This window comes from Pelmatolapia mariae, linkage group LG2 (assembly GCF_036321145.2).
Source record: "Pelmatolapia mariae isolate MD_Pm_ZW linkage group LG2, Pm_UMD_F_2, whole genome shotgun sequence".
NCBI lineage: Eukaryota > Metazoa > Chordata > Actinopteri > Cichliformes > Cichlidae > Pelmatolapia > Pelmatolapia mariae.
The window spans coordinates 5,900,423-5,953,279 of record NC_086228.1 but is presented as its reverse complement, the minus strand read 5'-3'; the positions used below and the strand labels follow the sequence as shown (position 1 = coordinate 5,953,279).

The 52,857-nt window shown below is 42.3% G+C and overlaps 3 protein-coding genes across 3 annotated transcripts; all 3 read right to left on the bottom strand.

The window, feature by feature from the left end:
• Window positions 1–16,051: 16,051 nt before the first annotated feature.
• Window positions 16,052–19,701, bottom strand: rhogd (ras homolog gene family, member Gd). The gene is made up of 2 exons (XM_063491596.1): window positions 19,638–19,701; window positions 16,052–19,016 (listed from the first exon to the last, which is right to left on the bottom strand). The coding sequence occupies exon 2, from the start codon at window positions 18,985–18,987 to the stop codon at window positions 18,412–18,414; it is 576 nt and encodes a 191-aa protein (XP_063347666.1). The 5' UTR covers window positions 18,988–19,016; window positions 19,638–19,701; the 3' UTR covers window positions 16,052–18,411.
• Window positions 19,702–21,073: 1,372 nt separating this feature from the next.
• On the bottom strand, window positions 21,074–25,130 carry LOC134638193 (serine/threonine-protein kinase pim-2-like). Its single transcript, XM_063488694.1, has 9 exons — window positions 25,088–25,130; window positions 23,841–23,936; window positions 23,576–23,737; window positions 23,261–23,355; window positions 23,122–23,169; window positions 22,733–22,954; window positions 21,689–21,878; window positions 21,438–21,590; window positions 21,074–21,283 (listed from the first exon to the last, which is right to left on the bottom strand). The coding sequence occupies exons 1-9, from the start codon at window positions 25,128–25,130 to the stop codon at window positions 21,192–21,194; spliced, it is 1,101 nt and encodes a 366-aa protein (XP_063344764.1). The 3' UTR covers window positions 21,074–21,191.
• Window positions 25,131–25,357: 227 nt separating this feature from the next.
• fhdc2 (FH2 domain containing 2) lies at window positions 25,358–35,416 on the bottom strand. The gene is made up of 12 exons (XM_063491588.1): window positions 35,256–35,416; window positions 33,596–34,147; window positions 33,404–33,465; window positions 30,995–31,097; window positions 30,679–30,764; window positions 30,354–30,454; window positions 29,969–30,039; window positions 29,676–29,783; window positions 29,405–29,475; window positions 28,388–28,505; window positions 28,101–28,265; window positions 25,358–28,004 (listed from the first exon to the last, which is right to left on the bottom strand). The coding sequence occupies exons 2-12, from the start codon at window positions 34,061–34,063 to the stop codon at window positions 26,079–26,081; spliced, it is 3,279 nt and encodes a 1,092-aa protein (XP_063347658.1). The 5' UTR covers window positions 34,064–34,147; window positions 35,256–35,416; the 3' UTR covers window positions 25,358–26,078.
• Window positions 35,417–52,857: the final 17,441 nt, after the last annotated feature.

The window sequence follows — 52,857 nt, the reverse complement described above, 5'->3', positions numbered from 1 at the left end:
ACGTGTCCCCCTCACCTCTCGGTTTCTTTCTCCATCAGCGCAAACGTGAACCTTGAATAGGAGATCAGAGCGCATTAGTGCCAGAGCTTTGTGCGTTTGTGAGTGTTTACATATTAAGGGATGCGAATATATATATGTACTGAAATTGCCTTGCTCAACAAAACAAGGCCAGAAGTTGCTTGAGATGGAAGAGAATTGCCTTGGACAGAGTTGAAGCTTCTATATGTAAACATAACTGCTGTGTTTATTGAATTAAAAGAAAAAGCCGTCATCCTGGCAGCGCTGAGTAATCCTAATGGAATTTGATCGCTCCATGATCTCATCGGGGTGGCAGAGCTTCAACCTCCATGCCAAGTTAATGTTTCGTTATTCGGCAGATGCAGTACATGTGGATGAACACCTGCCAACCGTCCTTCCCCTCTTTTTAGATGACTCAGAAGGTGCAGCGTTTCAGTGAAACACAGGACAGCACTCTGGCAGCTTGGTATTCCTCTCTGCTTCCACAAGCTTTGTTTATGCATTATGTAGAAAAAGATAGAATAATAAGCAAGTACTGCTTATTTTCTGACTAAAATATGTCCAAACATAGTCTTTAACTATGTTAGATAACAGGGTGGTGACATGGAGACTGACTGCATCTGTCTGCTGTCTGGACAGGGGAATAAAAAGTGTACACAAGTGATTAAAAATACATTAGAGAGAGCAGCCGTCTCCTGACTTCATACTCTGGCAGTCCCAGGAGCTCATGCGGCTGATGCATGAAACAAGCTAGTATTTGTTTTGTTTGACGCAGGTAGCTTCAGTTCCCAGGGGAGGTTTGCTGTTAATGACTTAGCAAAGAAGGAGCGTAGGTGTAAGGGTGGGCTGGGATTAAAAGAGAAGGGAATAAAAGCAAGAGCTGGAGCTAATCACCACAGGCTAATTAGTCTTTCAAATGTATGCAAACATGCTCAGGTTTCTAGTCTGGAGAGATTTTATGCAATCTGTGTGATTTCAAGGTAATTTAAGCAACGACGGTGTTATTTATTGTTGTCGAGTTATTGTTGCATCTAACTTTCTGAGAGCAGATGATGAATATGATATGTGGTGAAAGAAGGCCTCTGGGTGAATGACAAATTAGGTGAAAAACCTTCAGTGATGACAGAGAAAAAGTTGGAAAGTTATGCTCATCGTCTGGTGAAGCATTCCTATCCTGATGGTAGTGGTCTCTTCCAGGACGAACATTGATTGCAACCAGAGAGATCAACAGGGTCACTGAAAGGCTGATGAGTGAGCAAATGATATCAATGTGGACTTCAGGATCTGTACATCTCCTTTATGGTTAGTTATATAACAGCTGTATGCACTTACTAGCCACTTTGCAAAGTACACCTGTTCTTGTTCAACTGCTCATTAACACAAATATCTTGTCAGTCAGTCACATGGCAGAAACTCAATGCATTTAGGCATGTAGACACACGACAAATCTGCAGCAGCTCTGTGATGCTATCATGTCAACACGGACTAAAACCTCTGAGGAATGTTTCCAGCGCCTTGTTGAATCTATGCTATTAAATATGAAAGCAGTTGTGAAAATAAAACAAGGTCCAACCTGGAGTTAGTAAGGCATATCTAATAAACTGTCTGGTAAGTTCATAACAAAAATATGAACTGGATGTAGATATTTATAAATCTCCTGATACATGTAAACATCTCTCTTCTCCTTGCACTTCATCTTAGATTGTAAACTGCATTTTGTTATCTCAGCACCTGTCTTATGTGCACTGACAGCACAGCTGAATCTCATCTAATCTAAATGATATCAGTAATCTGATATATTCATCTAAATGTACTGCCGATGCACCACATAAAAGGAGTGATTAATCTTCTGCAGCACAAAGTGTAGTTTGCTTGGTGCATATCATCTTTTGAAAACTCACAACCCACTTGCTTGCCATTTGCGTAATACTAGCAAATATACAGAGTGTCAGTGGGTGAGTTAATGTTAATTTAAACACACACATGCCACGACAGGGAAACAGATAGAAACAAGTATTGTGAGGCAGCTGGTCAAATTGAACAATTAAAAACATTTTAATGTCAGTTTCATGTGTATAGTTAATAATCTTATATTTACCACATGGGGACGGTGCCTCAGTGGGTGTTATATCGGCAAGATGATGCTGAAAGAATGAAAAGCAACAAGGGTGTCTTTTTGTGCATTTTTGAGAGTGTGGATTTGTGTGTGTGTGTGTGTGTGTGTGTGTGTGTCTCCAAGCACAGGATCAATGAACATAAACTAATCTCATGCCTCTCTCTCTCTCTCTCTCTCTCTCTCTCCCACACACACACACACACACACACACACACACACACACACACACACACACACACACACACACACACACACACACCTTCCGTGGATGTTTAGAACCAATCCCAAGACGCATTGACGCTGGCAGAGCATAGTGAGCCAGCAACAGCAAGGTAATATGTGGTTTGTATCGATATATAACAAACAAAAACTGAAGCAAATGACAAGTCATCATTTTACAGTACACATACTAGACTATTTCTTGACTGTATGGGACCAATAACTCCATGCAGTCACCTCCAATTATTTGAAACATCTGACTTATCAAATCAACCCACTGCTTTAATTAACTTTAAAGGTGTTTGTAGGATTTTGGTACATTTGGCTGATAAAAACTATAGATATCAAGGGAAAGCCAACAACTCTCTATCAGAGGATAAAAACATCGACTTCTCAGCACTTGTACACTTAAATTCAGAGTATACAGTCCTGTGAAAAGGAAGGTGTTGTGAAAACATACATAAGCATATTCTTAGTGCTATTGTTCTGTAGGAATTAAGCATGTAAGTAGCAGCCAGGTGATGCTAATCCAATACACTTGATTAAATGACCCTCACCAAGCAGGAGCACCTCTATAAAAGCTGAATTTATATCAGCTAGAGCATTCAAGTGTGTTTCAACGCATTCCCAAGGAGGAAAGAGGTCAGCAATGATCTTAGAGATGCAACGCTTGATGTAACTCAGTGAAAAGATTATAAAAAGTGAAAAACATTCACAACAATTACAAATCTTCTCAGGAGCTGGACAGCAATGCTCAGAGAAAGTGCAAAAAACTTAAGAGCTACACCTTAGACTCTACAGGCCTCTGTTTGTTAAAGATCATGACAGTAAAACGACTGAACAAGTAAGGCTTATATGGAAGGGTTAGCAGGAGGAAGGCTCTTCTTTATAAAAAGAACATGAACAAGACTTCTGAAACAATGTCCAGACCAAACTGAAGATATGACTGAAGCAACAAGGGTGACTGAACGAGACTGAAGATCTCGTTTGTCTTATTTGTACACAAACTGCAAAATGCAAAAATAGGAAGTGGCGAGCTATTTCTTGGCCAGATTCTTTGACTTCTCAAAGACCTCATAGTAAAGTTAGCGTATGGTGTCAGATTTATCGTGTGCTGTGTACTGACTTATTGTCCACCACTCTGGACCATGTTCCAAATCAGTGTTCTCTACTTCACTGCTGATATTTAAGACCTTACTTCTGGAGTCCATTTGAGAATTATTTGCAAACCTTAAGTCTTAAACACACCCTGCTTCCCCTAGATTGAATCCCTGCCCTGCTGGTCACCTTGCCCGCCAGCCATTCATGCCCTACTCAATCCTCACTGGGTTTTATGTGTGTCAAGGCCAGAATGGAGTGTGCCTGCTCAGAGATAGCCCAATGGGATTGCAGCGTCCACCCAGCTCCTGGCTTTATTACCTCCATCTGTTTCCTGTGAGCGAGCCCCAGCTGCAGCAAAATAACAGCGGAGCATTTGGGAAAAGCATCAGCCTGATTTAGGAGTCACAGCACTCCCTCCGCCACCCCCTCCCTGTCCATCCCCCCGCTGCGTCTCGGCGCGATGTGCTGCATTTCACATAAGCACATTCCTTGATAATAGTACAAATCATGCCTCTTTTCCCTTCTTTCACTCTTCGTTTCCTCTACATTTACCTCTCCCTGTCTCTTTCCACTTCCAATCAAGATGCAAGTCTTGTCGTACTCATGACTCGCCTGTTGCTTTCCTCTACCTCCTGCCTTCTGTCTCCCATCACCTTTAACCCCACTCTCTCAAGAATACATGTTATTTAGGATGCTCTCTCCCTGTAGCCCTGAGAGACGTCCACCCTTGGGGTTAGTCTCATCTAACTGTCCCTTTATAGATCGTTCAACTTCCTGTGAGCTCGGATGCTTTCGCGCGTGGAAATGACAACAGGCGCACACACACATACATCCAGTGAAGAAATCCCAAATCCCTCTCCGTTTTCTCCTGCTTCTCCTCCTATCAATAATTCAAGCCTTATTGATGGCAGTCTAGGCAGGGGGAGGCGTTGGAGGCTTTGAACAGAAGGTCAGGCCTCACCAGGGCCCCTGGGATGGCATTAATTAGATACTTCCTGGTGCCCCCTAAACAAACACCTCCACACTAGATCTGCTCTCATTACCCTTCCCCTCGCAGCAGGTACTGGAAACCTTGACATATTCATACAATAGCCAACCACTTGCACCCTTAGCTTCTTTCCTGGGAGGGGTTCCTGGCCACCCCCCTAGACACACATAAACACATCGAAACACACCTCCACAAGCTGACCTCGAACTGTAACCAAGCCCCTAGCAGCTATTTCTGTTTCCCACTAACACTAGGGTGTTTGTTCTCTTCCTCATCTTGCCTGACTTCCAGTCTGACCTTTCATGGACTGATCACTCCTTATTACCCGTCACTCCATTCCAACCTACCCACCACCACTCCCACTGATCTGAGTTTCTGAGTTTCACCTCATTACAAGAGTGATGGCTCACTCACGCTCCCCCATCAGGCTGTCCAAGGCAGCCGCTTCCATCCTCATCTGTGGCCATTCATCTCTGTAGCAAAGGGGGAAGGTAAGAGGAGGACAGTAAAAAAAAAAAAGTAATGTTAAGGCAGACAGATATAGGGAAGGAGAGCAGAAGTGCTGACGGTTAAACAAGACAAAAGTCTTGTTAAGTTCATCTTTGCTTTTCTTTAAGTTGTCTATAATAATCCCCTTTGAGATGCTGAAACACCAGAATTACCGCCTAAAATTTAAGACCCAGAGGCTGAAAAGTGTAAAAAGTGTGAGCTGCAACACTTCTGCTGAAATATTATGCCACACTAAATCTTTGCTCCAGAATAGGCATCATTATGCATATGACCTGGTTGAATAAGATTAAATGTCTGCAACCATTCTGGGAGTGCTGTGCAGCTCTACTTAACCCACTGGCTAAAGTATGGACTGAGGAAGCTGATTGTGTGCTTCAGGGCTGAGTTGATTGCACTAGATGAGATATTTATCATCTGATGCAGTCACTTGGGGAAAAGCCACATGTGTGGCAGCAGCTGCCTGGAAAACACAGTGCCCACAGAGTTCATATGAGCACAACCCAGCTAAAATCCCACCAGAAATTACAAGATGTGACCCATAGCTATGTGCCCACTCCCTTCTATTTTTGCAACCCTAGAAATGCATCAGAGAGGCAAAGAGGCAGCACGGGCGCAGACTGGAAACTGGACTCGTGTTACAAACAGAGACAATACCGCACTGCTAAATGAACCGAACAGTCTATATGCTCATTTTGAAACATACTAAAATTTACCTCTGCCGCTCTGAGCAGACCTCTGAGCAGGGTTCACCGACCTGAGGCCGTGAAAACTTTTCTGAATGTGACCTCTGGAAATTTGCAACGTATGGCGAGTACTTTTACACACACACATTCAACCTGCTTCTTCCACAGGCCAAAGTTCCCACGTGCTTCAAGACAGCAACAGAGTGACTGGGAGTATGATGGCTGTCTGCTGTAAAATATCACAATGCAGATCTAAACGTGGACAATCTGTACTCGCTATAATGGACTGTCATGTGTTGAATACATGTTGAAGCTTTCACAGTAAAGGTTAAGAGTTGGCTAAAGGCAAAACAGAGCGGCAGAGCACTGAATAACACTTAAATAAAAAGGGGTTACAAAAATGGATGGGTGGATGATGTACTTGCTATTATTATTCAAAATAGCATTTTAATGTCTACTTTAACTTCTCTACTTTTTACCCAAGTTAACTTTTATTTATTGTAGCTTTCTTTGGTGAATTGTAGTTTTATGAGAATGAAAAACATAGATTTTAACTACATATTCTGTATGGACAAGCTCAATAGGGGATAAGGCATGGAAATTAGCAGTAGCATCAAACTGCAATATACTTTTAAAATAAAATCTGCATTAAGACATTAGTTAGTAACATGTTACAGTAATTTGAGGTTTCAGCTTGTGTAACTGAGTAAAAAGACACAGATAATGCTCTGTTACTTTGACGGTTATGCATCACTGAGCAGCTTTCATTAAAAAGATTTAGGTGGCATCTTGTAATCCAGTATCTAGCTCCTATTAATATATTTATGGCACAAGGGGAACTGATTGTTGAATTGATTTGATTCAGCCAAGACAGTATGAGTCATCGTGTGCAGATCACGAATGTCTGTACAGCATTTCACGGCACTCTCAGGCTGTGCCAGTAGCACAGCTATAACAGAGGACTGCTAATTAACAACCAAAGATTTGCAACTTTGAGGCAGTTTCTGCACTCTTTTAGACATGCAGGCCTCCTGGTTTTCTGTCAAGAAAGCCTGTGAGGGCTTTTTAAACAAGTTGTGGTCCTTTACCCACAAACCGCTCGATCTTGATGTCTAACCACAGTGACCAAATATACTGACACACACATAACTCCACTGCAAGTTAAAAAGACATAGTTTATCTCTGAGGCAGCCCAGCAGGAGAGTGTGCCGAGCACATATTTTGCCTTGAGGCATTTCCACAGCTTGTCCTTCGAGCAAGATAAAGGATGAACGGGTTGTCTTCCTTTCCTGCATAGTAAGTCTGATTTAAAGAGGAAACAGAGACAAGACAAAATACCCTTCCCTGCTGCTTTTGCTATTGATTGAAAAGTAGCAAGGGGAGTAAATCATCTAGCTCTCCACTAGTGTATCATCTAGAGCCAGACGCCAAGCTTAAGATTGGATCTGTTTCTCAGAACATGAGGCCTCCAGCATCTTAAAGACCTCTCGTATCCTAATAAAAACAACCAAAGGTATTCTATTAAATTTTTTGCATGCTCTTCATTTTACCCTTCACCCAGACAATGTCATTTCCCCCCCACAAAGCCAATTCAGACCTGGGCTCTCAAGTCCATGCCTATCCTCAAGCAGACAATGTCACCACACTAAATATCAGTTTTCATGAATCATTCCCCCCAAGAGCCCCTTATTTTGTTCTAGATCCACAGCTGAAAACAAAGGCTGGTGGAATTGGATATTAATTGTGTTCCATCAGAGCTGATTACTAGAGAGGTGTGCACGTAGCTGTTGTGCGCCTCCACACGCTGAATGTGTGTGTATGTTTGGAGTGCATGTCTGTGCATGTGCGGACACCACGTGGGCTGGTGAATCACAAATCTATTTTGGTATTGAAGAGAATCAACACTGAGAATATAATTACAGTCATCTCTGTCAGTGCGGGGCAATACGACAGAGGATGATGGGCCCTGCAGGTTGGCTGAAACACTCGTGGAAAAGAATATAAGAACTCTGAGCAATACCTTGTATTCATATATATATGTGAATATGTTATGACTCCTGCTAATTAATTTCAATATTGTGTTTTCTGAAAACCCAGTGGGATGTCACTGATGAACATAAAATAAAATTCTTTGTTTTTGCTTTAAGATTTACACTTCTCGGCACTGTGTTAAGCACGTTTTGCTAAATCACATTAAAAATCTAATGGACAATATTGCTGTCTGGCAAAAATAGGTCATCAATACACTTCTTTATCAAAGATGAATGTACTTTCTTAAATAGAAATTAAAAATTGTTGTATTAACCTCTTTTCTAAGGGGGGGTGGGGGGGTTCGTCAGACAAGATATCGGCACCGTGACTGTTTCTGATTGGCTGGAGATCATTATTGCACAAACCTTCTTGTCATCCAACTGATATCACGAAACTGTTCAAATCCCCCAAATATCTATAAAGACTTGCTTCTGAAGTTCAGAAATTTCTTTATGTATATATACAGTGTATGTATAATACTTTTTAAAGAACACAAGAGCAGAGGGCACAGTATCCATGTCTTACAGGGTATAAAATCGACTTAAACAGTCTTAATAGATTCCCCTCTTGATCTTCTTTTTACTTCTGAGGCTTACATTCAGCTCAGTGCTGTGGGCATCAGGGATTCTCACTGGATGTTTTATTCAGTACAAATCTTGTTCATTTACCAATCTGCTTTGTGCCAAGTAGACAGAGTTGTCTTCTCTCTTCAGCTGTGAAATTAAAACTGTGGGAAAAAAAAATAACCCTGGAGGCCACTGCAGAAACTGTTAAAGGGAGAATATGTGACTGACCTTGTGTCTGCGTATACCTCTGGGTGCAGTGACGCATGCACAAAGAGCATGTCTGTGTCTGAGAAAATGGTTCATGCACGATTCTTTACTTAAATTCCATCACACGGTGAGTACTGTGGTCCTGTGTGTTTGCGTGTGGTTTAGAAAATCCTCTGGTTGCCTGTATTGCAAGATTGTGCACATTTGAGATGGCTTAGTGAACACTATATGTGTTTGATTGTGTGCATATAGCCAATATTGACCTTCATTACAGGAACAACTACAAAAATGCAGGCAGGGGTCAAACACACTCTACTGGGCAGTGTTGGGAAGGAGGTAGACCTTATTAGCGATTAGTGCAGAGTCCCGGGGGGGCCAGCTTCAATTACTGCACACAGCTTGCTTACCAAGCCATTGGGGGAGCCTAAATCCACACCGCTAAGCAGCCTAACCCACATCTGGAAGAGACATCTCTCACACTGAGCCAAGCAGACTTCAGCTTAGAGGAAGAAAATATCATTTGGGTGTGATAAACTGGTAGTTTCACCCAAGTATTTTGTTTTTTGGGGGGAAATAGCATATGGCGACCAAAAATGTAAACACACAAGACAAGATCTGTGATGATTGTGTTTTCATCTGTCTCTCCTTCTCCTCTCCTAATCAGTTATTCTCTTCAGGATGCAAGTATCTAAGTGTCAGCCCGCTGACTACCGTAACCAGTGAACCGGCTAATTTCCTGTCTCCATGGTCACAGAGAAAGCTGTCATTCTCGCTTCGTACGACGTTACAAAAGCAAACCGTCCATCAGGAGCTCAAACATAAACTGTCTACACACAGCCTCCTGCAAGCAGAAGACATACACACACAGCTTGAGCTTTAGCTAGCTATATATGATTCAAACCCTGAAGGAGTCAGGTACCATTATATTTTCTGTATGTCTGTATTTTGAGTCTGTATACCACACCAGTAAAAAGGGAGTTTTTCCTTCCCACTGTCACCAAGTGCTTGCTCATAGGGGGCAGGCTGTATGGTGAGATTTCTTTCTAATATTCTATAGTCTTTATCTTATAATATAAAGAGGCTTGAACTGACTGTTGTTGTGAATATGTGCTATATAAATAAAATTGAAATGAGATTTCTTTTAAATAGATTTCAGATCCATATGTGTAATCAATATGTGGGATGTATGAGTGGAAAATGTGGGCTTCATTCAGAAAACAAGGCTCTTCGCCTTTATTTATTTGATTAACGGTGAAGATTAGTCAGGAAAGCAGGGATTGCCTCAGGTCGGAGGCAAACCCAGGCCACTGCATTTCGCCTTGCAGCATATGGTCACCTACTCAAACTGTGAGCTAAACTGGCACCCAGAAAAAAACCTATATTGACACCATATTGACAAAAGTATCTGCACAACTTATTGTATTCTAGGACTGCTTTTTCAGAGTGACTTTAGATTTGCAACAACAGTTTTGGTTTCAGTTTTGTGACCACCAAAACAATTCATTGCTGTTTGAAAGCTACATCAGTCACGCACGTCAGTGCTTAAAAACTGAATTCAAGTGTAAACAGTCTGGTGCTCATTTATGGTCTCAAGCTTCATTTAAGTGTATTTATGTGACATGGTTTTTATTGGCAGCTGGATTTAATCCAGTTGAAATTAAACTGGAATCAATTTCTATTTTTTTTTTTATTTCTTTGCACTTTAGGGACTTTTCTATTTCAGTCCTAATCCTCTTGAAAAAACAGTCAAGGCCAAAAGCTCTATTAGCTATATGATCTTAGTTAGCAGGTATTTGGCAGTGGCTTAAATGAAAACTCTCAAAGTATGAATCTGATTCTAATAACAAGGATAAAAATATCCATCAAACCATGTCTGGATCCGCTGGGTTTCCAAGTTGAAAATCAGGACAAGAGACAAACATTGAGTAGTTCCAGCAGTAAATGTACACATTCTTCTGTGGAGGCATGAGAGAGAGAAACAAAGACACAGGGGCTGAGGGACACAGAACAAAGGAGGGCGAAGTCGGGAGAAACGTCTCCATGCTTACTTTGGAGGAGATGCTACCAATGGGAAAGTAGTATTTTTTGGTCAGAATTAGTTCTTGCTGGCTACGTAATTGCAGCTTAAGCAGACACTAATGATAGTCACAGATGAAGCACTAACTGCTGTTTCTCAGCACAAAGAGCCTAAAACCAGACAATACTCTTTGTGAGGAAACAGCTTTTTAAAACAGCACATCATCTTTCATAAGTCCAGCTTCCACATTTCATCAGCATCAGACCAGGAGGTTTATGTGTTGAGGGCCAAGTATAACAGTGTCTGCGTCAGCGGTGAAGTCCCTGTCCAGAAGAGGCTCAACTACAGAGGCTGACCTTTCAGTAACTCATAAACATCTCCGATACAAACATACATGCGCATGCACAGTTAGCCGGACAGTAAGCCCAATCCCCTTTCCCTCAAAAGAGACTAAAGACAATTGGATTAATGCTCAAACTGTTAAGCTTCACAGCTTATAGATCCTGAAAGTCCTGTAACAATGTCATCGTCAACAGCAACAAAACCACAACAGATATAAAAACAAATCAGTGGTAGATAGATAGATGTGCATTTCAACAAGCAGAGGTCCATAGTAAAGAGTCTGTCTGCTTGTAACCGCAGAAAAGGGAAAGAAAAGTGAGTTCAGATAGGATGAAAACTGGCTCCCTTCTCCTCTAGAAAGCATTTTCCACCTGGTTAAGTCACACAATCTACCTTGATGTGAGCAGAACGGTGAAATCTGCTCCCGAAAGACGAGAGGAGTGAGATCAAAGCAACGCTGCAGGAGAGCAGCAACCAAAGCAGAACAGGATGCTCTATCTTGACGCACATGGAGGCCACAGCAGCACCAGCTCTCTCTTAATGGCTGAAATACATGTTGCAATGAAGCATAAGCAGCCCACCAGACAGGAACAGTGTCTTGTTGCCGTAACTACGCCATGCACTGCGAGCTCAAGGGGATGAAGTTTGCAGAATTCAGAGTTGACAGCGTTTGGGTCCGGTTCAGTATATTGCTGTGACCTTTTGCTTGCTGACTGAATTGACAAGCTTGTGAAAAGGTTCTGCTCTCTTGCAGACAGATCCTGTGGATAGCTGACAGTGATGCACACCAGAAAGCATAAACAGAAGCATGGAAAGGACAAAAGGGAGAAAAAAAATGGAGGAATGTGGAAATATGCCTTGTTTAGACTTGAGTGCTCGGTTTCATGCTGTCTTGTCATCTTTGTGTTATGACAGCTCAGACAGAGCACAAAACCAAAGTTATAGCTGGTAATTGGATAGGGCAAAAGGCTCCCCGTGTGTGGTCAGTCATAAGAGCCATCCAATCTGAAGAAAGAAGCTCATTGATTTCGTTCACTTTCATCTAACCACAGCATGTCCGCAACAATTTTCCCTCTTTTTTTTCCCTCCCCCCTTTTCTCGCCTCATCGGTCTAACCCTGCAGCGGTGTGAGCACGCCACGGAAAAGTGTCGGCGTTGACTTGCTCTGGCACCTCCGCCATCTGGCCTCTCCCCACTGTGGTGATACAGACATCAGTGAATGACAGCGTGTGAACAGCCTCTTGTGGATTTAGAGGGTTTGCACATCAACAATAGGCAGCCGCATTACACGGGACATGTAATCAGCCCAGTTTTAACCTTGGCTTGTTTTTAGCGGAAGCCTCCCCAGAAGAGCAGTCTAAGCAAAAAAAAAAAAAAGTGAGGAGAGCACTTGAGGACTTTCTGTTCCCAGGCTGTTACTTTAGCAATTCACAGGCAGTCATTTCTCAACCTCTAAGCTGCAAACCAACATAATTAATACTTGAATAGACCTGGGTGTCTATTCTTTTCTTTCCTCTGTTCTGCTCCTCTGCTCGTGCCACTTTTTATGCTCTCAAAAGGGCTCAGCGCCTGCAGGCCTTCATTTAAGCTCGTTCTGAGTTGTGAGGAACACTGATTTAAAAAATAAATAAATAAAAATGAACTGCATGTTAAAAGAAATAGTTCACATTTGCTGGAAAACATGCTTATTTGTTTTGTTGCTGACTGTTACCTGAGAATGTCAGTATCAGTGTCACGTTTGTATGCTAAAAATAAAGTTTAGCTAAGAATAACGATTTAAAATGCTGGGAAACTGTCACCACCTCAAAATCTCTTCGGCGTGTTATACACACTCACTGACCACTTTATTAACTGCTCCTTTATGCAAATATCTAATGAGCCAATTACATGGAAGCATCTCAGGGCATTTAGGCACATAGACAACCTGCTGAAATTCAAAATAAGAATCAAAATGAGGAAGTAAGGTGATTAAATTGACTTTGAACATGGCATGGTTGTTCATGCCAGATGGGCAGAAACACTAACACCCCAATTTCTAGGCTTTATTGAGAATGACTTTAATAAGAGACAATATCCAGTAAGGGGCAGTTCTTTGGGTGAAAATGCCTTGGTTATGATGGAGGAAAATGGCCAGACTGCTACGAGCTGATAGGAAGGCAATAGCAGATGGCAAACAGCAGCAAAAGACCATACCAAAGGCCATTCCTGTCAACTAAGAACAAGAAACCAAGGCTACAGTTCACACAGGGTCACAGAAGACTGTTACCTGGTCTGGAGCAAGCAATGTGAAAGCATGGATCCATCCTACCTTGTATAAACAATTCATGCTGCTGGTGGAGTAATAGCTTGGAGGATATTCTATTAGTATGCTTTCCGCTCAACTGAGTCTAATTTAAACACCGAGGCCTACCTGAGCATCATTATCTACCACTTCCACCCCTTTATGACTGCAGGGTACCCGTCTCCTAATACCTGCTCAAAACAAGAACCACAGTCACCACATCTCAATCCAACAGAGTGGTGGAACGGGAGATTCACATCGTGGATGTGCAGCTGACAAATCTGCACCAACTGCGTGATGTCATCATGTCCAACCTTGTACCTAATAAAGTGGCCAGCGAGTTTACATAGACGTCACTCATTCCTTTGCAGACTCTGGCATTTTTCGTCTTCAGCTTTCGCCTCATAGCTGTTTCTATTTTTGTTTTGTGGTGTCATATTTAGCTGAGAGGGGATATCTAGACTTTAGAAATGTAGTGAAACCACATGACAACAAACACATCTTACACGTGTGTTTATATGTGTGTGGTTGAGGTGGCTGAAGGTTATTGGAGAAGAGACTTCTGATGCTGCTCGCTTCATGCCTGAAATCTAAGCGTATGATGTTAAGTGGCTTAGTAAAATGGGACTGTACCTAGCGTCTTGATCACTTGAACTGAAAACACTTAAAATTTCCAGAAGAAAAACCCACAAAATTGAATTTAACTGGGCCCCATTAATTCTGCAGTACCAGAGACTCAGAAGTGCTGATGAGTCAATTTTGTTACCCCTGATACTGTTCTTCATTTTGTGCTAAGATAACCAGCTGCTGGTTGTGTGTTATCCATCTTCTGCCGTCAACAATTATTCTAAAACTGACAGCGCTTCATTATGGTAGAAAAATTCAGGTTATCTTGCTCCTTCGCTTCTCCCAGAAATCCCCCACTCGAGCAGTTTGTCCGCAACCTCCAGTTTTCAGGTGTTATTTACTGTACAGCTGCCATCGTTCCATAACTGACACAGCACTCCTTCTCCTCCGCTCTGAGCCCTGTTTTGTTGCGAACACAGCCATCGGCCTTCACTCCCCTCTGTGTTCCTTTGCAATCTCATTCTGCCTCTCCTTCTGCTGGAACAGTCTGATTTGAATGCAGAACTGCAACTTTCTCAGTCTCGCTGTAGCTGCAGGCTGTCTGTTAGATCAAGGCTTTTTGCTTTTTCATCTTTAGACAAGGAGAAGAGGAGGAATCTCCCAAGTTCCTTGACTGAATACTGCTGCTCGGCCCTTTTGGCTTTAGTCAGAACATCATCAAACGGACAGTGTGAGGGAGGAAAGGAACAGGGGAGATTGAGGGGCGATAGACGGAGCTGAGATCAAGGTCCCGACGGGGGCCATCACTCCCACTCGCTACACACTGATGATTCACAGAGTGGATATCAGTTGGTCGGCTCACCCTCAGCTGCACATTTCTATCAAACAGGCAGAGATGGAACAGAAAAATCTCACCTTCTGCTCCTGCGTTCAAACGGTTTTCTGACTGCGCAGCACGCAAAAAAGAAAACTACACTCACCTTATTTACAACAGACTGTAAACTGAATCTCCATTTAATAAAAACAGATTGGAAATATTCATATTAATTTTGGACTATTAAACAATAAAGTGTTATTTTCAACTGATTGGTGCATAGTGTGAATGAAGCTGGTGGTAAGAAACGACTCCCAGAATGCACTAGGGCAGCAGAATACGCGTCAGCTGTTTCCGAACTTCCATAACATTGTACACTATAACTTTTCAGCTAGTTGCACTGCAGCTAGAGTCTCCAAACACATAGATCATAAATTCAACATTTTAAAGTTTTGGTAGTGCTCATGTTCGCGTTCTTTTATTCACTTTCTCACTCAATGGTTAATCCAGCACACAAATTTGGGGCTTCAACCTGAAAAGTCGTGCCCACTGCAGCTTACTGTTAATAAGTCTGAAGCTTTGGTTTCAAGGTCTTGATTCTTTGGCAACACAACTCAGATGTTTTTAAACCAGCTTCGAATAACTTTAAATTCCAGTGAATTTATCAGCAGTGAAGTCAGCTACCTCGTTTACATATATAGAGCTGTGAGGAGGCTCAAATCAGAGTCCTTTTGCAGTCCACTCGGTTTACAGTGGATCACCATAACCCACCCATGTTTTATTAATCTGCCTGCATGTTGCAGAAAGAAACATGCCCATCCTTCATCATCATATTTGCTCATTCATGGCCTCCAGGCATTATTTTTGCCTTTAAGGTTCATATTGGGAGTTTACTAACAGAGCACAACTTACACAAGCTGTAAACACACATTCAGCAGTCTTCCTTGTAAAGCACTTGTAGACAGACCACAGAGGAAATGGGCTCTAAATGCTGCTGCAGTGATGCTGTAACAAGCCTTTGGTAGCGTTTAACACATCCGTCATTTGTCACATCCACCAACCATAAAGGTCAAAGGAATTTTTCAGAGCAAGTAGCGCACTGAATTCTTAAACCCCAGAAACTGATTGAACTTGTGTGTGTCGGCTAAGTTGAATGATGGCCTGGAAAGCAGATGGTATAGACCATTAACTTCAAATGTACAGAAGAGGGTGGGGGGGGGGGGGGGGGGAGAGAAAAGAAAGAAAAAACAATCTTTGAAGACTAGTGCTCATTCTGGATAATAAGCAACTGAGCTGGAGGGCTGTGTCCATCTAGTGTTTGGACTCTGTAACTGTAGCATTAACATGAAAGATAGTGTTACAGTATGTGTGCTACAGGAACATAATGTGGTTTCCTGAGCTGTAAGCGTGTGTAAATGTGTTACTTGAGTTTGTTCTGCACTTCAGCACGAGTTTCTTCTTGCATTACATCCCTCTAGCTGCAAAGATCTGCACTGATTGCATGCAATGCTACAGCAAAACAGCAAGGAACCAAATCATAGGAAGACAGTCATGGGTTTAAGAAAAAAAAATTAAATGGTTTAAACCACCGTTTTATTTGGCATAATTTAAAAATCATTTCACTGTTAGTTCATTTATACAAATATGCTTTTGTTATTTATAAAACAATTACAGATTTCTACAAATCAAGTTCCCAGTGTAAAAGCGTAGTACCACGCACACGGTAGCATACAGCTCCAGGACACAGACACAGAGCCCACAGGTGTATGTTCCACTTTAACAGCATCATCTAAGTGAATTTGGGACATGGAAAAAAAAAGAAAAAAAAAACGAGCTCACCACAGATGACAGTTTTTAACATAACGTGCACTTACATTCAACTCTCCACAAACCTATCTGGGAAATGTTCACACATCTTCTGGCAGATGTCAAACCGCATCACTGTTATCACAAAAACCTCTTGCTCGGTTTGCACTTCAGTTATTCTAGACTTTACACCGGCCACAATCTAGGCTGACTTATTATATACCCGCTCAAAGGTGTACATGAAAATAACTATAGTAAAAAAGGGTTTCTATATTTGCTGCCAGCTGTAAGCAAAAAATAAAAAATAAAAAGAGCAGCTAGTCATTACAAAAACTATTTTACAAAAACGTATAAAAATCTTCAGATGTGACAAAGCACGTTCCACCTACACACCTTTTTGCTAACCGTATGTGCAAGTTCCGCTTGTGCCTTATTCCACCATGCAATGCAGGGAACCGCAATCTGTTAAGAAGTGTGGAACTCAAGAGCTGCGTTTCACAAATGCAAAGACTTGCTGCACAAGATGTCAGTTTAGCACCTGTGTCTTTAAAAAAAAAAAAAGTCTGCAAGATGAGTGTATTTACTGGCAGGAAGTAAGGCAGAGGGCTTCTGAAAATTCACAAAAATAAAACTCTTGAGTTGGGTGGGACCTGTGCTTAAACGTCTTGTGGCACTTTCAGAGCTATGATGAGAAGCTTTGGGTTTGACAAAGAAGACTGCTATTGTCTTTGGTTTAGATAAGGCACCTAACCAAAAAAAAAGGCTCCTTTCATATTGTACAAAAACTTCTATTACATGATTAAAAAGGGAGCCATCACGGTTCTTCTTCTATGATGAAACCAAGACAATAGCAAATTACAAGTATATAGCCAACGTAAGCCAGTTAAAACATATTGCTATACTGATTCAGTTAAGCGGTGGTCATAGTTGATGAATTTCAGTGGAAGACAATAATGAAACTGAAAAGAAATATGGAGTTCTGGTTTATCAAATTGAAATATTAACTACAACACACATAATTCTTACTGATCAAATAAACAGACTATTACAAAAACATTTACCTTTGGCCGTACTTGTAGGTTAAAAAACATTTATGGAAAAAAAAAAATCATTTACAGAGTAAATTCACTATAATTAGACAAAATACAGCCTCCTTGACCCCCACCCTATCAGAGAGAAATTCTTAGGCATGTTTTTAAATGGCACTCAGTGTGAGCTTCAACAGTTAATAAGTAGACAGAGAAGCTTCACGACAACCTGACTCCCTGACTGCGTCAGCTCCAAAAATCCTGTACCAGCATCAGTTAATTTGGCTGAGTCTTTATTACACCTGCTCCTCCATTACTGAAGAGGACAAATGGTGTGCTGCTTTTAATGGGTCTGGCTTATCTTCAAAGACCTACTGGTTCTTCTGTGTGGAGCAGTGAAAGAGCAGTGCGAGAGGCTGAAGGGGCAGCCTGCCAACAGCTCTAACACACCAGACTGAGCACAAGGGAATTGTAACAAGGGAATTTAACCTTTAATCTGTGCATTTGGTTTAAGGGCTACTGGCATTTGCCCAGGAGTCATCAAACCATGTCTGGGCTCAAGCTGCTTGAAATTAAAACTTGTTCACCTTCTACTCGGCTGTTCATTACGTCTAAATAGTCAAAGTCAAAGCATCTTGATGGTAACCTTGCTTGAGACTCATGAGATGCAACCTAGGTGAGAATTTGAGGTAGTCATTAGTTCTCCACCTGAACAAAGGCAGATCTCTTCTCTCCAGTCAAACAGGGTAGCTTGGTTGGTTTAGATGTTATTATGGCTTGTGGCAACCATTATCAGCATTTTATAAGGCAAAGCAGAGAAGCTAAAAATGTAGAACAGATGTAAAATGAAACGTGTAAATATCAAAAGTTAAAATTCAAGAAAAACAGAGGAGAAACGGTCAGTCGCTCTCATTAAGGCATGGTCACTTTGGTGATGATGGCAACACGGCGAGATCCTCCTGGCGATGAAGAAGGAAGAGAGGAGTAACACAGGAGCCGAAAACTGCCAGAGGTGATACGGAGACAGCCGACTGGTGACCTTTGTTCCTCAGCCTTCCCTTTGCATCCGTGGATCTCCACCATCCCCTCTCCATAGTCCAAATCTGGGAACCATTCATTACAAAAGCACACACTTTTCTTTTTTCTTTTTCGTGACTGGATACAACACTGCCCTCACAGCTTCAGAAAACACCTCCTTGACCCCATCCTGCAGCAGTGCAGAACACTCCATGTATTTAACAGCCCCAATCTGCTTGGCCAGGGCATTGCCCTGCTGCTGGGTTGTAGGGACCAGGCCCTGCTCCTTTAACTTCTTCACCGTTTCTGCGTCACTTCTTAGGTCCTTCTTGGTGCCTACCAGCAGGATGGGCACATTTGGGCAGTGGTGAGACACCTCAGGGTGCCACTTGTGCCTGACATTGGCGTGTGAGGAGGGGCTGCCGATGGAAAAGCATATAATGAACACATTGGTTTGGGGATAGGACAGAGTGCGCAAGCGGTCATACTCCTCTTGGCCTGCCGTGTCCCACAGGTTGAGGCTGACAGTGCGGCCATCCACACTCATCTGAGCGCTGTAGTTGTCAAACACTGTGGGAATATACTCTTCAGGAAAGGCATTGGTTGTATAAGAGATGAGCAGGCAGGTTTTACCCACTGCCCCGTCACCCACCACCACACACTTTATGGTCTGCATCCTGCCTACGACCACTGGGGCTGCAGCACCTGGCAAAAGGGGGGGAAAAGCACCTGAATAACTGCTAACAGCAACACATACACATCCTGTGTAGTGACAGACATTTCATTGCCCGCATGATCGTTAACTGGTGAAGATCTCATAACACAAGATATCCGTTTTATTAGCAGTACAGCTTTTCACCTAGTTAGCAACTGAGCTAACTGTCCCCGTCGTTAACTAATCGACGTAGCGTTCATCACCGTTACATAGGTACGCTCCAATTCCAGATGCTCCTTAATTAACAAACTTTATAAAGTTGTTGTCCAGGAGAGGCCGGGGTGTGAATGGAAAACGAGAGGCATTTTTTTTTACCGGTTGTTTACACTTTACCCACTTTACTGCTGTTCACTTTTAATACTAGGCGTTCCCCTAGCATAAAGCTACCCTCTTACTAGCATCGAGCTAAGGAACTAGCGAATTTAGTGGCTAGCGAGCTAGCTAGTTAGCAAACAAGCTGAAACTTGATTTACAAGTCACTTTCTCAAAAAGATATGTTTAGGACCAGTTATTGCCCCACCAGCTTCTCAAAATTCCTGCTCAATTTTTGTATATACTTCAGAAGTAGTTTTGGGCTGTACGAAAGAAATATAACGGTTTTCATGACTTACCGCCACTTGGCTTTCGATCTCTTTTTGCCTGGTATAGTCAATCACAGCCGCATCCGGGGAGCTGTCCGTCACGTAAAAACCGACGTAGGGATGTAATGCAAGCTGGTAATTGTAGTTCTATTTTGAGTCAGTCGTTTGCATAACACTAGATGGCGGTGTAAAACTATTGTCATGACGCTGCACTCATCTAGCCGAAAAATATGCGGAACCAAAGAGAAAAGTAAGAACAAGACGAGGTGAGTTGTACACTCACATTAACCAAATCACTTTTTACTTAAATTGTGTATTTTTAGGACACTTTTCTAACAGTTTTATTTTACTACATTACCAATATTTGATATAGTAACTAAATGCTAAGTCAACTTTTCAAGTGCTAAACTATCCCTCCTTTAAAATATGCTGTAGTATATCTCATTAATGCAATAATAATAATAATAATAATAATAAAAACCTAAATGGAAACATAAGTGCTTAATGTGGTCTGTTTATTCTTGTTAATATTCACATTAGAGAACCTTTTTCTTAAACTGTGTCTATTTAATATTCCATCCATCTGTTTTCTTCTCCTTATCAAATTCAGGCTTGTGGAAGGGGGGCTGGAGCCTATCCCACAGGGGAAGCAGCAGCGTTCACATATTTAACTTAATGCAGGATCAGCCTCAGAATGTGTGTGACATCTATATCAGCATACAGAAGTTAAGCCAATGTGGGGTAGAGAGTAGAAGGGGTTAAATTGCTTTACACAGGGATGCATTGGCATTGTGGCTTCAGAGCAAGAAGGTTCTGGGTTTAAACCAAAGGTACAGCTAGTGTACCTTGCCCAAGCCGATGTGTGATGATTTGTCCTCTCACAGATGCAGAAAGACAGGATAGTTAACTCCATGCAACATCTGCTTATAAATTGTAGAATGTAGCTGGCATAATACACAAAGAACAGTAAATCGCATAGATACACAGCAATATGATGGTATATGTAATGTGGCTCAGTGGTAAAAGGAATCAGATTATTGTGATTATGTTGTTCATGCTTTAGTCAAACATTTTCTTAGTCCTCCTGGAGAGGAACGGTTACCAATGCTTTCCTCTCATCATGGTGAATTGTGGAATTCGCTACCGGGCTTCTTCACTGCCCATTTTTTTTTATTCCGCTCTCAAGACCAACCTCTTCTTTTTGACTTTCAACACAGTTTGAGATGTTTATTTTTTATGTTATTGTTTTATACATTTTGAATTGAATCTTGTATTGCATCTATGCTTTTATTTGTTAATAAAATGTATTAACACAAAAGAAAATACAACATACATATGTGCTTATAAACTGTAGAATTTAGCTGGTTTGATCCACAAAGAACTGTAAACCTCAGAAACATATGATGGTATAGGAAAATGTACCCCAAGGGTTAAAGGCTAATCCAAGAAATCAAATAATTTGCTTGTGAATCGGTTTATTCTGGTAATGAAATGCACAGAATTACAACATGGCTATTTAATTTTAACAAATACTTCTCTGTTGGAGCTTCTGCTCCATGACCCTGTATTTGTCAGAGAGAGACATCAGTTGAGCCAAGGATGATTTTTAAGTTCCTCCAGGGTTAGGCGGTCTTTATGGATCTGGTTCAGAGAACCTGACAGAAAATCCTTGCAGTCTTCACAGAAATAAAATAGAGGTGTCACATTTTTGTGTTCGTATAAATTTACATGTGGATGATCGATACAGACAAAGGCAAAGAAAACACAGAAAACCACATTTTCACTTCAAACGCAAATCGCAACAGGTTGGGGAATTAACAACTGGCTTACCGTCTGAAATGTCGCTACGTGTCCTAGATTTCGATTTGGTGGAGGTGTCTGGGAGGATGTAGTGCAACAGCTTATCCATCACAGTGCCTAGCTGCAAAACTGTGATGCAGTCTGCTGTATTCGCATTGGATTCATACAAGTCCAGAGTTGTCTCTGATATCCAGAGAAATATTATTAATGGTGAGGAATTCACATGGACACAAGATGCATGGACAGTCCAGGACATTTGAACACTGGGACTGATAACCTACCACTTCTTCTTCGAGTGACTGCTTCTGGAGTAAAAGTGGCTCCACATCCAAAATCAATGTATTTCACTTGTCGGCACTTTGAAAGATCAGCTGATACTTCAATCACAATGTTGTTTGCCTTAATATCCCGATGAAATACACCCCTGGAATGCATCTCAATAGCTGCATCTACCAGCCTTCTCATTATATTCTGACAAAGAAAAGAAAGGTATGTTCAAGCCACAAGCTTTGCATTATCCATGAAAGATTGCTATATATATTATCTCACAAAAGTTAGTAGACCCCTCAGATTTTTGTAAATATTTTATCTTTTCATGGGACAACATTGAAGATTTGGCACTTTGATACAATGTAAAGTAGTCAGTGTAGAGCTTGTATAACAGTGTAAATTTGCTGTAACCTCAATATAACTCAACATACAGCCATTAACGTCTGAACCGCTGGCAACAAAAGTGAGTACCCCCTAGATGAAAATGTCCAAATTGTGCCCGAAGTGTTAATATTTTGTTATTATTTTCCAACACTGCCTTAACTCTGTTGGCCATGGAGTTCTCTAGAGCTTCACAGCGTGCCACTAGACTCCTCGTACACTCCTCCATGATGACATCAGGGAGCCGGTGGATGTAAGAGACCTTGCGCTCCTCCACCTTCCATTTGCCCTACAGATGCTCAATAGGATTTAAGTCTGGAGACATGGTTGGCCAGTCAAGTACCTTTACCCTCAGTTTATTTAGCAAGGCACTGGTCTTTTTGGGAGTGTTTTGGGGTTGTTATCATGTTGGAGTACTGCCCTGTGGCCCAGTATCTGAAGGGGTGTTCTCACTTTTGTTGCAAGTGGTTTAGACATTAATGGCTGTACATTGAGTTATTTAGAGGAGACACCAAATTTACACTGTTTTACAAGCTGTACACTGATTATATTGTATGAAAGTGTCATATCTTCAATGTTGTCCCATGAAAAGATAGAACAAAATACGTACAAAAATGATGAGGGGTGTATTCACTTTTGTGAGATACTGTATTTCCTTCCTACCACTCACTTACCTTAACCTCACTCTCATGCAGAAACCTGTTTCTGCATTGCAGATACACATCCAAATCTATGTTTTTTTTCTGCCTTTCAAAGACCATAATAAGTTCGTTTACTGAGTCGAACCACTCCAGTAGTACTGGGGTAACATTGCTGCTTGTATTCTGTGGTCCTGCCCCAACTTTCATCAGCAATGCCACTTCCACGGGAACTTTGGTCATTTTATCATTAAGAAGCTTTAGAACCAGAGAAAATTTAGGTCAGTGTTCAGACAATGAATAATATGCCCCATGTGTTCAGGCAAGACATTTTCTTGACATGCTGTGAAATATTCGTGTTTCTCAACACAAATTTTCCAAAACAAAAAGCAAAAGTGTCAAGAGAAAGGACAAACATCGCTTACCATTGGTAGGCGGTCGACACGATTCTGAAAAACACGTTTTATAACAACCTGCATTACAGAGAAAATGTGGTTTAGAAAAAGCACATAGTTCACAGGATTTACTAGAAGAACTGTGAGGTACACATATAACAAGTCATACTCGGACATTGTCTTCTTTGCGTCTTCCAAAGTAGACAGTCCCGTAACCTCCTCCACCCAGCAGATCCAGCTCTTCATATTTTGATTCAAAGTCCTCTACAGAGACACAAAACAGACATGGGGGTCTTGATTATTGCATGTAAAACAGCCAACATTGGCTTAGTTTATCTACACATTTATACAGGCTTTGTTAGAATGTCCCTACTAATTATCAGATGAATACCAGCTAAGCTTGGAGCGTTTGGGAAGAAAACAGCCCTTTTACTAGCTGGAAAGGGGCTCTGTCATTGCATATGGGATTTCAGCATATTTTTACCTAGCCTATGACTGTTGTATGTGCTGGGTAAGGGGACATCAGTCTTGTAAATGGAGCGGCTGGACTCCTCCTTTGAGCTAGATGTTTTGCTCTTTTCATTGAGTGGCTCCTCAGTTTCATTGTGGCTAGATTTATGTTTGCCAGTCTTCTTTGTGAAAGCAGCTGCAAAAACGAAAAGCAATTAGACCTCTGAACTCTACACAGGGGCTCAGAGCTGATCAATAACAATAAAACAAAAGTAAATATCTCTGAATGTCTTACTTACACTTGTCCTCAGCGCAGTCTTTCCTCGTGCTGCTTTTGAATTGTCCATCTGGCTTCCTGTCCTCTATTCTGAAGAACCAGGGCTCAGTGTGGCCTTCTGTGGTTTGAAAAAAATATCAATTTGTTAATGTGATGTTAATGTTAATGTAAACAAAAAAAAATCAAGCAGGTAGACTTATCCCACCTAGATTATTATCACCACTCACAGCACGTGGAACAGTAACGGTTGGCCAAGATTTAAAAGACATTTTGACATTTCTTCAGATATTTTCTCTTTGCAGTAAACTCACTGTTGACATTTTGACTTTTCCAAGTTGTCTAGTTGGAACTATGATAGACCCTCTTTAAATAATGCTGTCATGACACCATAGAAGTCTAAACTTCTAATTTATGCTAATCCTGTCTCCGTGGCTACAGAATATCAAGTCAAATATTTCACTGTCTTGTGTCACCTTGTTATTTTTGGTTTCTTTTGATTCCATATGTCAGATCTTTTTGATTTTATCCTGATGTATTTTTATTTCTATGTTCAGCACTTTGGCCAGTGATTGATGTTTTCTAAAGTGCTTTTATAAAGTAAGTTGGTTGGCAAATGATTAAAGAGCAGGTTTGTGTAGATACACCCAGGAGAAGCAGCGAGTCTGTGACAGAACATAGAGGCAAACAACAATTCACTTTCACATTATCACTCTTGACCAAACTTTTCCAATATAGGCCTCTCATTCTAAAAATAGACCCGAAAATCTTCCCATATTGCACTTTCAATCAGTCTAACTGCAAATGAGGAAGGCTGTTCCCACATTTGACCATTTAAAGAGAGGTCTGCAGACTTAAATTTCTCTGCATACAAACAGACCATAAAAAACCCTGTCGTGTATCTTTTGGACCTCATCCTCTTTGATGAGCAGTAGTCTTTAAGCTCATATATCACATATTCACCTTCAGACAAGTCATTATTCCCACTAATCCAGTGCTTTCAGATCACTGCAGAAAGAAGCTAAAAAGAGGGATCACTTTAGACTGCTCCGTCTTACACCCCTGGAGATCTGCTGTTGATGTCACCACTTGTACACTGTGGCAGGTTAAAAGGCCAGCGGTGACCAACAACCGGACACTCGAGAACACAAAGAGGCACCAGTTTATTGCCTTTCCCAAGAGGTTCTGGCGTCACCGAAGCCTATAAAGGGAGAATTCCCACTGGGACCCCTACACCCACAGTCACCCTCCACCCCACCCCTTGCACCCCACTATTCTGCCAGGAGATTCCCCGGGACGTCTGCAGCATTTCCATGACTACAACCACTGACAGGAATGGGGGTGACTGTGTCAAGAGATGTAGCAAGAGGGAGAGAAAAATGGAGGGGTGACAAGAAGACAGCAAGAGCTGCAGCTGATGCAGACGAGGGATCTTGAAAGCAAATACATACTGAACAGACACATAATATATTTATAATTTAAAATAAAGAATATATACTGACAAGCACATTTCTCAGACAATAACAGTTTCACATCGCTATCTTTATTTATCTTCTGTCATTTACAAAACCATATAATACAGTGAATAACAACCACTGCTATTCAATAAATTTAGACTCTTTTGATATAAAATAAGCAAAATAATAATAACAATCCCCCAACAGCCTCTTCTTCAGTTTATAAAGTGCATCGTAATGATGAGGCTGAATATGAATAGTTCAATATTGTACCGAGTTCAGTTAGGACTGTAAGACAGCCAAGTTTGAGAACACCATGATCACTTAACAGAGAGGTCACAGTATTCACATTTGGATGTGTTCCTAAAAAAAAGAAAAAAAGAAAAAAGTGTTTTGTTCCATACAAGAGACTGAAACGGTTTGCCAAATTACACTTCTGGCAGCACACTTGTACATACAAGGCACAGAGTAGTGTTGCATTTTATTACTGTGACTTAAGTGTCAACCTGTTCTACAACTGGAGACAGAGTTTTCTTGTCCTATTGCCTGCAAAGGACACAAATGGGTGTAAATAGAGGTAGACTGTAGAAAATCCCCTATCCTGTTACTGGGTGAAACAAGAGATGAAGTATCCCTGATGCTCCCACCACACGGTCCTATTGCACATGTAGAAACCGAGCACTCAGACTACACATGCATGTCACACAAATCAATTTTTAATGAACTACAGCTGACAAAGAGCTCAAACAAACAATCACAAAACTGTAAAGACAGGAGAAGTTTGAGGAGGCACTTATTCATGTCCATCACCTCCACAGGGGCTGAGCAGCAGGAGCGGTGGAGGTGGCAGACCCCCGAGGCATTTTGGGCCCAGGTATCCTTGAAGCTGTTGGGATTTTAGAGCTAGCAGGAGTGGGGCTTGTGCTTGTCGTCTTGGCAGTTTTATTTCGGGCTGCCGATATGACAGCCGTACGTATGGTCTTAGCTGTGGCCGAGGATGGGCTGTGGGCAGTGCTAGGCTGACAGGGAACCTGAGACTCTGAGTTTGGGGCGAGGCGTTTGGAAACGCGGAGAGGAGTGCCTCTGATGAAAGTTGGCTGGGTGCTGCCAGAGCCCTTCTCTGGCACAGATCTGTCTGAAGTCCTGCGGGCCAGGGTGGGCTTCCCCGGAGCCTGCGCCTCACTTACAGTTCTCTCCCGTGTGCTGTTACTTCGCTTCACCTCAGCCGCTCGAGAAATAGGAGATGAACGCATTGACACACTACGAGGAGTAGCCAGGCGGGTAGGAGTTGATGAGTTTGTAGGGGGTGGGTTTCCACATGAAGAATCGGTTCTAGAGCGTACCCTGGGAATGCCCGTGCTACTGGAAGGGCCTGTGCGTGACACAAGTCCCCTCTTGGCTCCTATCCCACTGCGTACAGGGACCTTCATGGTTCGAGCCTCTTCCTTTGATGTCGGAGACGCTGGGGTCGACCCCTCTCGAAGGTCAACCTCCCTTTCTTTCCTCCACTTGGAGCAGAGGCTTGGTGTTGGTCGTGGGAGTGGGGAGCCTGGGGGTGACAAGGTGTCATAGGATCTAAGGCCTTTCACCAGAGTGTGGCACTCCAGCGTTTCACCGACACGAGAATATGACCTCCCCGTCTCCCTCTCGGTACTTGGCAACTCAGGATCCTCCTCTGGCTGTGACTGGCTGAACTCCGGTAAACTGGAGGGCATCCAAGTCTCCTCCGCAGGTGTGGACACCACATCTGTGTCTGTCCGGTTTGTTAAAACTCCATCAGGCAAACACGTCGCAGCACTTGGTTCAATAGAGGGTGCGTCTCTCATCTGTGGCTGCGACTGCTCCTCCACTGGAGCGCTGACAGATGACTGCAGTTTGGTCTCAGATCTGGAGTACCTATTGAGCCCAGTACTGTTGTCACTACAAGACTGTATTCCACTTGTATGAACAGATGGTTGTAATTCCTCATTGACACAAGAGCTGTTGGATTTTGAGTGAATAGGATGATTACTGGGCATTACCGGCAGGCCAAAATTCTGCCTGTAAGTGGAAGTTCTGCTTTTAACACACTGGGTTGGTGTGCTATGAGTAGAAGCAGAGTCTGTATAGGAACGGTTAACTAAAGCCATGTTTTCATGTGAAAAATCCACTTCTTTTTCAGTTAACTTGGATTGGTTTTGCCTCAGATAAGAAATACTCTCAGGTCCATGTTGTTTCACAACAAAGCCACTTTCATGCTGAGAATGACTAAATGTTGCTGCTTCAGTGTTTAATTTTGTTTCTTGGCTGTGCTGAGCCGTGCTCCCTCGGCCCAGGATGGGTCCTTGGTCAATGGGGGAACACATGCCATCAGTCTCTGGAGAGCTGCAGAGAACAGCAGAGGTCTCGTGGTCAGAGGAGCTGTTTGAGTGATAACTGGTTGATGTTGGGCTGCTGCCCAGCTCAGGGAAGCTCTTGAACACTGGTGAGTTGTGGAGATGGCTATCGTTGTGAGAGTGTTGGAGGTATCTGCGGGAATCAGAGCTTCTAAGACTACGACGGCTCCAAGTGTAGCTTAGATTCCTCTCTAGGAGTTTTTCCAGCTCATCCTGGCTCTCCTGACTGGGAGGCTCTCTGGCGAGGCTCAGGCTCAGGTCTAACCCAGTGCAAACGGCCAGAGAGCGCCGCTTTTCTGCCATCTCACGTTGGCGTTCCAGACGTTTCTGTTCTTTCAATTCACGTTCTGCATTTTCCTATGAAAAAATGAGAGAGAAAGGACAGTTGCTCACTCATCTTTAGCATACAGTTAAAGTTTCTATGACGCAATTTTCCTATCGACAGCTTCTAACCTGGACTGCTCTTTGGAAGCGGTGGCAAAACAAATGAAAGACCCTGCAAGCCTCCTCCAATTTAAAAGTGCTGTCATCTTCACAGAAAAACTCCACCAGAGCCTGACTCGACATCCTCATACCCTCCACCTCGTCCTCTGCCTCCTTCAGACGTTCTTCAGCCACCTGTAGATACATTTTACATGAACATATTCATTACCCCTTCAATTAAAGCCCCAAATCTTGAACTTGAGATAACCTGTCTCAAGTTGGAGACAGTCCATTTAAAAATCAAATTTTTTGCACACCTCCAGGAAAGGCTGTGTCTGCTTCTGAATCTCTGCCTCAGTCTGTATATTTGCCTTGAGGGTCGCAACTCTGCTTTTTAACTTGGCCAAGTCATCAAGCACAGACTCTTCACAAAACCTGCAAAAGGAGGAGAGGACAAATACATACATGCAATTATTTTGTGAACTGAACAGAAACAGGTGTATAAACTGTATGTCTCAACAAAGGGTGAATAATTAAAGACGGGAAATAAATGATTGCACATGATCGAAAGTGTCTAGGAATTTGTCATAAAGAAGACCTATTATGCTTTCCTCCTTCTCGTCATATATCCCCTTACAATGATGGATGCTCATAATAAACATGCCCAAAACTTCATATACAGAGGGTCAGAATCTGTGCAGGTAATTCCTGTGACCTTGAAGTTCAGGCTGCAGACTGCTTGGTAATGCTTAGACATTTTCTATACCTCTATCTTCTACACCTCTTCCCTCTATATGGTCACCCCAGGTGCCCAGCCACCCACTGTTCAAAACTTCAGTTTTTCAGGGGTAGCCAACCAGAAGAGCCTTAGCTTAAAGTGAAGGGGAAGAGAGCTAAAATGGCTCATTTCATGACAGCGTGTGAACTCAGTGGCTCCATCAAAGCCTAGCATAAGATAAGTAAGGATATTATAAGCTGAGAGTCATGTTAAACTACTCTAACCAGCAGGAATTAAAATCTGCAAATGAGAAAAACATGTCCCCTTTAAATATTCTAGCAAGAATGCAGGAGCAAGGGTGCAGGAATTGAGAGTCTCATAGAGATATTCATCTCTTAGCACCCAGCTGTAGTCACCAATTGAAATAAGAAAATGGTCAAAATGTCCAGCAGCTTAAGTAGTGGCCATCATACCCCACTATCAACCATGCATCTTTTGCTGACAGCTGGGTGTTTTGTTGTTTCGGTAGGGTGTTGGAGGTATTATTGTCATTAAGACTAATGATCATTCAGACTAAATAACAGTAAGATATAGAGTTGGGGAAAAAAAGACTGACCTGGAGGCGGAGCCAACATGACCTAGTTGGCTGGGAAATGACAGTAAACTCTGGTCTTTTTTCACAGCTTCCTGTGGAGACAAACACATGATTAATCAGCCATTGTTTCAAAGGAAGCAAAACATTATTTACCAATGGTGAGAAAAATCTGACGCTCTGCAAAGCAATCTGGTTTGAGGGCCTTCAACTACTTTTTTTTTTTTGAACCAACTGTACTTCTTCAACTGAAAATAGGTACTATATTTCACGGCATCTACATTTCAGATCGTACCATAGCAACAAAATGCAGCAAATTCATGCCTGGCTTGTTGGCTTTGGTGTCAGCCAGCTTCAGCAGCGATGAAATTCGAAAACCAGCAGCATTTCCTGAATATCCACCCTGAGAAGACACGCACAAGGTCAAAACAAAACACACGCACAACACGTGACAGCTTTAAACAAACAACGATTCAAAGCCCAGGTGCGCAGTCTGAGCGGCGCCTCTGAACACAAACCCAGACCACTAGCGTTTGGGTAACTGTAAACAGATTAAAAGAATCGAAAAGGAAATAAAGAAGCACTCACTGCGTTCATATAGTTCCCCGCTTTGAGGACCAGACGAAGGATGGAGTGTAATTCTGGGCAGCTCAGCAGTTCTAGGAGCGTAAAAGACAGATTTAATACTGTGCCTCACGGTTGAAGGAGTGTGAATGAAGCGGACATGAAGGGCATGAAATAAGTCAGCAACTTTGTTCTGACACTTAAATTGACTATTGCACTAAACCTTTATTTTAAAAAGTTGCTAGCAGCAGGTTACTCCTAAATCTTAAAGTATTTAGCATCCAGAATAAGTCATCTCATTTGCATCCTGACTCCTAGGATTTCTGCAAATACAAGCATTTAAAAAAGGGCAACAGGGTTCCCAGATCTTTATAGTGGCGGAGTACACAACTCCCTGCTGTTACTTTACCTCGGGCTGCTTCCCTCAGACATCTGGCTGCCACACACAGAGAGGTCACAGCAGGGTCAAACTCTTGCTGCAGGATCATGGCATCCAGACGAAGGCGAAAACTGGTGAAAGAGGGAAAAACGGGGGAACAGATTGATCAGTGGAGAGTGGTGATTGATGACAGGGACATCAGGCACTGGTTAAATAAGCAGTCGATCATCAGTGAAAATCAATTTGAAAATAGGAGTTAGGTTCTATTGGAATACTTTTTTTTGGTAAAAAACAAACAAACAAACAAACAAAACAAAACAAAACCCCCAAAACTGGGGGTTGATAAAGAGTGTACCTGGGGACTTCCACCAAAAGCAGCATGAAAAGATCAGGCTCTCCAAGCCAGCTCCGGTCCCCACTGAACTTCTTAAGGCGAGACTCCTGACAGAGAATAGAGGCTGGGTAAAGCTGCCAACATCCCATTAACAGTCAATTCCACTATCTCCTAGTGTGGTACTTCTCTAAGAAACACAGACCACATCACATGCAACATGGTGTAATGGCTAACTCTTGATCATTCTAACCAGAGCCAGATGATGAGTTAGCAGAGGGCTGGAGGAGAGGAAGAAGCTTGTCACTGTTGCGTTTGTATGCCAGAAAAGGCGCTTTACCTCCTCATTGTCAGGCAGCAATTTACAGAGCTCTGTGAGCTTCTCCGCTCCATAACGGCCTCCGGTGCCCTGCCTGATATCCTCGACTATCTCCTTAGCTGGCCTGCGGAAACACAACAGACACAATTCAGCATGACGTCATTTGCCAAGCAATGCTCGTTTCAAGTCAAGGTACAGCTACCCAAAAGAAATGAGCACAATCAGCTCCGGTTTTGCAATGATCGCACAATAAAAGAGGCTTATCCTGTTCTTATCAGTCCGAGTGTCACGGAGGGAGGGTCAGTTGACGCCACACTGGCGATGCAAAGCGGCATATCCACTGGGCAAATAAAATGCAGACATGCACAGACGACGGCTGAAGGACAACGGGGTGAAAGAGCAGAAACTGAGATGACTGGCTGTTTGATCTCTGTATTCCTTTCTGCAAGTGACACATCTGTCCTCCATTTCAGCAGTTTTCCCATTAGCCTCTCCCCAATTCCCACTACAGCACATCACAGGCACTAAAACTACAGTTTGCAGCCTTTATCCTCAAACAAACTCATCTCATTCATGGCTCAGCAGTCACATCCGAATCTTATTGTCTAACACCAACGGATAAAGATCAAACTATGAAAACATGTAAAAGCAGTGCATGAGGGGGAAAAAAGAAAAAAAAAGGGGGAAAAAAGGGACATCCATTTCTAAACAGAAAGAGCTTTTGTTAATTGCTCCAACAAAACCTATTGAAAAAAACGAAACAATCTAAATAAAAGAAGGAAATAATATTGAAGGGAGGGCTACTAAGACACTGATAATACAAAGACTTGATTTTGTCTACACTCCACCCACATTTGAGCAGTAGCTCTGTCTGTCTTCAGACAGAGGGCAAATAAACTTCCAACTAGACAGATGTTTGTGTACAGAAGAGGCTCTTTTCACATAATGGCTTCCCCTACATGTCTCAACAGATCTAGTTTAGAAAAGAAAAGGTTTTCAATTGAGTCTCTTGGAGGCATGACAACCCCTAAACTTGGCACGTCGTACTCCTGCAGTTCAAAGTACATGTAGTTCTGCTAAGTAGATATCGTTCGTTAGTTTCATTCCATTCCATTTCAGATGTTAAACTGTATCCAAATGTATTTACATGACTATGAAACCTCTCATTCACTGCAAGAAGTGCAGCTTTGTTTGAGCCAAGCAAACATGCTAATCAGGCTTTTAGATGAATATGACAAGCCACCAGTGGGGTCTCTCTCTGCAGGGGGGGGGGGGGGGGGGGTAGCTTTAAGATTAGACACTCTTTAAGGGCACCAGCAGGTGCCGACTCTGACTCCTAAGGCTAAAGCCAGCCGCTTGTTTACCACCCTCCTTCAAGATCCAAGCCAGCTGTTCAGGGTACACCACCTCCTCCTCCCTGACACCAGACATCCTCTCTCCTGACGAGGCTTCGCACTTTAACACAGACACCTGTCCACCTTTGACATATGGCCACTCTCTCCAGTTTAACCCAAGTCAAATACTGCTCCCTTGGGCACCGCTGTATGCATCCCACTTCAAACGGCCTCCAGTACTGGTGGCAGTTTGATGAAATGCAGAGAAAAGGCCTAGCTGTTGGCGCTGCAACTAAAAACATTATTCATGCAATACAATTTACTTTCTCAGCTACTGTTTAACCTCTGAGATGTCAACACATTGTAAGAAAAATCACCATATGCTTTGAACTAAAATGGACAAGGACTTCTCCAGCCGACAGCCCAAACCACAAAGAATATCAAGTATATAAAGTGATATGAAACAGGAAATAAATGACAGTACCCCCACAACTTTGATAAAGTGGGACAGCCAACAAACTTAGGTGCCTCTGTGATGTAAAATTGGTTGGTTCATTGACAAGAATATTAGGCAGTCTGCCAGAAGTTATTCTTAGGCCCTTATCTATTTTATGATGCACAAGAAAATCTCCAACTTAGATCCTTTTTGCCCTTAGCTGCTGTAAACAGGTTGATTCCTGCATCAGGCAGAGCTCTCGTCACATCTCCTTAAACTGATAAGTGCCAATTAGGAGATATGAACAGACTACTGCTGTACTTGTTAAACCACACTGACTGCCTGATAACTTCCACTTTGCTTTTAAAATTATTACTTTGAAAAAGGCCAAATTAATCCCTTATGTAAAACGGTCTGCCTATTGAGATTAGACTGGCTACATCATTAGAGTCCCTTGAACCTCTTCTTAAAATATCACAAAGGCCTTTATGAATGTTTGCTCTGTAGCTGATTTCTATGCTCCTTATCTTCTTTCCTTCTGACCCGTTTTGTTTTATTTATGATATGTGCTTCTTTAATGACTTTTTTTCCCATGACCTCTTTTTGCTCTTTCTGTGAACCAACTGAAACATTTCAACAGTGAGAATTTCTTAGGCTTACATTTTGAACTGACGTAGAAATATTCCAATGTTCATACTGCGTTTGGAGTCCAATAAGGAGATCTGTTTAGAAAAAAAAGAAAAGAAAAAGAGGACAAAAAGCAAAGGACACATTGTGAGAGCAAGAAAAAAAAAAAAAAAAAAAAAGAGCCAAATATTTTTTAAAACTGTCTCATCATCTACATGATCTTACCTCCTCTGAGCTATCCTGAGGGGATCTGCAGCGCAGCAGTGAAGAGCGCCGTCTCAGGGTGCTGGTTCGGTCCCGAGGCTTACTGTCCTTCTGACCAAACAGCTCATCCAGAGAATGGAGGTCTATGGGGAACTCATCTTCATCTGGGGCCGCCCCACTCCACACGCTCTTTCTCCCCTCCACCTTCTCTTTGGGGATTCGCTCCCAGTTCAGCTTCCTCAGCCGGCTCCGACGAGCGCTATCCGCCCGGCTTAAAGGTGAGGAGGAGGAAGAGGTGGAAGCCGTGGGGGGAGGTGGGGGAGGAGGCGGCGGTGGTGGTGGAGGTGGAGGTGCTAGAGGAGGCGGTGGAGGAGCGACCAGCGCCGCACGCGGCTCCATGGTCGTCACTTCCGCAGCGGCAGGAAGGGCAGGCTGTGTTCCATGAAAGGCACGAGATTCCTTGATGGCCACACTCAGGTTGATGTGCATAGAGGCAGCCGGGCTGTTTGAGGGAGGGTCAGTCTGACTTTCTTCCAGTGATCTCTTGTCCAAAGGTCAAGCAATAACCCCAGTCTAGGAAACAAAGCGGCAACAACAACAACAAAAAAATCTTATCTCAGACATTATTGAAAGCAGAAACAGTCGGTGTAGAGTTTTGCAACTGAAAACCGGTCAGTCAGCTTCCAACTAGGCCAGTGAGCTCCCATGACTTCAGCCTTACAACTGGTACGAGCTAAAAATCTAAGCCCAAGTTCAACTTTCAATGAAAGTTCAAGGCATTTTTTTGGGAAAGCATTAGCTGGGCAGGATGAGCTCTTCCCCCTCTGCGACCTGTTTGAACAGCTTGTCCCATCCTGTTCAGTTTCACCTCACTGAATGCGCGCGCGCACACACCTCCACACCGCCTTTTCCTCTTCTAATTAGAAAATATGGAGACCGGTGAGGTAAGACGCACAGTTAACCACAAAGCCCAGAAATAAATGCTCTGCCAGCTTCTTACGTATTCCTTCTTCGCTTTGGGGAGGGCATCATCTGAAAGTGGGTTGAACACGCTTGCACCAGCAGGTTTTTAAGCAGGATTAGTAATGCAACTGAGAATGACTCAGAAGTTTCAAAAGTCTGGGTTCAAGGGAAACGCTTTAATCTTTACACGGCTTTGGATTTGGGGGGAAAAAAAACACACATCCTCTCGTCATTTCTCGCGTTCTCCAAATGAATTATAAGGTTTGGCAAACTTTTTTCACGGACGCGCTTGATTTCCAGTCTGTTCCACTGCATACCGCGCGGGCGCGCTGCACAAACCGGTAATCTCAGTCTCCATCATTTAATGAGATATTCATCTTGACAAGCGAAAATATTATCTGACAAATCGTGTTGCCCAAGAACTCGTGGGAGGATGAAATGTTACATGGAAAGTAAGCTTTGTTTTTCTACATCAACGCAATAGCATCCGTTACTTTTTCATAAGAACGCTCTTAAAAAAGAAAAACATTTTTTAAGTTTCAAAAGATTTCTACTGTTGACATTTAGTGCATCATTTTTTTATAACCTGGTAGTTTATCTCTGTTATTTTTGCGTAGATCTAACTTAAGAAAAATCGGATAAACATTCACTTCATGTTGCCCGACAGTGTTCCAATTATTTAACGCGTCTGATTCTGGTCCTAATCAGGTTTACTTACCTGCAGTTTCCGGCCACAGTTTCCAGTGAAGTTGTTTAAAAAAAAAAAACTCCAACAAGAGCCACAGCTAGAAACATCGAGGTCTAATTTTTTTTTAACATATATACATTTTTTCCCATGTCGTTTTTGTCCCGGTAACTTGTACCACTCCACTCGCTGCACTCCTCTTGTCTTTCCAAACTTGCAGGGAAACTTCTACACTGCACGACGCGAACGCGCAGGCGCACGCCCCCCACACTGATATGCCTTTATTGTATCCTCCCAGTTTTCCCATGGGCGGATTTAGGGTTTTTCAGGTTGGCGCAAACTCTTTATTAGATCATCTTTAATCCACTTTCAGATTTTACAGATCCTGCAATGGCGATAAATTTATGAAATGCTTACAGTTTTGGAAAGGATTCAATAAGGGTGTTAATATCTTAAACAAAATCAATAACTCAAAGCCTTAACCTCACATATCACTTTAATCTTTCTTTTATTGGACTTAATACCTCAGTGGCTTTGTCTACAAAGTCCGCATAAGATTGCACACGGCACCTTGTATTATGTCAGGAGCCCTGCCGAAAACTTGATAAGTGTCTATTTCAGAAAAATCATTAATGTGGGCAAGACCTCTGATGTGGGAATTGTGCAGAAAGGCTTGATCGTGCTTTGGGAAAGCTTGTGGGGGGGGGGGGGGGGGGGGGGTTCAGAGCCTGAGAGTGGGACCAAAGGTCCATCAGACCTGGGAATTATGTCTGTATCTCTTCCCCAAAGCACGGACGGAGCTTATAGGTGAAAGCCAAGAGGCTAGATGTCCCTGTGGTGTGCTGAAATGGCCTAGGTGCTTGGATGTGGACTCATAACACCGACCTTTCATCTAAGGTGCTGGAGCACCCTGGCCCATGTCACCTGGTTATCCTGAGTCCGGCTCAGGTAGCCCCTCTCAGAGGCCACGCTGACAGGCACTCTTCATCACTTCTGGGGCTGTGGTAATTAGGAGGTTACGACCCCAGAGATCTGTCCATTGTTGTGCCTGAGCAGCAGAGCATGTTGTAGTGTACCGTGCCAGAATAAACCTCTCTCAGGAACTTCACTTTCTATTCAATAACTCACTTGTCAGAGTACAGTGTATTTCCCAGAATACAAGGAAATGCCACTGTTAAGAGACAGAAGCTTTATAGTCCATAAAGAGTCTGAACAATCCGGCACAATTCCACATATTCTGACAGGATTCATGCAACACAGCCAGTGTGACAGCAATTAATGAATAGTAAGGAGTTAACTTGGCTTCCCTTGCATTCTCCACCATTGCAAGGAGACAAAACAGCGTGTGATGTGTACAGGCCCACTTCCAGCCGGTCCTCTTTGCATAACAGTGAGCTTCGTAGCCTGTGCTTCTCTTGGTCTATTCTTCAGTGAGTCAATGCGTATGTTCATGTGCAAGATTTGTGTGTGAGCCTGTGTAAGTAATCAGTGCATTCAAGTTAACCAGCCCTTTGCAACATAGAAGAGCGTGTAACAGAAGTGTTTTTCTTCATCAATACTTCTCTGATGTCTTTCTGATGCTTTACCCTGAGTGGAAAAAATGAGGCCCAACACATGAGAAGCCAGTGCCAACTACCCCGTCGCTCAGCCTTTAGTTTAGTGGGGTCGTTGCAGCCATGCAGCAAGTGTTAGTCCTTCGCCATCTCTCCCTCTTAATCTCTCTTTGAAGTCTCAGGGGGGTTATGTAAAGGTGAAGGCTTTTAGCTGCCCACTCCCCTACTGTATACAAGTATGCATTATAGATGAAGTGTTGACACTAAACCTAAATAATGAGAGGTGCACACACAGAGATAAAAGCACAAAAAAATGCTTTACAGTACTTTAGGAATGGTGATTTCTTTCTATCTATAGACCTCTGTTGCAGTTTTTCACACTTCAGAAATTAATCCGGATGTCAAGAAATCAATATGCACACACGCACGCACACACACACACACACACACCAGATGCCCTAGTTATTAAGTGTGCAAAAGTGGCAGTAAAACTGTTCCATGTGAAACTATTGATATCGCCGTATGGGGTCTTAGTGTTATTCTGCCTCTGGTGAGTCTGGTCTCCCTCCTGGGGTCCTGGCAATTTCCATGGCGAAGTAAATAGGTCAGTGTGACTGTGGCTCTGCGGGAGTACTAAACACATGCACAGACATGGCGTGCCTATGTGTGCATGAGAAAACTGCACGTGGATACACACACCTGGGTCAGAGCCCATTTGGTTTGGGGAGGTACTTCTAATCAAACCCAGCTTCCTTAGATCCTTCTTGGTTTTCCAGCTGCACTCAGATCACGTGCAGTGACCGCAGTCTCTGGCTTTGGTCAGGCCGCTTGATAAGGAGAGACAGGAAAAGACAGACAGCACACATACATTGTGATTGTCTACCTCCCTTTTCCTTAATTATTTTTCACATAAACACATGTGTGCAGGCATGACCTATTACACTACATTGCTGCTTCATACATGAGACCTTAGACTGTATTCATCCCCACTTATAGATAATAACAGAAGACACAAAGAGAGGCTTACACACACACACACACTGCTGCACAGTGTAACTTTAAAGGTTCACAGACAGGCCGTTAGACAATGATACAAACATCATGGAGACAGAAAGAAAAGAGGCTGTGTGAGTCAACCTTGTGGGGAAAGAAAAGCATGCAATGACGAGAGATCTGTGGAAGCTTTCACTTTCTTTCTTTTTTTTTTAGTTTTCCTCTTTTTGCCAAAGCAAACACATCTGTGTTTTACTCTGTAGACTGATTTTGCAGAAACTGCTATGAACTGACTAAAAGACAAGCGGTGTGACTGAACCCCGTAGAAAGAGGCTTGTGGATGTGCCTGTGTGTGTATTTAAATTAAACTCAGCAGGGTGGAATGGAAGGGGAGACTAAGGTGCTTGTGGTCAGATGTCCTTGGGGTGTGTATGGGGGTGGGAGGGTCAGCTTTGTTAGTCTTTGCACATCTGGCCACTAGAGCCACTTCCGACTCCAATTAGGATTTCCTGAGACTCAATAAAGGGGATTATTGGCCTGAAAAAACACTCGGACAGACTCTCCCACCCTCCATTGCCTTCCTGCCCCAGCTGCTATGGTCATTACGCTAGTCAGAAATACAGTCGCACTCCACTAGCAGTTCACAATGGCACGGTGACATACAGCGACATAGACAAATCAGTCCTTTTCTTCCCCTTCTTTTCTTCTTATCCCTCTTTCTGTTTTTTACGAGATGTAGTAAGACTTTTATATTTGATCGCTGCTTTACAGTCTTCTCATGTGTAAAACAAGTCAAGCGCTTCATAAATGTCATTGAAGGAATGGAAAATAAATTTCTCCCTAACTGGTTTCATGAGCTGCCCGCAAGAGTCTGGATACACTAAGCTGTGGTCAAAGCCCCGCAGCAGAGTGCAGGGGAGTTGGGGTGCAGTGATAGGGGGTCCCGAGCAGCTGCTTGTGTGGCAAGACAGTTAATATTCAAAGGGCTGAGTCTGTCGTAAAGAAGTCACTAAATAGAGGTTGACAAAGCGCGTCGGACAAACAAAGACTTCGCCCTAAGTAGGCTGTGTATATAGCATGAAGGGCAATGAACGGATGAGTTTTGCCGGGGTGGTCATGTATGGAGTCTATAGTGAGTTTCAAAGCAGGGCCCCCTGCTCTTCATCCACCACCATCACAGTTAACTCCAAACTCAACCAAACACAGTGCTCTGACTCTAATTATCATTGTTATTATTATTATAATTAGTATCAAAATCAATTTATTGCCAAATGTTGAGCAGGTTTACAACATTAGGAAATTGCTGCGGTACTTAGTGCAAACATACTGTTATACAACTCTTAAATAGACATAAAAATAAGAATTAAAAGTGCTAAGAGGATAGATATGTACATGAGTGCAGGTGGTGATCAGTGCCAAACATGGAATGATGCAGTGAACACAGTGTAGGGTCATGTGTTAGTGGTGGGAACAGTCATATGGTTATTAGTAGTAGTAGTAGTAGTAGTAGTATTTTTGGAAGACTAAATCATTGTGTGTGTTTTTTTGTTCATGCATGAGCTTTTACTTTGCCTTTGTTTGCAAAAACCACCCAACATTCAGACAAATTCTACATTCTTTCCTTTGGTTTCCATTGGCGTACCGGTTGTAGTGTGTACGTGCTTGATGTGGAGTAAAACTTGGCAAATTCTCTTCTACATCACCACAAACCATGCATGTACACAGACATACACATAGACAGTCACTTCAACTATCTAAACCTAATTATTCCCCCCACCTCCGTCTCTCTGTGCCAGCCAGTGATGTCACCCATTAAGAGACACTGGGGCTGTTGGCTTGGTGCCCAAGGGCGGCCATGCAGGAGGAGAGGAGAGGATGAACCCCAAGAGTTTGGCTAGATCTTGTATTGGGGTTGCAGGGATTAACAAGTCTGCTTTGCTGCTGAACCCGCACAACCCAGCCTCCTACTTTCTGCTTCTTCACTGTCTCTAAAAGACATTTAACCAACGCATTTAAAAGCTGAAAAGAAAACATGGAGGAGCTATGAGGGCCAGGTCCCAGGGGGACTCCCTCTGGGATTAACCTAGCTGCTACTCTGTTCCCATCATTTCAAATGGCATTCACTGGGCCTGTACTGAAGCCTATTCATCCTGTCTAAATTGTTGCATAACAATGCGTCCTGCCTTTTCCTGCAGTGCCGGAGTTGTTAGTAAAATAAGGGACCCTTGGGCCCCAGAACTGCTGAGCCAAGGCCCAGTTTCTTGTGTTGTGGGGGGAACCTTTGGAGCCTGGAGCTGTTGTGTGAGTGACTGGACATTTGGGGCACACGTCATAAGAGGGGGAGGTTTAATGAGTGGCATACTAATTGTGCTCTCGCTTAAAGAAATTGCTCATCATTTCAGGGAACTCACTGAGTTGCTTTCCAGCTAGATTATAAGATCTATAGCACCCTGATATCATTCTCTTCTGTGGAAGGTCTGGAGCACACACTGGTTCAAGAGCTCAGATATCTGAAGTGAGTTTGAATTGAGGTGCTTTGTGCACCTGATTAGTGCAATTCTGGGTCCCTTCCACCAGGAAACCAATCAGAAATGAGCTTGAATAATAAAACAGCAGTGTGTGTATTTATTGTACAGATTAAACAAACAAAGTTTAATCAGTGGGCTTAAGAGGTGATTTAGAGGAGATTGGGGGCAGATTTTCCTATTTTCAGACAGAGGTAGATTAGCTGTTGCCCCCGTTTTTCTGTTTCTAGCCTTATGCTGCTGTTGGGATAAGGTAGCGACATAAAAAAAAAGATGAAGGAGACATGGAAGTGCAAAAAACGGCATCTCCTTAAACTGCCACTCAAGCCTGCTTTCAAAGTATTATATAAAAGTTGGACAGTGACAGTGATGTCGCCCATTGGTTTGAGCATTTTTGCTTTCATCATGCTGGTGATTTGAAATCTTATGTAACAACCAGGGAGTCAATATCACTGTGAAACTGCATGCTCATTGGCTAAAGATTTGCTAATCACACCTTGTTAGCCAGTGATCATACACTGAATAATTCGCCTTTTTGAAACTGACATTGACTAAATTTTACAAAATGTATTTAATGTTTTATTCAGCATGACCCGAAATGTGCGACTGAGCCCATTAACTCATCCAATAAGTGTTTACAGGGCTTAGGGCAGAGGGCAGTTTTCCTGTGGACTTCTAAAGGACTCAAGTCTTTTTTGCAATCGCAGATGTCGCCCCCTGGTGGCCATTAAAGATGACAGGCTGTCTATCCCCATATCCTCATCCTAAAAAGAAAAACGTTATACCAGAAAAAGTACATTATTTTTCTTCATTGCTAATTTCTCCCCTTTGTGGCAGTTCTAGGGCATAATTAGAATTTTTGCATTGAAATTTGCCCACTCAGACTGACTGAAGCAACTATGCCTCATGCTGCTAAGTTGAGCCACTGGACTGGCTCAACCATTTTTATGCATTTTTTTTTTCTTTTAAATTACATTAAATAAATGCTAGGGCTGTCTTTGTGGCTGATTACACTAACCTCCCATCTGAGAAATCTATGCTCAAGGAAAAATTCTAGCAATTTCTGTTATATCTTAATAACTCATCAGTGTGATGCAACCCATGGACAAAACTTGCTAGTTGCCAAAATTTCCAACTATTCCTTCAAGAATTGGTTGATAGGATTAAGTTCTCTCTGACATGTAGGCCTGGCTCATCTGGTCATTTTAACCCTGATAAAATCTACCATTATCATGTTCAGTCGTAGTTAATTGTGCTCTTGAAAAAACAAGACGGTCTCAAACGCATTAGTGGGGAGGAACACAATAAACTTAATGTGGGTCAGATTAATGGGCAGGCAGCATGGGGTTATTCTGCTCTTTGGAAATCACGTGCAAACCCTCTCTCCCTTCCTTCCTCTCTCCCTCGCCAACACATGGAGATCTGGCATGTTTGGCAGCAGTAGAAAAGAGAGCAAACAAAGGGATGAGTGACCAATGCAGTGGCGATGGCCAGCTGAGTTATTTGGTCAAAACCCAGTAAAATGGAAGGACAGACTGTTGCTAGGCTGTGTTGTGAGGAAGAGAGAGCACTCTGGCTGAGCTCATTGAAAAGAACCAGCCCTCTGTTTACTCACACAGATATACCACTTTAGAAGCACTGCGATTACCACCAATTAGTATTATTGCCCACTATTACCTCTTATCACCATCTTTGAGCCTTTATTAGCCACTCAACTTGCGGAAAGAGATCTAATGGCCTTGAAGAAGGTACAGGGGAATCTAAACAGCATGAGTGAAGAATGGAACAGTAACATTTTACATTGAAATTTACTATTGGGTAAGTATCTGGAAATGCACGGCCTCTTTGCTGAAAACTCTGTTTTTGCAGTTACATAACTTCCATTGTTACTCACTCAAACATAACACCCTCCACACCCTTTTCGAACTGCCTCCTATATTATCCCAATTCAAAAAGCTCAGTTTGTATTGATGTGTTTGTGTGCACTCTATACTTGACTTCACTGCTTTAGAAAATGTGAAAGTGGTTCGCTTTAACGTATTCTCCAGTCAAAGGCTTGAACAACATGTCAACAGAAAGGCCTCTCTGTCTTTAACAAACAAAGGCTTACACACCAAACCACATAAAACTCATTCCTATATACTGCTCGCACACTTCTCACTGCAGTGGATTGTAAACATAAATAGTCAAAACCTGAGGATCCACAGGGAAATACCAAGCCATGAGGGCCACATTCATTTTAAGAGTGGACAGCTTTGGCTTTTGCACGGCTGTGAAATATGAACGTTCATTTTTCAATATGACAAAGAACCAAAACTGCTACTTGTTCAGAAAATAGTGAACCACCTCTAATAAATGACAAAGTGAATATCCTTGGTGGCAAGTCTTGTGCATGTGTAGAAAGGTTGATGCAGTGTGTCATGGAGATTCAAAATTATCCAAAAGCATTTTCCATAATGATGAACACTTGTTTTTCCACATATACAATATAACAGCCTTTGATACTTCCTTGACACATTACATTTGCTACTAAAAATAGCAAAGAACATTAGATTTTGGTGTCCGGCTGAAGCACCGTCCTCATCCTTACGGGAAAATACTGCAGTGAGTATGTGCCTCTGAAAAAAAGTGAGAGAATGCCAGAAATGATTGAAAATCAGTTGAAGTTATCAGCTGTAAATCACTGCTGTGTACACAAGAGAAGTATTGCCCACCCCAGAAAAAAGGTTAGAAAAACAGATCCATGTATCGCTCACGTGTACACCGCTGAGGCCTCCCTCTATGTTGTGAGAACTCAGAGTGGGGCCTCCGAAGTAAGAAAGACTCAAAGGATTATCCCCGGCTCGGCCTAAACAAGATATAGAAGAAGGATGAAGCAAAGCAGAGGGGGGTAAAACAAGGAATACATTAAAATATGTGTGTTGAATCCCTAGAGGCCAATGTCTTGTTTGAAGAGCCCTCAGGTTAAGGTTAGAGGTCGCAGGTTAGGTTCAGAGGTTATCAGAAGCTGTTTGGGGTTAACTATAGCTGTCTGTGTAGAAGAGCACTCCGTGGTTAAAGCGATTAACCCCCTGAAGGTATTCGGGGTTAAAACTGGAGTGCAGGCCCATATCGACCCAGCAGACATAAACAGAGTGTATGCTACACACCAGCAGGCTCGCCGGGGATAGTATCCCTGGACTCTCTGGGTGTGGCTGAATCCAGAGCTGGCATGTGAGAGGAAATCAGTGGGGAGTGGAGGTGTTGAACCCTGTCATCCTGTTGTTTCTGGTCACACCTGCCTGTTGGTACTAAAGATTGTAAAGAATCAACAGGAGATGCTGTGTCTGTGTATGGTGAGAGCAGTGAAACGTAGCAAAGAGGAACCTTTTTTAATTATATAGTTTAACCAAAGTATGACATGGAAACAACTCATTTTTGACCGGCCTGGGGGCTTTGAAGAGTCCATAGAGCTACAAGAGACACCGCAATCTAGACAGACACACACTTACGTGAACAATGATGGCAAGGCTGTTATTTAACGCCTCCCTCATTCAGCCGGGGGATTCACTAGAGTGCTTTCCTAATGGTCTTCCAACTGTGGCCCGAGCAAAAGGTATAGAGGAGGAGGAGAAGAGTGAGGCAATAAATTTAGAGACAGCTTGATTCTTCTCTTTGGCATAGCTCCAGACACAACTTTTTTTTCTTTGTGTTGAAAAAGTCTGGACCATGTGCACATTGCACTTGAATGGAGCTCAAGCTTGTTGTCAGAAAGCCTTTTTCAGGGCCTCTACACATTACACTCCACTCATAGCAAATCTGTCCATGTAAAACATCCCTCTTAGCTTGGTCTTGGCATCATCACTGTTTTTGTCCTCATTGAGAGCCCCACAGTTAATTCTGTGTATCACAGCCTGATCTCATTCAGCTCCAGTAACTCGGCGAGGAGTCCCATCTCAGACATGGCAGCGATAATGCCCACTTCTTGTAATCAAGCATGAACAAAGCATGCCTGATTACTTCCATACAGTAGAGCACAGTGACAATATAGGCATCAAAGTAGAGGAGGGTGCCACTTATATGGCACATCAGGGCTGTAGCCTGGGCACAGATCTGGGCATGAAGTGGCTCTTTTAATGTGTGGGCTCTTTGAACCGTGACTGACATGGAGATTGCTTTGAAGTGCAGTTTGGTGAGCCCTCACAGATCTCACAAACACGCCCTCATACTTAAACTACCTAACTGGTTGATCATCACTGACCTACTGTATGTGTCTGCAGAAACAACATACACAGTGTTAGCACTTCTAATGCCTGATTTAGACCTCTGCAGGAAATCCACTGGAAACCCCTTTTAACCCTGTGGCATAACCCTCCACGTCATTCAGTTGTTGTGGGCTGCGTCAACCCAACTTATAGTTACATTTCTCAGGAGGTGCATGTCAGGTTACGTGGACAGCAGAGGGTTCAGAGGGGTTTGTGGTTATGTCAGATGTTACGGCATAGAAGTCTAGATCAGGTAGATATGCATTCAGAGGTAGTTTGAGGGAAGACTGCTTTTAGGCCTAGCTCACTATTTAATTACTTTTGTTTTCAGGTAGATTTTTGGTTTGCAGTGTTAGCCCCTTAACAGTTAGTGTATAGAATAGAACACAATAGCCCTTTACTGTCAGTGTGCATGTACAGTGAAACTGTGGGTGCTCCACACCAACTTTGTAAGAATAAAGTATAAATAGTAGGACAATAGGAATAAATAACAAACAAGATCATATTTAAAAAATATATATTTTTGAAATTTCTGCATCATCAATGTGATTTTTTCCCCCTGAAAAACCTGAATAAATTGCAAAAAAGAATTAAAAAAAAGCCAGATGTAGCAAATATGACACAAATAAAAACTCATATATGCAAAATCAATATTTAATTAATTTTTTAGGCTCTAAAGGGTCAAAGGGTTACACACACCAACTTCTTTTCTTGCCAACATGGTGATGAGTCCTGCCCTCATGCCTTTCAGAAATATTTTACATGCATTCTCCTACTTAGCACAAGAGGCTGTCTGTGTAAACAGTGGCCTTTTCAATGCTCTTCAAAAGAAATCGACCACCATGTTGTTTTTCAGGGTCAGACTGGCTCTCACACGGAGAAACATGGAGGACTTTAATTTTCTCCGATCAAAGTGAGCTGTATAGAGGAAAGGCTTAAACGAGGAATTGAAATGACGTGTTTGAGTCTCAGCTTTAATTCTTGGCCAATTTTCCCACCAGGTGCTCTTGGGGAGGAGGGGGGAGTATCGCCAGTACTGCAGGCGATATAATAACACAGTGCTGCCATAAAAATAACAGATAAGCTAAGGGTATTCATTAAAGCTAACGGCACTGTAGTCTGTTGTGCAGTGTTGTTGTTTAAAAGAAATGCAGTGGTGACGTAATGTTTTTTGTCGTTGTTGTTGTTTGATTTGGGAAACCGAGCTGAAAAATTGCACTGTCACATACATTTAAATGACGTACGCACACTCATTCATCCTGTTGTCCACGCTCCACTCCAATTTCCCAGGTGCACCGGGCAGGTCTTAACCAAGCAATGATAATTATGAGCTAGTTGGTTTCTGCATTGTGTATCAAACAAAGGGGATTTGCTCCAAACTAAGGTCATGCTAAAAAAACAGGCCTGCGCACATTGCACATAAGCCTGGGTGTCTGAATTGCTGGTTATGTCACTACGTCATTTCTTTTTTTCTTCTTTTCTTCTCTCTCTCCATATTAATCATATCAAAAATAGTGGCGTAACAACAGTAACCACAGGCCAAGCAATAATAGTGCTTTACAAATAGTAAAAACTATCATTAAATATAAGGCACATGCAAAATTATTAATAACTAGCATTTATTTCAAGGGTTAAGAAATACTGTTTTCTCTGCACAAGAATGTTTTTTCTGGATCCACACACCTTTGGTGTCCTTCTCACTCTGTATGGATTAGCAAATGGTTTGTTTCTGTGGTTATAGACACCCAGCCCTAAAAGCCTTTATTCACACTGTTCTTGTACAGCCAGACATGAAAGTCACCCAACCAGACTGCAAACATAACAACAGCTACGCTCTCCATTGTCCCTAAAGCTAAGTGTCTCTCTCTATTTTGTTTTGGACTGAAAATTGCCACACTTCAAAGCAAGTAAGCATTTGGGTCAAAATTTGTTATCAGATTTTCCAAGCTGTTGTTGACATATTAAATTCTCATTTCGAGTTGCTGGAACAGCCGACATCCTTCAGACTTTATTTGGTTGTGTTTCTCTTACTTTGAGCAGAAAAATAATGGCCTTTATCTGGAATAAACATGCTCACTTATTAGCTGATTCTGAGCCAAAACCCATTTCTTGTTCACTTCCCCCCTTGTGGGTGCTGGGCTCTCTTCCAGTGTTGAACTTTCACAGCCTCAACAACAATATGAGAACAGAGACAATAAAAATGAGCATCTGCATTACTTTCTGCACTGAATGTTTTGGATTCAAACAGGAATCCCACCTCGTACACGCAATCTGCTGAAAACTGTCACCATGTCTTGTTGTGGCAAATATGTTGAAAGTGAGTTGAAAACAAGTTTTCAGAAAACAATCAGTGACATCACAGTACCTACATCTGTCTTTTCAATCAGTCTAATCCAGGGGTAGGCAACTCCAGGCCTTGAGGGCCGGTGTCCTGCAGGTTTTAGATATCACCTTGGGTCAACACACCTGAATCAAATGATTAGTTCATTACCAGGCCTCTGGAGAACTTCAAGACATGTTGAGGAGGTAATTTGGCCATTTGAATCAGCTGTGTTGGATCAAGGACACATCTAAAACCTGCAGGACACTGGCACTCGAGGCCTGGAGTTGCCTACCCCTGGTCTAATTAGTACAACTCATTATTCAGTAGCAGGTAGAACCAACTACAGCAATAGCTTTAATTTTTATGTATGACTTTATCACTCTTCATGAAAACATTGCTTCAGTTGATTGAGGTTTGTGGGTATTCTCTTAAGTGCCGACTACAGCATTTCAATCAGGCTGAGGTCTGGCTTTGATCAAGCCACTCCAGCACCTTGATCTTTTTTTTTGTTTCCTTTTTCAGTAACTCTGCTGTTCTTGGAATCATTGTCCTGTCGCATGACACAATTTCTTCCAAGCTTTAGCTGTCAGGCAGATAGCCTCACGTTTGAAACACAGTTGTTTCAATGACTGCAAGGTACCCAGGTCCTGTTGCTGTAACACAAACCAAAATAATCACCCCTCCACCACCGTGTTTGACACCTGGTGTGAAGTGTTTCTGCTATGCTGTGTTTGCTGCTGTTCATTATAGGCAAAGAGCTCCAAAGAGTTCCAGAAGTCTTGTGATTTCTTCAGATGCAACTTTGTAAGCAGTGCTGGCAGAAAGAAGAGACTTTCTCCTGACAAGCATTCCAAACGAATGGCTGTGGCTCAGGTGGTAGAGCAGATCAGCTACTGATTGGAAGGTTGGTGGTTTGATCCTTGGCTTCCCCAGTTTGCATGCCAAATATCCTTGGGCAAGATACTAACCCCAAGTTGCCCGTTGGAGTGTGAACGTATCGGAGGGCAACTTGAACGTAGATTAGTTTGCATTTGTGTTTAGAAGTGCTTGTGAATGGGAGAATGAGGCATGTTGTATAGAGTGCTTTGAGTACTCCAGGAGAGTAGAAAAGCGCTATATAAGATTCAGTCCATTTACCAAACAAGCCATATTTGTGCAGTGTTTTTTTTTCTAACTGTACTTTGATGAATGTTACTTATATTGTGCCTAGGCTAGCACAAGCCTTTATGCTATACTTTATTTTGATGTGGAAAAACACAGATGTAATGCATAATATTAATAAGGTTTGGATTAAGGTGAGCCCATTAAGCACTACTATTGTGCAGGCCTCTCTTACAATAGAGATTCGTGCCTTTTAAACCAGTGTAAGCACAGTGGAAAATGTCATTAATCATGGTTGGTTTACTCACTGGTAGGGCAACTCTTAAATGAAAAATTGATGTTATTAAAGAAAGAAAGAATAAAAGAAATGTAATTTCTATATGCTACAACACAACACAGCGGACAGAACATTACAAAATGAGAGACAAAGCATTTCTCCAGAAGTTTATTGGGTACGCTTAAATTATATATGAAGATGCAATAAACTAGATGTGGTGAGTAATGTTAACTAGATTGGCAGTTAAAGACTTGGAGTCTGCAACTTAGTGGCTACGGTGTCAGAGGTCACCACGCTATCCATTTCCTCAGTGACCCTTGCTTCTCCATCGGCAACCCCTGACATTTCACCCCAGTTTCCTCCTGGCTGGACCCACCTTCTAGGAGCGGTCTCCAGGGAAGGTTTGAAAGCTGTGCTGAAAGGTTAAAGATCACTCAAGCTACTAATAGTAAAAGTGGTATTTTAGCACTATTTAAGTGCTATTTTAATACAATGTATATAACTTTAGGTCAGTTTGACTGTGCAAATTACAAAGCGCCCAAACTCAGAACCAGTTTTAAATCCTCAGTATTTTCACTTTTCATTCACACAGTCAGCAAGAAACAAATTCTCATGATTCCTGTAATTGTTTGGCGAGAGATAACACAGGATATGGGGAGGATGTAATCCTCTGAATCTGAACAGCTTGCTGATAAATCAAAAGTAAATATATTTGTCTTGCAAGTAAATTACCCCTTTTCTGTGGATGTTAGGCTAACCAAAGTGTGCAAATTCGTTGTGCTGGCCTTGCCTTTACAGTAGTATTGCACACAAACAGTAGATTTCACCACTCTCTGCTCTGTTGGTGGCCTTTGCCACAACAGCTGTGTTTCTCTAAAGTTTCTCTGCTCTGTAGAATGACTGGTACAGATGCTTTTCCTAAAATCTTTCACGCTGCATGTGAATAATGAAAGTATAAAATTGATTTTACTGGATGACTCTCAGAAGATTTCGGCTTGTCCGATCATGTATGATTTTTTTAACGCAGCGCTTCAGGGTGTGTAACTTTGAGTAGATAATGAAATAATTGCTGTCAGCAGGTACTGAGTGTGTCAATTCAAAGTCACAGCAGGGTGTGATCAGTGCAAATCTTCAATGCCAAAAAGGTCTATATTTTATGAACCACACCTGCCCAGTCTTTAATCATCACCTTCACTTAGTTTTCAAGGTAAACGCACGGGTCACTGGCAGTCCAAGATTTGAAGTGTTGTTTTCTGCTGTGGCGTGGCATGGCATTTTACAGAAAGCGGTCAGCATAATGAAAATGCTCTTTATCATTATGGTCTCTGTGTTTATGTGTGTGCGCATGTGTTTACAGGGTGAGCAAGTGTGAAATTGTCTTCAGCACATGTTTTATTGTGTTCCATGGCAGGGGCAGTGGAAGCAGCGGTCGACAGGCTGCAGTTACGCCTTTTCCTCCAGACTCTTTCCCTGTTCCTTCCACAGCTGTTGCACCGGTCCAACCCTTTTCCGACCTATGCCGCATACACACAAAGAAATACTTGGTGCTTGTTACATTTGCAAATGCATAAAGAAAGTATATCCCACTGCATTAAAAAGAAAAAGCAATTGCCTTATTAAACCCTGGCATTTGTAAAGACCTAACACTGAAAGATGTTAGGTTAGAATGACAATATTTACAAACTATTCAAAAAGTGGCACTCCAATCAAGCGGGCAATGTGGCTCGAAATAAGTCTGTGCATGGTTTCCGCAATAATTCTACGACTGTGTGTTTCACATAAACAGGATATCTAGAGAGGAAAAGCTCAGGGTGGGAAAAGACAGAGGTGGGCTAGGATTAGAAGCACTGAAACAAATGCATGAACAAATAATTGTACAATTGAGAGGAACTACTGAATCACCACACTGAAGAAAAACAAACATACAACTCCAAATGAGAAGATAACTGCAGACTAAACTACTTTACCAATGAAATACTGCTGGGAGCTGCAAACTCTGATGTTGAGATAAGAACATAATCACTGAAAACCAGCCTTCTGCCACAACTTCTTATTATTATTATGCAGCTTATCTTCTCAAACCTGGTCTAATCCGTTATTGTGGCACAGTGTGCAGTTACATAACTTGGAACAGCATCAATAAGATGGAGGAGTTCTCACACACACACTGGAAGACCATCATATGATGGGCACAGCAGACTACAAGCACACAATGCAGTGCAAACAGGTGCAACAAGTCCAGCTGGAAAACAGTGGGCTTTCTCTTAAGCTGCTTAAATGAAGTCAGAAAGTTTCAATCTTTTGGTTTTTAGGGCGAACAGTGGCGTATTGTGCCAAAGCATGTCGAGAGGCTGATTTCTACTCTCGGGCGGTGACCCTCTTTCCAGACAAAGTGTTTCCCCTCACCATCACTGATTCACAAGGTAGAGCCTATTACACAACCAACGGGTTGAACGGGGTTAGAACAGGGGAGGTGAATTACTGATGGATGATCCATTTTTCTGGATAAAAGATTTTAACAAAGTGGATGACTTTTGCGTGAGAACGGAGCTCAGCACACGTCCTATTTGCTCGAGGCTGGCTACAAGTCAATTATGCTGTAACTGCCAGTGAAGAGGAAAACCCATTGGAAAGGTCCAGAGGAACTGAGAGAGAGAAACAATGTTATTATAGTTAGCTAAAACTAAGTTAGAAACTACAAGCAGATTTTAATTTAATTTAATTTAAAATTTAAATAAAAAGTAGACGTCTGAAAAGAAAAAATGAATAATCATCTTTATTGAGACTCTGGATGTCTTTAAGTCGACTGCTTTCAAAAAGTTTTGTGTTTTTATTGTACTGATTTTCCTAAATCTTGCCTCTGACACCTGCCCTGCACACAATAACAATTAAAAAGACTAAAACTAACACAGAAACGAATAAAAGCTGAATAAAAACCAAACTGAATCAACAAAATACAAAACTATCATAAGTCTGGAGAGAAACCAACTGCCAGGTCGACCCACCACGTAGCCGGATTATCGCTTTATTTGGTGGAAAAATTGAAGATTTACGAGTAACTTAATCTTCCAACTTGTGACACTGTTAGGGACTGTACACTCAGTAATTATATGATTAGACTCTGACAGCTTATTTGTGTGTTTTGTTTTTTTTGTTGGATCTAAGTTTCCATTTGCTCTTAAACAAACAAAGGGATAGGCCGTGACAAGTGTTTTCAGTGGAAATGAGGAAAGAAGTCAAGAAAGAGTAAAGGGTGTGTTTGCAGTTTTGCACAGCAGAGATTCCTTCTCGGTCATTAATTGCGAGAAATAAACAAACAAAAACTAATTAAAGAGCATAAAACAAAACAATAAAACATAAGAAGTGGATGTAATTGACTCACAAAGTCTTAACAAGCTCATAAAAGTCGAGTGCGTAAAACAGTGCAGAGCACCGTCTCCAACTGTTTGATCTAAAGCTGCTACACTGGTTACTAAATGATAGAGAGAATAAAAATATCAGAAAACCAGCTGTACAATCAACCCCATGTGTGCAGGAGAGCCTTTCAGATAGTCCAGGACCGCAGCTAGCCAAGGGGAGTCTCCTCTAATCCTTCCCCGCCCCAGACATCTCGTCTCTGGGATTGCATGCCACTCAGTGCACCCTCAGGTGGATCTAAACTAGATCTGGCAAAGCCTGGATCAGTCGAGTATTCCATCAAAAGAGACTTTTCATGGTAGCTAAACCCTGGAAAAGTCACATATTCACTCACTAGCCATTTTAAAATATTGTTATTATTAGTCCTACAAAATGCAGGAGAGGTGCAAGTTGTGTAGAGAAAAGAGAATCTGCATTAGCACGGCTGCTGTTGTCAGTGTTAGAGATTCCCAGAGGGGGAATAAAAACAGGGCTGAAGAAGGTTGTCTGTCAGCCAGTGTTATTGATAGAATAGACTGACAGCTGCTGTCATGAAAAGAGCCGCTGTGTTCTCCATGCTGTCACTCTGCTCCTCACAGAGAAAAGGCGAAGGAGGTACACGGGGAAAGATGAGCTGGCAGCGTGAAACGAGAGCGGTCAGAGAGTCAGAGGGACAACAGGTGATGACTGCAGAGATTTACAGGAGGCATCAGGCAGGTCCCGACACCTTCACAGCGAGCACCGGCTCTAACCTGTCCCATTTCTGCTCTCTGGATGCAGACACAGACAGGGTTAACTTCTAAAATCACTATATAAAAGTACTTATAAGTGTTGGCGTGTGACTTAAATGAGTATGATCTGCCGTTTGTGCTCTTTTTTCCCCCTCTAACCACAAAGAGACACATCTGAGAGATGCCTGTTTGCAGTTTTCCACACGTGCTAACTAACTTTTGATCTAAAAATGAGAAAGCGATGAGTATTAAACCTAACTTGAAACAGAAACAAACAGGCCACAACAGTGGATTTTTGTGCATTCTTGTTTTGTTGAGACACAGCTTCAAACCGCAAGATGTATGCCTGTAAAACATCAGTCTGCACCAAAAAGTGCCTTAACTAAAGGCTGTGAACATGAATCAAACTACCACTACCTGATGATTAACCATACAAACAACTTGAAGTCCTATATCTGCCTGCCTATCTGCTAAAGTTTGCAGTTTTTCTAA

What these genes read in the sequence shown, in the direction of transcription:
- LOC134638193 (XM_063488694.1), bottom strand. Translation starts at nt 25,130, where the DNA reads ATGGAAATGCTGCAGACGTCCCGGGGAATCTCCTGGCAGAATA. An exon ending in AGTCACTCGAAGAAGAAGTG is followed by an intron (nt 21,591 to 21,688) that starts GTAGGTTATCAG and finishes TCTGGATATCAG; the next exon opens with AGACAACTCTGGACTTGTAT. An exon ending in ACGTAGCGACATTTCAGACG is followed by an intron (nt 21,284 to 21,437) that starts GTAAGCCAGTTG and finishes ATTTCTGTGAAG; the next exon opens with ACTGCAAGGATTTTCTGTCA.
- fhdc2 (XM_063491588.1), bottom strand. Translation starts at nt 34,063, where the DNA reads ATGCACATCAACCTGAGTGTGGCCATCAAGGAATCTCGTGCCTTTCAT. An exon ending in CGGGGAACTATATGAACGCA is followed by an intron (nt 29,784 to 29,968) that starts GTGAGTGCTTCT and finishes GTGTCTTCTCAG; the next exon opens with GGTGGATATTCAGGAAATGC. An exon ending in TGCTGCATTTTGTTGCTATG is followed by an intron (nt 29,476 to 29,675) that starts GTACGATCTGAA and finishes TTGTCTCCACAG; the next exon opens with GAAGCTGTGAAAAAAGACCA.
- rhogd (XM_063491596.1), bottom strand. Translation starts at nt 18,987, where the DNA reads ATGCAGACCATAAAGTGTGTGGTGGTGGGTGACGGGGCAGTGGGTAAA.